General features: G+C 36.6%; 1 protein-coding gene across 1 annotated transcript; it reads left to right on the forward strand.

Moving 5' to 3' along the window:
- The first annotated feature begins 36042 nt into the window (after positions 1–36042).
- On the forward strand, positions 36043–39619 carry LOC127085355 (uncharacterized). Its single transcript, XM_051025871.1, has 2 exons — positions 36043–36780; positions 38632–39619. The coding sequence occupies exons 1-2, from the start codon at positions 36316–36318 to the stop codon at positions 39403–39405; spliced, it is 1239 nt and encodes a 412-aa protein (XP_050881828.1). The 5' UTR covers positions 36043–36315; the 3' UTR covers positions 39406–39619.
- Positions 39620–72089: the final 32470 nt, after the last annotated feature.

The following is a 72089-nucleotide window of genomic DNA, read 5'->3' on the forward strand; positions in this document are numbered from 1 at the left end:
GAGATCACCAAGCATGCCCTTACTGTATATTATTTCCTTTCTTATTTTTTGATTACTAGCCAAAAGCACAAAAATATGTCACTAAACCTTTTTGTTTTGAAGCTCAAGTGATCATGTGCTCCCATGCTCCTAGGAGGCTCCTAAGCTCAATGCAATGACTAGAGGAAGATGAGAAAAAGCATGACAGTGGTCCACAAAGTTCCTAATCATCATATATGTCTCCCATGTATCTCAATTTTCCAATTTGATCAATATAACCCAAAGGGCTTGAGGATTGTTTCCCAAGTAAACCCTAATTCAACTATGCTTTGACTATGCCTTGCTCATGAAGCAACCTCAACCTATGATCAAATTTAATCAAGGGGGGTTATTTAATTCATTATTTTATGCATATATGAGCCTATTTGAGGATCTTCAATCATTCATTCATCAAGATTGGAAGTTTGGCCTTGAAAAGTTGACCATTCAAGTCATCTGACTAAACTGAGGATCACTGAGATACAACTTGTGATGTGTTTGTCAAATGAAGATGACCCCAAGAGAAAACATGTTCTTAAGAACCATATTAACAACTTTCATGTTCATCAAAAATCCATTTGAAACTTGGAAGGTCATCATTCATTTCAAAACATTATAGGTCATTTTGACTGAAACCCTAATTTTAGGTCAACTTCCCAAGGACCTAACTTCCTTAACTTTTATGATTTTGAGGTGAGAACAAATGAATTGGAAAGCTTAAGATGTCTAATTAAAATGTTATGTTGGACAAAATTTCATAATCCTAAAATAAATACATGTGATAATACAAAGCAGTATAGGTCACCTTGGACCTAAGTCATTGAATTTGAAAAAGTTCCTAACTTCAAATGCCCATAACTTTTTCATAAAAAATCCAAATGATGCAAAAGTTAAGTCTAAATTGATCATATTGAAAAGATATACAACTTTGATGCTGGAGGTTTTTCCATTTGAAGCTTTCATCATGGAAACAGAGGGGCTTGAAGAGGTTTGATTTTGGTGAAAATTTTCAAAGGATGACTTAGACATGTTTTGTGCCCAAATTTTTACATCCAGTTTTCACTAATTTCCAAATGCCAAATGAATTTTTGCCCAACATGACTTTTGTTCCTTACTTAAAGGGCTTTCCAACCATTACTCTCATTACTTTTTTGGACTTTCCATGTGTGAGTTTCGAAGAGCTTTCTCTTTATGTTCATTTTTGCATTTCATGTTGAAACTTGATGTGCAAGCTAATTCCACTTCAATTACACGTCCAATTCCATTTCATTTGAGTTCAGCTTGGTGTTGAACCCATCATTGGGCCTCACATGCCCTTGTACAAGCACATGCAAGCAAGGTTCAAATCCCATGTGCACGAGGGAAGCATGATCTCAGCCACATTTCAGCTATAAATAAAGCTTCATTCTCATTCATTTTTGATCCTGGTGGAGACCTGAAGTGCTGCAGAATTGAAATCCCAACCATTACCAAAGGAAGATAAATAAAATCGCATTTAATTTCAGTTAATTCCAGTTATCTTCAAAAATTCATAGAAAATTTATTTGAAGTCACAAAAATATGAGACCAATTCCAAAAATTTTCTTGAAAAATCTAGTTTCATATTTTGATTTTTAATTATTTTTGTGATTTCATTTAATATTTTTTTTGTGAATTATTTGGTTTTTAAGGGTTTTAATTCATTTTAAAATACTTTCTGATATTTGAAAAATCCAAAAATATTTTCCTAACACCTATGGATCATGTTGTGTTATTTTTCATTGTTTTTAATTGTTTTTAAATAGTTTCTGATTTCCAAAATTGTTGAGAAAATTTGTCAAAGTTTGTTTGACCATGTTAGACCTATGAGAATTTAAATGGACTTGTTGAAGTTGATTTGAATTAAATTTGAGGTTTGAACATACTTTGTTTATTTTAGTTTACATTTATTTTTAATTAAAAAAAATACCAACAAATTATGGTTGACTTATTAACTTGTAATCTTCATTTCTTTTCTGTTTGGCATTGATTGATGATGACTTGGTTCACATTTGGTCAATTGAATTTGATACTTGTATTCTCTTTCCCTCCCTTTCATCTTCATCCCATTCTTTTCATCATTTAACCAATGAGTTAATGTCTTATGGTTGGTCTTGACAAATGAGAGGTTTAACCTTCTTTGATCCAAACCAAACTCAACTTGATCCATTATTTAAGTGAGTTGTTTTGTGTCCAAGATAGGTTGCTTCTTGGTCAAGCAAATAACCTAAAGTTCATACAAGGCCCTTCCCCTTTTATTTTGGCATGGCAAGTTTGTGGAGCTTGGCTTACTAGTCATGATCTCTAACTTGTGTTTATTTGCCTATAGTTTTATTGACCAACCTCAGATAGGTGTGACTACTACATTAGTCCACTTAAGATTGCTTAACATAGCACTACATTGTCTTATGACAAGCTAACATAACCTATACTAATTACTAACTTTAATTTGAGCATTTAATTTCTTGCCTTTTACTTTTAATGCAATTTATTTCTTGTTCATTATTCATATTGCTTTTCCCTTTACTCACTTGAGCCCATATTTTATGTTTATGCCATTTTTCTTTTGCTCATTTGAGCCCATTATTGTATATAAATATATTGTTATCTTGTGTTTGCTTTGTCTTTGTTTTGTGTGAACCAAATGCAAAAGGAGAAAGGACTTAGAATTAAGACTTACCTATGCTTAAAGGAGTTCAAGAGCAACTAGGCCTCATGCCTTTAGAATGCTAAAATTGTTGAAGAGCAACTAGGCCTCATGCCTTTAGAATGCTAAAATACAAAGTTGACCTTAAAGGACTTCCCATTTAAACTTATTCTTTGTCCATTCCTCTTATTGTGTTGTGAACTTTTTGATGTTTGCTCTTGTGTGATAGGGATTCCATCTTGATAGTAAAACGGACCATTGTCATGAGTACCCAAGTTAAGAGAGACAAGCCAAATGGAGATCCTAGGAGCTTGAATCCAAAATGTTTGATTGCTTGATTATGTGCTAAGTCCAAAAGAAAGGAGCATCTTGAATCATCTCTATGATCTAAAGAAAAGGAACTCCAAGGGTTTATCTTTTCTCTCTTATCTTTGTATGCTTTAGGACTAGCCCTTCTCTTCTTCTCCCCACTCTAACCAAGCCAAAATCCTTTCTTGCAAACTTTGACTTTGTTTCAAACTAGAAACCTAGGCCTTATGCCTTTGACTTTTCAAAATCTTTTCATAAATACTCATTGTGAATAAATCTTAAATCCTACTTTGACTTCATTTTTGTGAATACATCTAACTTGTAAATATAACTCACTTCAAGTTGTTTTTGTGGTTCCAACGGCCACCTTTGTTAAAACTTTTCAAAAGCATTAGTCATAGGTTTGAGTTATCATAGTGGTTGATGTAAATCTCACCTCATCCTTAGTGATTGGATTATAAGTCTTCCATACTTATTATAGGGTTAACCCCTCACTAGTATGTTGAAGCCTTCTTCACATGGTGGATTGTTGGTTTAGGTTGAGTTTTCTCCCTTTGATAACAAAAGACCTTAAGGCTTTTGATCAAACCAATTCACCAATCTTTGAGATTTTTACCCCGAACTACGAGGTTTTGATCCTCCTTTATGATGGTACGTGTTGGTGTAAGCCCTAGAGGCCAATACTTTTGGTACTTGTATCGAATTATTTATTAATAATAAAAGGCTTTTTCTTTATTATGTTTAATTAATAAAGTCCCTAGAATAGCTAGTCCGTTTAATGTATCAAGTATGACTTAATCATGAGATCACATTAAACATAAGGACACTATTCTTAAAGTATCCGTAGTCGAGCTTTATTGTGAAGTGGGATAACATTAAAGCATTAAGACTATTATGTTTGTAGACTGATGATCACATCTCATGGATCATGGATAAAGAGTTATCAAGTCTTAAACATAGGTATGAATATTAAGAGTAATATTTATACCGGATTGACCCGCTATGAGAATACTATATAGAAAGTTATGCAAAGTGTCATAAGTTATTATCATGGTGATAATGGTGTATACCACTCTTCGACCTGAAACCACTATGGACCCTAGATGTAGAGTCGAGTGCTTTGTTGCTGATCCAACATTGTCCGTAACTGGATAACCATAAAGACAGTTGATGGGTACTCCACAAAGCATGCTGAGGGACATGAGTGACCTAGATGGAATTTGCCCATCCTGCGTAACAAGATAAACGTCTATGGGCCCAATATTGAACTGGACAAGGATGACATGGTCTATACCTTGTGTTCAATATAGACATAAGGGCAAAGGGGTAATTATACACATAATTATTATCACAGGAGGTTTTGTCAGATCACATGACATTTTCATGTCTTGGGTAGCAGTGATGTGTTGCTAGATATCGCTCACTATTTATTATGTTAAATGCGTGATTTAATATAATTGCCAACGTCGCGAAAACCTACAGGGTCACACACAAAGGACGGATTGATGAGAGATAGAGTAACTAAGTGTCATACCCCAAAATTTACCCGTTAATTTTGCAAGACATTTTTCAAGGCACTCCAACTTATTGTTCAAGACATTGACCTTAAAGGAGCAAAGACCCAACTCACAAATGGCCCAATCCAGAAAATGGCCCAAACTGGCATGCTCGCTAGGCGAGCAAATCCTTCGCCTAGCGAACCCTTCGCTACAATACTCGCCCAGCGAGGCTTGCGAATACCAGAAAATTTTGGGCTTCATTCTGAGCCCATTAGGTCACAACAAACCATTATAAATACCAAGGACTTCATTCAGAGGAACGAAAGTGGAGAAAGGAAAACCATAGCAAGCAAACCCTAACGCTCACAGACGGCAAACCCTGGAGGCAAACCCTGAAGGAACTCAGCGGTATCAAGGTTACCTCTGCCCAATTCAATCCGATTTGCCAATCCAAGGTCGCAATTCAATTTGCAAACAGGTTTGCATTGCTATTACCGCCTTATGTTCTTAATTTGCATATGGCATTATGATTAAATTTATGAAAATATCTTAAGCTTGGCATGTGAATTTTTAGTATGTATCTGAATACCTTAAATGATTAACCATGTACATGCTGTAATGAAAGCCATAAGGCATAAAATTGGCTGAAATTGTACTGTTATCAAAACCGGAATCCGCAGCCGCTCGCTAGCACATCGCTAAGCGAGCATGCAGCGAGTATTCGCTAAGCCTTCGCTAGGCGAAGCAGGAGCGAACGTGACAGTAGCTGACTTTTCTGTTCTGATTTCTTTTTGCTCATCTGACATGTTTTATCATAGCCATGCATTGTTTATCTGATCCTGTTACTGTTGTGATTTCCTTTGGGGTGTAATTCTCGATTGCACCCTGATTTGGTATTCTGACATGTTTGCTGAGTTTTGTAAAGGTTCACATATCCCCGGAAAAGATAGCTTGGTAGGTATTCCACTTTAATTGTGGGATACCCTTGTGGAGATTCACCCTAAATCACTTAACTGATTTTAATGTATTAATTTTAATGTGGAAACCCACCCTAAATGACCTAGCTGATTTTAATGTATTGATTTCATTGTGAAGATTCATCCTAATTACCTAATTGATTATAAAATACGGCCTTTGAATATGTGATCTTGGACCTCTCTTTGTTGCCCTACGGTATTACGGTATAACGGTCATGTCCCGCGAATGTGGGGATATACTTAGCAAAGACCCTTCGATTAAATCATCATAAAATAAATCATAGTCCCTCGGATGTTGCCTTCGAATATATGATTTTTGTCCCTCGATGACCCTTCGGTGTAACCTACGGTTAAATGATGAGTGTCCCTTCGGATGCTAAGGTATCCTTACAACTGTTGCCTTCAATGACCAATCGATGACCCTTAAATCCAAAAGGACAAGACTACTTACTTCTCAATAGTAAGGACAGTTTTACCCTCATAAGGATAGGAAATGCCCATAAAGACCCTAGGACGGTATAACTCTTAATTGCTGGCTCACAACCTAAAATATTCTCCATACCTCACACTTTGCAAAATACTAGAAAATCACCACTTGGTATACATTCATGCTAGAATCATTACCAAGTTATATTTTACTAAAACGTTTTCAGAATCAAACGAGATAAATACTTTATATGCATTCATACGAGAATCATTACAAAGTTAAACTCTCTTTTCAAAACATTTTTCAAACCATTCACAAGCATTTTTCAGACAAACCTAAGTGATCCAGCAAATTAAGAGCCCATGGATAACCATGGATACAAAGGGTGCTAACACCTTCCCTTTGTATAATGTACCTCCCGAACCTAAAATCTAATTAAGGTCTTTCCTGTTCTTTTCCACCTTTCCTTATTGGATAAAAGAAAAGTCGGTGGCGACTCTTGCTATCCGCGACATTGCGATTAAAAGCAAAACACCCCAAGTCAGTTCACCGTATGATAGAACTGGCGACTCTGCTGGGGACCCTTAAAAAGAGAGGTTACCTTAAAAAACAAGATCACTTGTTCAAATTGTCTGATTTACTTCTAAGGGATTGCTTGGGTATTTTATGCTTGAGTGAAAGATCCTACACCCGGATCTAGTGTACCTTGGGTAAGTAGCAATAGATCATCGCGACTATCCGGCGTATACTGGAATGGTCAAAATGATGGCTACGGTTAATGTGACACTTTGGATGTCCTGATGTTCCTCATGTTTACTTGAGGAAAAATTTGGCTTCCGCGTGGTGTCATCAAAGCATTAACCAGACCTTTAGAACCCTAATTGACTCATCCTAGCCATTAGAAAGTAGTGAGATAACTGACTTCGGTTCCGACTGAGGTTGGTTGAGACTCGATACTACACTATTTGAGATTGGACTTTAGGGAAGCTTCGGTCAACCACTTGGTGTTGCACTGAGGTGGACTTAGAGGAAGGTCAATGATTGGAGATCCTTCTAGAACCCGGTTACTATTCTAGGACAGGTTGAACCAACCAAACTTCAGTGGGGAGGGTATTTACCTATGGAACTCATGCAAGCCTTAAAACCTAAGGATGATTGTGGTGTGACTTGTTTGTGCTTGTTATTTATTTAACATCATAACATCATAACATCATAACATTGTACTAACCATTTCAAGGACTTAAGGATTTAGCTTTGCTCTGTTAGACAGGTTATGGCTTCCAGGAAGACCATCCGGATCAATTTTGTAGCAATCTTTCCTCAACTAAAGGATTTGGGGTCAGAGCTTCCCGATCATGCTCAGTTCATCAAGAAACATGGTCATCTCCTCAATTTGGTTACCACTGATTTCAAAGAAGATATGATGAGAGTTCTATTCCAATTCTTCGATCCTAAATATCATTGCTTCACCTTCCCAGATTATCAGTTGGTACCCACATTAGAAGAATTCTCCAGGATGCTTGGGATACCTATCCTTGATCAAACACCTTTCAGTGGTTTAGAAAAGATTCCGAAGTCTGAAGAAGTTGCCGCGGCTTTACACATGACAAAGTCCGACATTGAAACTAATTGGGTAACAAGAAGTGGAGTTAAGGGTTTACTTGCCAAGTTTATGATAAATAAGGCCCGAGAATTATTAAAAGTTATGGATGTTCATGCTTTCGAAGATGTCCTAGCATTACTAATCTATGGTTTGGTGTTATTCCCTAATCCAGACCAATTCATAGACATGAATGCTATCAAGATATTTCTCACTCATAACCCTGTGCCTACCTTGCTTGGAGACATCTTGCATTCCCTTCACACTCGTACTATGAAAAGGCAAGGGACTCTCATGTGCTGCATACCTCTATTGTCTAGGTGGTTTATTTCACACCTTCCTCAATCAGTCTTGAAGAAGGAGCAAAATCTGAAATGGTCTCAAAGGATAATGTCGCTTTCCCATTCAGACATCCGTTGGTGTCCTCATCTCAAAGAAAATGTTATTATCATTGACCGTTGTGGAGAATTCTCTAATGTACCACTCCTGGGGATAAGAGGAGGTATTACTTATAACCCAGCTTTAGCCCTACGCCAGTTTGGTTATGCTCGAAGAGACGGTCCACATGAAATAATTATCCAAGGCACGGTGTTTGATTATGACAACGATTCCCAAGGTCTCCGTCAAAGATTTGTACGAGCTTGGGGCATGGTGAAAAGAAGTACTTTAGGACCGAAAAACTCTATTCCTATGGAACCTTATCTCAGATGGGTACGCGCAAGAGCTCGTGAACTTGGCATGCCATATCTTGCAGTCGGACCGCTGACTGTGGAACCAGAAGTTGACGGAGGTACTCCTCAGATCATTCCTTATCCAGATATGCCTACCGAGGTTGAAGAATTAAAGAGATCCTGGATCCAGTTGAGAGAGGAAAGGGATACTTTTGAGACTCTGTTCGTTGCAGAAAGGAAGAAAGTATTAGAGCTCACCAGCCAGCTTAATGAGGAACGAAGACTCAATACATATCTTCGTCCGAAAAGAAGCCGTCCCTGGGAGACTTGAGCTTTTGTTGTATTTTATTATTTATTGTAATGAACATTGATTAAAAATTATTAATAAAAGTTTCCCTCTTTTTGGTGGTTTACGCAAAGCTAAATTCCAGTAGTCCTTGAAAACATTTCATACATTGCATAGCATAACATAACATTGCATAACAGGTATCCCAAAAGATCAATATTCTCACGATCTTCCTTGTAAACAGAAAAATGGCTCTCGAACAAACTGTCAAAGATCTCCAGGCTCAGAATGCTCAATTCCAGGAGATGATGCTGAGCTTATCCAAGGGGCAGGAGGAACTGAAGGCTCTCTTGCTCGAGAAGAAGAAAGACCAGAAACCTGTGAGTTACATTAACCCGGGAAGAAGGCGTAAAGGACAGGCTGCGGGAGTCAAGATTAGACTTCCGAAGGATCAAGAAGAGGAGACAGAAAATGATTCAGGAGAAGAGGATGTTGATCTCTTCAACTCTGAGGACGACGATGAAGATTATGAGAATGAACAGTACTCTCCAAGAGATGGCAAGTACAAGTTGCTGGAAGAACGTATGCTAGCTATGGAGGGTCAGAAGGCGTCCGGTCTGGATTTCGAAAGCTTGGGACTGGTCTCTGATGTAGTCATTCCTCGCAAATTCAAGATCCCCACTTTCACTAAGTACGATGGTGCGTCTTGTCCTCAGATGCATCTGAGAGCTTATGTGAGAAAGATTCAGCCGTATACCACTGATAGGAAGCTATGGATCCATTTCTTCCAAGAGAGTCTATCTGGCACACAGTTGGATGGTATTATCAGCTCGAAAGCTCTAACATCCGCACCTGGACTGATTTAGCGACAGCTTTCTACAAACACTACCAGTATAATTCTGAATTGGCGCCTACTCGGCTACAGTTGCAGAATATGACTATGGGATCTAAAGAAAGCTTCAAAGAGTATGCTCAAAAATGGAGAGATTTGGCTGGCAGAGTCAAACCCCCTATGACTGATCGACAATTAGTGGACATGTTCATGGGCACACTGACTGGTCCATTCTACAGCCATCTACTGGGAAGTTCTTCATCGGGTTTCACTGAGCTTATATTGACAGGTGAACGTGTTGAAAGCGGCATTCGAAGTGGAAAGATACATGCGACTACCTCTGCAAGCACCAAAAGGTCCTACCAGGGGAGGAACGAATCAAATGCTGTGTACGGTCAAAAGGGTCGTAACAAGAAAAATCGTGACCATACCATTGGAGCAGTTACGATTGCAGCACCGCCATCTCAAAACTTCCAGCACAGACAAGACAGGCCAAGGAGGCAGTTTACCAAGATCAATATGACTTTAGCACAGGCACTGCAGGGTATGCTAAAAGCAAATTTGATTACCCTCAGAGATCCTCCTACGAATCCCAACACTACTTCTTCTCGTTATAATCCCAATGCCAGGTGTGCATATCACTCCGATAGCCCCGGGCATGATACAAACGATTGTTGGTCATTGAAGAATAAGATTCAGGATATGATCGACGCTCGTGAAATTGAATTTGATCCTCCAGGGACTCCTAATGTCATCACTGCACCTATGCCTAACCATGACAAGACTGTTAATGCTGTGGATGACAATTCTCACATTTCTAATGTAGCTGATTTAACATCTCCTCTCCAGATCATCAAGAAGAATTTATTGCAAGCTGGTTTATTTCCAGGTTGTACTGAAAGTTGTGACCTTTGTGTACTTCAACCCGATGATTGCCTGAAGTTGAGAGATGGTATTCAACGGCTGATGGACGATCGTACAATTCTCTTCGAAAAGATTCCTAAGGTGAAAAACCCTGTGGAAGAAATATCTGTGATTGCCAGGTCCAAAGGTCCAGTGAAGATTACCGCTACCAGAGCACCTGTGAAGATTACTGTTGAGCCCAAGGTAGCTCCCCTAATCATTACTGCGCCTGGCCCAGTACCATATTCCTCCAGCAAAGCCATTCCGTGGAATTATGGAGGTGATGTTTACATGCATGGTGTGAAGCAAGTTGGTAATTCTGCTAATCCTAATGACATTGTTGGGACTAGTAAAGTTACTCGAAGTGGAAGGATCTTCTCTCCAGAAATCTCACCTCCCACCCCTGAAACCCGAGGAAAGGAACCAGTCAACCCTTCTCAGTCAGAAATGCCCGTCGAAGTTACTACTGAGGATGTTGCCAAGCAGGAAGTGGAGGAAATGCTGAAAATCATCCGTAAGAGTGATTTTGATATGGTAGAACAGCTGGGGCATACTCCGTCTAAGATCTCGATGTTATCCTTGTTATTATCTTCTGAATCTCATGCCAAAGCGTTGATAAAATTCTTGAAGACTGCTCATGTACCTCAGGAGACCTCCGTCGATCAGTTCGAAAACTATGTTGCTAACCTGACTGTTGACAATGGCCTAGGCTTTTCTGATGCTGATCTGACACCAGTAGAAAAGAATCACAATAGAGCTCTGCATATCTCCATTGACTGTGAGGGGATCACCTTATCTCACGTATTGATCGACAACGGCTCTTCTTTGAATGTGCTGCCGACAGATGTGCTCGATAAGCTTGACTATAAAGGCATTGAACTGAAGCCTAGTGACGTTGTGGTGCGTGCTTACGATGGTGCGAAGAGCGTTGTCCATGGTGAAGTGGTTCTCCCTATCAAGATAGGACCTCAAGTTTTCAACACTATCTTTCACGTGATGAACATCCATCCTGCCTATTCATGTTTGCTGGGACGCCCTTGGATTCACGGGGCAAGTGCCGTAGCTTCATCTCTCCATCAAAAGCTGAAGTATCCAATAGAGGGTAAGATTGTCACTGTGTGTGGGGAAGAAGAGTATATTGTCAGTAGTGTGCATACCTTCAGATACGTCGAGATGGATGGTGAATTCTTTGAGACTCCTTCTCAGTCATTTGAAGTGGTTCCTCCGCCCAGTCCTGTCCTTAAGCCAACTCCCCTTGTGCCCAAGGCTATTTGTGCTCCTCCTGCCATGATTTCTCTGAAGGACGCTCAAGCCGTGGTTGAAACTGGTGGTCGTACTGGTTGGGGTCAACTGATCAACGTGCCATACAAGTCTGACAAGTCTGGTCTGGGATTTAACTCTGAAAGGATGGTCAAAGATCAGATTAATGCTGTAGAAGATGCTGATAGCGATTGCGACCTGGATAGCTGGATTTTCCCAACAATTGGTGACAGACTCAATAATTGGAAGGCTGAAGACACTATCCCGATTTCCTTTAGTCAGGAGTAATTGTTATTGTCTATTTTAGTGTTGCAAACTTTTTAGTTTTTACAATTGAACTTTTTAAAGCATTGTGCCTATACCCGGGGCACAACGGCTAATTTGTTAAGGGGTTTTGTCATTTTCATAAGCATATTCACATTCAATAAATCAATGGACTTTTTGCATTCAAATATTGCGCTCTTTATCTTTCCTGTCATCTTCCGAAAAAAGCTATGTTTTCTTACACACACTCACGTAACAAATTGCAGATCCATACCCACTCTGGATCCTGTTGATAATAGTTCTACTACTGTTCATTATGACTTTGAAAATCCGATCTACCAAGCCGAGGATGGAAGTGAGGAAGATTTTGAAGTCCCTGGAGAACTTGTCAGACTGTTACTGCAAAAAGAAAAAACTATACAGTCGCATGAAGAGTCAATCGAAATTGTAAACTTGGGTACTGAAGTGGACAAGAAAGAAGTCAAAATAGGAGCAATCTTGGGAGACAGTGTCAAGAAAAGATTGATTCAGATGTTACATGACTATATGGAGATTTTTGCTTGGTCTTATGAAGACATGCCAGGACTGGATACTGATATAGTAGTGCATCGGTTGCCAATGAAGGAAGATTGTCATCCTGTTAAGCAAAAGGTTCGCCGCATGCGTCCTGAGATGTCCGAGAAAATCAAAGCCGAAGTTATGAAACAGTTCAATGTCGGTTTTCTAGCTGTTACTTCTTATCCCCAATGGGTTGCTAATGTGGTACCAGTGCCGAAGAAGGATGGTAAGGTACGAATGTGCGTCGATTACAGAGATCTGAATAAAGCGAGTCCCAAAGATGACTTTCCACTTCCGCACATTGATGTTCTGGTAGATAACACCGCTCAACACAAGGTATTCTCCTTCATGGATGGATTCTCAGGTTATAACCAGATTAAGATGGCGCCTGAGGACATGGAGAAAACCACGTTTGTGACGCAATGGGGCGCTTTCTGTTACAAAGTAATGCCATTCGGTTTAAAGAACGCTAGGGCAACATACCAGCGTGCTATGGTGGTTTTGTTCCATGACATGATCCATCACGAAATAGAAGTATATGTGGATGACATGATAGCCAGATCTCATACCGAAGAAGAACATCTCGATCATTTATACAAACTGTTTGAGAGGTTGAAGAAATACAAGCTGAGATTGAACCCGAACAAATGCACCTTTGGGGTAAGATCCGGTAAACTCTTGGGATTTATTGTCAGTGGTAAAGGAATTGAAGTTGACCCGGCTAAGGTGAGAGCTATTCAAGAAATGCCAGTGCCCCGTACAGATAAGGAAGTCAGAGGTTTCTTGGGACGTTTGAATTACATCACCCGGTTTATCTCCCATTTAACTGCTACCTGCAAACCCATCTTCAAACTACTGAGGAAGAATCAAGAGATGATATGGAATGACGAATGTCAAGAAGCTTTTGACAAAATCAAGAAGTATCTCCAGGAACCTCCGATCCTGATACCACCAGTTGAAGGAAGACCTCTAATCATGTATTTAACCGTGTTAGAAAATTCAATGGGGTGCGTGCTGGGACAACATGACGAGTCTGGTCGAAAAGAGCATGCCACATACTACCTTAGCAAAAAGTTTACCGACTGTGAAACAAGATACTCACTGCTCGAGAGAACTTGCTGTGCTTTGGCCTGGGCTGCTCGCCGACTAAGACAGTATATGTTGAATCATACCACTTTGTTGATTTCTAAGATGGATCCCATCAAATACATATTGGAGAAACCTGCCCTCTCCGGAAGAATAGCAAGATGGCAGATGATTTTAACAGAGTATGATATCCAGTATACTACCCAGAAAGCAATCAAAGGAAGCGTGCTAGCTGATCATTTGGCTCATCAAGCAGTGGATGATTACCAATCTATGAATTTTGAGTTCCCAGATGAGGATGTCATGCTTGTTACTGATTATGAAGAACCTGGACCGGATGAAGGACCCGAACTGGGATCCCGATGGACTATGGTTTTTGATGGGTCTTCTAATGCATTGGGTAATGGTGTTGGTGTCGTAATCATTTCCCCCAAGGGTGGCCATACTCCTTTCACTGCTAGACTATGTTTTGATTGTACCAATAATATGGCTGAGTATGAAGCGTGTATTTTGAGACTCAGAGCTGCTATAGACCTGCGAATCAAGTTTTTGAGCGTGTACGGAGACTCAGCTTTGGTAATCAGTCAGATCAAAGGAGCATGGGACACTAAACATCTGAATCTCATCCCTTATCGAGAGCGGGTGTTGACATTAATCCCATACTTTGAAGAGATTACATTCGAACATATTCCACGAGAAGAGAATCAGTTGGCAGATGCATTGGCTACCATGTCATCTATGTTCAGAGTCAGATGGGATAATGAAGCTCCCAGGATCACCATTGAACGATTAGATGAACCAACATATTGTTATGAACTTAACGCTACTGAAGTAGAAGAGAAACCTTGGTTCCACGAAGTGAAAAGATATTTAGAAACTCAGGAATACCCTGAAGGGGCATCCGTCAATGATAGAAAATTCCTGAGGAAGTTCTCCGCTAAGTTCTTTTTGAGTAATGGAGTATTATACAAACGTAATCATGATTCGACCTTGCTTCGCTGTGTGGACAAAAAGGAAGCCGAAAAGATTATGGAAGACATGCATGACGGTATGTTTGGGACCCATTCTAGTGGACATACGATGGCCAAGAAGATTCTGAGATCAGGGTATTATTGGTCTACCATGGAAGCCGATTGCCACCATCACTCCAGAACTTGTCACAAGTGCCAGATCTATGCGGACAAAGTACATGTGCCTCCTGCTCCATTAAATGTGTTGACAGCCCCTTGGCCTTTTGCAATGTGGGGCATTGATATGATTGGAGAGATTAAACCTACTGCTTCCAACGGCCATCGTTTCATCCTTGTTGCTATTGATTACTTTACAAGGTGGGTAGAGGCAACCTCATTTGCTTATGTCACCAAGAATGTGGTGGCACGATTCATCAAGAATAATCTCATTTGTCGATACGACATTCCTGAAAGAGTTATCACTGACAATGGCACTAATTTGAACAACAAGATGATTACTGAACTCTGCATGCAGTTCAAAATAAAACACCATAACTCTTCTCCGTACCGGCCAAAGATGAACGGCGCCGTGGAGGCTGCTAATAAAAATATCAAGAAGATCATACAAAAGATGACAGTAACGTACAAAGACTGGCATGAGATGTTACCATTTGCTCTTCATGGTTATCGCACTTCAGTACGCACTTCGACAGGGGCAACTCCTTTCTCTTTAGTCTACGGAATGGAAGCCGTCTTACCGGTGGAAGTTCAGATTCCCTCTCTAAGAATCATGAAAGAGACAGGTTTAGACGAGGATGAATGGATTCAGACTCGACTCGATCAGATAAATTTGATTGATGAAAAGAGAGTTGCGGCTGTTTGTCATGGGCAGATATATCAGAAGCGCATGACCCAGGCATTTAACAAAAAGGTCAAAAGACAGGTGTATCAAGTCGGCGACTTGGTGATCAAGCGTATCATTCTACCACAAGGTGATCCCAGAGGCAAATGGACCCCCACATACGAAGGGCCATTTGTAGTTAAGAAGGTATTCTCTGGTGGAGTCATGATACTTGCTACGATGGACGGCGAAGACTTCCCACATCCCGTGAACGCAGACATAGTCAAAAAATACTACGCATAAAAGAGACCCGCTAGGTCGACGTACCTAGGCAAAAGTAAGGGCATCCCGGCGAACCAAAAGGGTTCGGGCAAAAATTAGGGATAAACATATAAAAATGTACACCCGGCAAGTCAAAAACCTGGAAAGGCGGCTTGGGCAAAAAAAAAAGGGTATCCTGGTGGACTGAAAACCTGAAAAGGCGGCTTGGGCAAAAAAAAAGGGTATCCTGGTGGACTGAAAACCTGAAAAGGCGATCCAGGCAAAAATTAGGGATTAAAAGTGTATGACTATGTCCCGTTCTCAGACAGCTTCATCCAAGTTCAAGGGACTGAACAAGCCAATCACTTCTATCCGACAGCAGGAGATGAGATGCTTGAAGACGTAATGACAGTAGCAGAATTAAAATCGATAGGACTTTTCCTTCATAGCTTTTTCTTTATGTTCTCGACAATTTCCTCTTACTAGGATTTCTGTCTCTTTGTACACAAATTGCCTGTTTATAGGCCCTCTTTCGAACTCAATACAATTTTATTTCCAAAAAGATGCTTTTGTTTTACTTTTTCTGTTTTGTTTGCGTAAACATCCATTGATTTAATTTGAATTAATATGTGCATTTGAATATGATCGATGTTTGTCAAAAATACATGCATAAAACGGAAATAGTGGTTACTACAAGACTTCGGGATCGAGGAGAAGGTCTAACCATGCTCCCAATGAATCCGCTACCAATTCTATTCCCCCGGCAAGCCTGTTATTCCCCAGAAGGAATTGGCATTATTCCCCGGCAAAACCAGCTATTTCCCAGAAGAGGTCAGAATCACCAGACAGGCTGATCATCTCTTCCATCCCCCAGCCAGGCTTCTGTTAAATATTTCTACCATCAGACAGAAACCAAGTACCCCCCAACTGAGAAAAGGTCATTAACACAAATATCTCCGACCAGTATCTCGGGATTTATTTTCCCCAGTGGAGTCGCCAGGAAAAATTTCTCAGATGCATAATTCATTCATTACATCATTTCACAGCATACGCGTGCATACAACATTCGCATTTACTTTCATAAGCATAAAACATCTCATGCATCATGACATGGCATGGAGCTAACTTTATTTTTCAGGTTAATTATCCTCCTGATACAGTCAAAACAAAGGTCCATTCAGACGAACATCTTTATCAATTACAGTCAAGATTCAAATACACCCCAGATATTCATTGCAAATACAACATATACAAATACTATCAGATATAGTCTGGCGTACGGTTCACTCTGATTCAGCTCAACATATGACTCCTTCAACTCAGATACGATCTAACGTACGATCCATTCTGACCTTCAACTACTCCAATACGGTCTAATGTACGACCCAGTTGGACCTTCAAACCCTCAGATGCTACCTAGCGTACGGTACATTCGGAAGTGTAGTCTGACGTACGACTACCCCTTTCATCATCAGATACAGCCTAACGGACGGCTCATTCTGCTACTCAGACACGATCTAGCATATGATCCGGCCTGACCTTTATTTCTCCAGATACAGCCTAACGGACGGCTCATTCTGCTGCTCAGATGCTACCTAGCGTACGGTGCATTCCGAAGTGTAGTCTGGCGTACGACTACCCTTTCCTTCGTCAGATACAGCCTAACGCACGGCTCATTCCGCAACTTAGATACGATCTAGCATACTATCCATTCTGATCTTTCCTCCCCGGCGAAGTCATCCGCCTAATGAACGACTCACTCTGCTATTCAGATACGGTCTAGCGTATGATCCATTCTGATCCCTTATCCCCAACAACGTATAACACACTCCGACTCCCCAGCGAAGTCGACAGCCTAATGGATGACTCACTATACGGTCTAGCGTATGACCCGGTATGACACCCATGTCTTCAGATATCATCTAATGTACGACGCACTCTGAAGCTCTCATCATCAAACTTCCTGGATGGCATCCTTAAGCCCATCTTCATCAAGAGTAACCTTTGATTAACAAGAGCAAATTTTCGGGGCATTCTAGTGTTCAATAATCTTCCACCTCCAGACCACGAATGGCATACACACCATTCTAATTCTCTCGGTTCAAGAAAATTGAACAGGGGCAGCTGTCATACCCCAAAATTTACCCGTTAATTTTGCAAGACATTTTTCAAGGCGCTCCAACTTATTGTTCAAGACATTGACCTTAAAGGAGCAAAGACCCAACTCACAAATGGCCCAATCCAGAAAATGGCCCAAACTGGCATGCTCGCTAGGCGAGCAAATCCTTCGCCTAGCGAACCCTTCGCTACAATACTCGCCTAGCGAGGCTTGCGAATACCAGAAAATTCTGGGCTTCATTCTGAGCCCATTAGGTCACAACAAACCATTATAAATACCAAGGACTTCATTCAGAGGAACGAAAGCGGAGAAAGGAGAACCATAGCAAGCAAACCCTAACGCTCACAGACGGCAAACCCTGGAGGCAAACCCTGAAGGAACTCAGCGGTATCAAGGTTACCTCTGCCCAATTCAATCCGATTTTCCAATCCAAGGTCGCAATTCAATTTGCAAACAGGTTTGCATTGCTATTACCGCCTTATATTCTTAATTTGCATATGGCATTATGATTAAATTTATGAAAATATCTTAAGCTTGGCATGTGAATTTTTAGTATGTATCTGAATACCTTAAATGATTAACCATGTACATGCTGTAATGAAAGCCATAAGGCATAAAATTGGCTGAAATTGTACTGTTATCAAAACCGGAATCCGCAGCCGCTCGCTAGCACATCGCTAAGCGAGCATGCAGCGAGTATTCGCTAAGCCTTCGCTAGGCGAAGCAGGAGCGAACGTGACAGTAGCTGACTTTTCTGTTCTGATTTCTTTTTGCTCATCTGACATGTTTTATCATAGCCATGCATTGTTTATCTGATCCTGTTACTGTTGTGATTTCCTTTGGGGTGTAATTCTCGATTGCACCCTGATTTGGTATTCTGACATGTTTGCTGAGTTTTGTAAAGGTTCACATATCCCCGGAAAAGATAGCTTGGTAGGTATTCCACTTTAATTGTGGGATACCCTTGTGGAGATTCACCCTAAATCACTTAACTGATTTTAATGTATTAATTTTAATGTGGAAACCCACCCTAAATGACCTAGCTGATTTTAATGTATTGATTTCATTGTGGAGATTCATCCTAATTACCTAATTGATTATAAAATACGGCCTTTGAATATGTGATCTTGGACCTCTCTTTGTTGCCCTACGGTATTACGGTATAACGGTCATGTCCCGCGAATGTGGGGATATACTTAGCAAAGACCCTTCGATTAAATCATCATAAAATAAATCATAGTCCCTCGGATGTTGCCTTCGAATATATGATTTTTGTCCCTCGATGACCCTTTGGTGTAGCCTACGGTTAAATGATGAGTGTCCCTTCGGATGCTAAGGTATCCTTACAACTGTTGCCTTCAATGACCAATCGATGACCCTACGATGACCCTTAAATCCAAAAGGACAAGACTACTTACTTCTCAATAGTAAGGACAGTTTTACCCTCATAAGGATAGGAAATGCCCATAAAGACCCTAGGACGGTATAACTCTTAATTGCTGGCTCACAACCTAAAATATTCTCCATACCTCACACTTTGCAAAATACTAGAAAATCACCACTTGGTATACATTCATGCTAGAATCATTACCAAGTTATATTTTACTAAAACGTTTTCAGAATCAAACGAGATAAATACTTTATATGCATTCATACGAGAATCATTACAAAGTTAAACTCTCTTTTCAAAACATTTTTCAAACCATTCACAAGCATTTTTCAGACAAACCTAAGTGATCCAGCAAATTAAGAGCCCATGGATAACCATGGATACAAAGGGTGCTAACACCTTCCCTTTGTATAATGTACCTCCCGAACCTAAAATCTAATTAAGGTCTTTCCTGTTCTTTTCCACCTTTCCTTATTGGATAAAAGAAAAGTCGGTGGCGACTCTTGCTATCCGCGACATTGCGATTAAAAGCAAAACACCCCAAGTCAGTTCACCATATGACACTAAGGAACATCGTAAGGTACGGTGTACTTAAGTAGAATACGAAATATGGTAAGGTACCAAATACTTAAGTGATTTTGACATATTATAAGATATGGGCCAAAATACACTTAAGTGGGCTTTTAGCTTGAAGCCCACACAAGTGGTTCTATAAATAGAACCCTTGGGTAGAAGCATTGTCACTCAGACTAAAACTCAAGTGAAGACTTGGAATTTCGTTTCCCTCTCTCTCTCTCTCTCACTCAAAGCCTTCATTCATTGTAACAGCTAGCACTGAGATTGAAGGAACCCGTTCGTGTGGACTGAGTAGAGACGTTGTCATCGTTCAATGTTCGTGATCGCTCCGTGGATTTGTATCCAAGGTTTTGATCGTTACAAGAGATCTGCACCAAAGGTTTGAATCGCCACAAGAGGTAACGATTCTATCACTGATCATGCCCATTCGTAAGGATCACTAAATGGAGAAATTTTTTAAATTCCGCTGCGCCTTGGATAGCAATTCTCCTTCAGTACGTAGGCAATGGGTCCATCCATTCAAACAACAAATTTGTAAATATAATCTATTTTCTTCTCATCCCCTCAATCTTTTGCACAAATCTTTTCATAAATACCAACCTATAACACATTCTTTGCAAAAAGGATTCCCTTAGAGTACTAAGGATGTTTTGGGTGCGTATAACCTTCCTATTTCATAACCAACCCCCTTACCCAGATCTCTGACATTTTCATTAGTTTTTGATTTGATAAAACTTCTTACCTTGACTTTTGTTCGCTTTTTAGCCTTTCCTTTGGACAAATAAAAGTGCGGTGGCGACTCGAATTGTATGTTTACTTTTGGTTTAGTCAATAAACCTAAAGGTAACGAAAACCCCGCTACAAATTCCCCTAGAGAAAATGGAGAAACTTGTGAGCAAAGATGTCTTGTATAATGATATGATGAAGATGAATCAAAAATTGGTCCATGTGTATGCCACACATTGAGATAATTAACACTCCTGGCTCAAGGACCAAAAGATATGAGAGTGTGATCAACTTCCATTATCTTGGAATTCTCAATCAACTGATGAAGTAATGGACCATTTGAGATGTCTTATGGCATAAAAAACTTCTTGTAATAATTGTCATCTCTCTCTTCTAAAGCTTGAAGAAGGCCAAAAGAAAGATACCTTGATCCCATAACCATAGAATCAATGATATGCATGAATGTATATGACGATAAAATATAAGTCAATTATGGTTGAAAAGAAGAGGATAAATTTTAGGGTATAACAACTCCTAATAGTGTGAAGTTGAGTATGTTGAAGCTGGCTAGTGGAATTCTTAAAGAGATCAGAGAAGGTTAGAAAGTCGACCTGGGATTGAATGACCGATTAGTGTTGATCAATCAAGGTTAAAAGGTGGATTTCAAAATTAATGAGAATGGGGTTATGAGGTTATATGATAGAGTTTGTATGCCAAATATGCCAAAGTTTAAGAGGATTATTCTTGAGGAAGGTCATATGAGTGATTTATGTACTCATCCCGATGCTACTAAGATGTACCAAGATTTGAAGATAATGTTTTGTTGTCTAGGTATGAAGAAGGATGTTGCTGAGTTTGTCTATTCTTGTTTAGTTTGTCAGAAGTCGGAGATTGAGCACCAGAAGCCATCTGGACTGATGCAACCGTTGAGTATTCCTAAATGGAAGTGGGATAGCATTTCTATGGATTTTGTGATGATTTTTCCTAAGACTTCTAAGGGAAGTGATAAAACTTGGGTTGTGGTGGATATGCTGACTAAATCGTCACATTTCATTTTGATAAAGATCAATTATCCGTTGCAGAAGCTTGATGAGGTTTATATTGAGAAGATTGTTTGTTTTCTTGGTATTCCTTCGAGTATTGTTTCTGATAGAGATATTAGGTTCACTGGTTCTAGAAGAGTTTATAGGAAGTCTTGGAAACTAGATTACGGTTGAGTTTTGCTTATCATCCATAGATGAATGGTCAGACAATGAGGAATATCTAGTCTTTAGAGGATTTGTTAAGAGATTGCATGTTGGAGCAAGGAGGTAGTTGGGATACTTACTTGTCGCTGATTAAGTTTACTTACAACAACAGTTTCCACTATAGTATTGGAATGACACTATTTGAGGCTTTGTATGGTAAAAGGTGTAGGATGTAACACCTCAATATTTGAGTTATTATTTTAATTGATTTATTTATGTTTTAATTTAATTATCATGTAGGATAATTGAATTAATTTAGGGATATGTAGCCTTGGGGTGGAGGTGTGGAGAGTAAGTAGTGGTTAGTGGAGTTTATCTAGAAGAATTGAATTTTATTTTAATAATTAAAATAATACTATTTTAGTGGGTTTATTAAAATTAAAAATAAAAATTTAGAGAGTTTGGATTCAATTTGTAAATCAAGAGAAATAAAGGGGAGGAATGAGTAAGAGTAATAGTTAGTAAAGGAGAGAATTATAATTATGACTATATTTCTCTAATTATATAAGGTTAAGAGATAACCTAGGTTTACAAAATTTCTATTAGTACACGAAAAGAGGATTAGAGGCACAATGGAGATAAAAGGTAAGAGCTTTTGAGAGAAGGGAAGAAGAATCAAAGATCAGAACTTTGCTATTGATGCTATGAAAATTAGGGAATGGAGGAAATTGATTCAATAATGGGTATATGCATGATAGGTAGAATTAAGGAGTCCTTAACCTCAATTAGAGAAATTGGTATTTTGATTTAATTCTGAATTGTGATTATGTTCTGATGTTATATGTGTTTTGGATGTGGAAATTCGTGCACGATTATGTGAATAAATTGTGTTTTCATATTGTTGTGATATGTCCACCATTGTTGTTATTTGAAGTTTTTTGGATGAACTTCATAATAGGGGATTAATTGATTAAATGTGTTAAACTACTGATTTTTTGTGTTAAAATGGATTACATGAAATGTTTGGTATATTTTAAGAGATTTAGGGAGGTTTGGAAGTGATTTTGGGAGATTCCATAAGTCTCCACTTTTAAAATCACATTTGTGTTGTTGTTGCAGGTCCCTGACAGGCGTCATGCCCTTTGAAGAGATGACGGGTAGCCCGTCATGGCTCCTAGTCACGTGTGTTAGTGTAGAGCATCATAATGGTGACGAGTTGGCTTTGGATGTGGATGACGGGTGTCATGCCTGTGATGCCCAATGCATCATGAGCCTGAGAGTTACGTAGTTGGGCTGCTTGCTTGTAATGAGTTGTAGAATTCAATTTTTTCGAATTTTTATGAATTGTCCGGTTACTGTTAGCTACTGTGTGACGTTGTTTTATGGTGAATGACTGATCAACATGATTTTAATTGACGTCGTGAATTATTACGATTAATTGGTTGTTGTTGATGAATATGATGTCAAATATGATTATGAATGATTGTTGAGCATATTAATGATGAAACATGTTATGCTGATGTCGTTGTGGGATAATAGTTTGGAAGGGAAATTGTTATCGTTAGGTCAATGCAAGTTTTGTTTTTTGTCGGGAAGGGACTTTAAACATTATATTGTTGTTGCATTGATGTGTTGTAACATGCATTCATTATATCGTTGTTAGTGATGAAAGAGGCAAGTTGAAATCTGAGCAGGATGGATTGATGACTTGTCCTGAATCCGAGCAGGGTGAACCTAGATACTGGGTGAACCAATGATGATGATATGGTACCACATGCATATAAGTCTAGTTGAAGTTGAGAGTCTCATTTCATAATTAAATGATGAACATGTGATTGTTGTGTATGTTGATGGATTGGATGTGAGAGTCATGTTAATTGATTGTTATTGTTTGAGTACATGTTTGAATTCTACCTTGCAGTTTATACCGTTAATTTATTGATGTGAATTCTCACCCCATTAATTTGATGTTGTCCACCATGGACATCTTGTAGATACTGAGGAGTAGAGTTGCTACTGTGAGTGGGTAATAGCTCTTGGAGTTATTTTAATTAGTTATCACTTTTATTATTATTCGTCATGCTCTGATTTTGTAACACCGGGGGGCGAACGATGTTTTCGTTTATTATGTTTGTTATTGATGTGCTTATTTTGTCGAAGTTTAACAATTGTTATGTTGAGATGCTTTTGAAGTTGTTGAGAGTTGGAATATTGAATTTTCTCTTTGAGTTATTTTGTGAAAAATGAGTCTTTACAAGACGAAAATTGAAGTTAAAAGTTTTACTATTGCAATTAATATGATTCCGCTGCAATGATACCCTAAGTGAATGAGAGCATGCGATGACAAGTGTTGTATCTTGTTTATTTTTCCGTTGCATGTTTTATGAATGTTTATATGTTGCTGGAGGATTATCGTTAGTGATACCTTAAGTTATCGAGTAATTCTTTATTTATAAGTTTCGGGGTTTAGGGTGTTACATATGACCCCTTTGTGTTCGTATGATTCTGATGAAAGTGCAGTGCTTGGGCCAGAGATTGTTTAGCAAATGACTAAAAATATAAAGATGATTTAATAAAAGATGAAAGCTTTTCAAAATCGGCAGAAGAGTTATCATGATAAGAGGAGGAAATCACTTGAGTTTCAAGAAGAAGATCATGTGTTCCCAAGAGTCACTCTAGTGACAAGTGTTGGTTGTGCTTTGAAATCTTGAAAGCCCACGCTGCATTTCATTGGTCCTTATCAAATTTTGAAAAGAGTAAGAGAAATGGTCTACAGAGTTGCATTTCCACCATATCTTTCTAATCTTCATAGTGTGTTTCATGTGTCTCAACTTAGGAAGTATGTTCCAGATTCGTCTCATGTAATTCAAATGGATGATATGCAAGTGAGAGATAAATTGACTGTGGAGGCATCAGCATTGTGAATCGATGATCGAGAGGTGAACCACTTGAGGGGTAAATAGATCGTCTTGGTGAAGGTCGCATGAGGAGGACCTGTTGAAGGAAGCATGACGTGGGAGCTGAAGAATCAGATGAGGGAGTCTTATCCGGAGCTTTTTCGTTCAGGTAGTTTTCAAGGGTGGAAATTCTATAAGTGGGAGAGTTGTAATACCCCAAATTCAATTAATTTATTTAATTGAATTTTTGTTGCTTTTATTTAATTATTTATGTGATTTAAAAATGTTTTTAATTATTTATTTCGGTGATAATGTGTGTTATATGGCTATTTGGCAATTGTCGGTGTAGCGGGGTATTCGTTACCATTAGAGATATTGACTAAATCCAAGGTAAATCATACAAGTCGAGTCGCCACCGCACTTCTATTTATCCAAAGGAATGGTTAGAAAGCGAACAAAAACCTAAAAGTTTTATCGAATCAAAAACTAGTAAAAATGTCAGAGATCTGGGTAAGGGGGTTGGTTATGCAATGGGAAGGTGTTAGGCACCCAAAGCATCCTAGGTACTCCTAGGGAGCCCTTTTCACATTTGTTGCAAAGGTTGTTGTTTTTTTTTTGAAAATTTATTTGTGAAAACATGATTGAAGGGATGAGAAAAGCGTGTATGTTTATCTAATGTACTACTTACTAAAAGAAGGGTCAAAAGAAAATGACTCGCACGGATGTCGTATCCACTGCATACGTATCTCATCTGAATCTGAGAATCAGAGTCTTCGTAGCTCAGCTACCTATGGGTTAAAGAGGAGTGTGCTCGCTAAGACATCGCGTCTTATGCCTACGTATCTCATCTGGGATGAAAATCAGAGCAAAACATAGTTCGACCAACTACGGGTTAAGGATTGTGTTTTGGGGTGAACGACGTTACTACGCAATCTACCGGATGCTCGACCTTTGGAAACTTACTCGCCTGTAGTATAAGGAGATAACGTGTTCTTAGGAGAAGAAAAATCAATGAGTTTGGGGTGTTTAGGGATGCTCATGCAAAAAGGCAGTCCTAGATGAAGGAACCGCGATACCTTAAATGACATGCCACGAGAGGCTATACGAAACCTAAGAAATCGGTAACATGCGGGAAAAGTAAAGGGATCGAGAGATCTACCATACCGATAAAGATCCGAAGTAACAACAATTAAAGAGATAAGAAACCCAGAGATCTCTCAAGCTAGCACCATCAAAGAAAGTGAGTCAGTACAGGTAATCGGAATAAACCTCCAGGTGGTATCCCACAAATAAAGTGGAACACCAGGCAAGCCATATCTGACTGGAGAGATCGAATGAAATTGAATTGCCCGGTTGGGTTTGCAAAGCACTCTTAGGGTTTATATGAGAGGGAATTGGTTCTTTGCCGATGAGTTCCCTTCAGTCTCTGGAGGTTGCTCTGAACTCTGTTAGCTCTTCTCTCACTATCTTTTTCCCTGCCAGGGTAATAGGAATAGAATCCCTTTTGTTTCACTGAAACTCTGAATTTATAACCTGATTTTTGTGGACCTGTGGGCTCAAATGAGAGAGGCCCAAGTCCAAAATTTTTCTGTTATATTTTATTTATTTATTTATTAATTATTATTTATTTTTTCGTTTTTCGTTTTTTTTTCGTTTTTTTTTAAACACGTGGGCTTCGCCTAGCGAGCATGACAGTTCAAGAAATTCCTCTGAGCGTAGGTGATTCTGGTGGCTTTTCTTGGGACTCGCTAGGCGACCCATTCTGCTCGCCTAGCGAGCATGACAGCTCATGAACAAACTTTTTCTCCTTCACGATTAACGTTTTGACTGACGAATAGACCCCATTTGAACCTGTTGGAAGTATCTCAAGTCATTCCCTTGTGTTGACTGATCATCTAAATAGAACCCACAAAGTGTCTTGGATGATACTCAAGCTTCAAACAAAAGATGTTAGTGACACATTTTTGTGCTTTTGGTTAGTAAACAAAAGTAAGAGAAACAATGATGTATAATTCAAGCATGCTTGATGATCTCAAACCAATCACAAGGAGTCCCACCCAAAGGCAAAGGGAACCAAGATGCTAAAGATCCTTGAGGCAATGCAAATGCAATGTTATGATGCCATGAGGGATCTTAGGGTCAAAATTGGGGTCTTACAATCGGTATTTTTGAGAGAACTATGGAGAGCGGTAGGAATTTATTATAATTATTAGTTAATTTTAAGTGACTAAAATAATATAATAATTATTAAAATAATAGAAAATAACAATTTGTGAGAGAGTGGGTGGGAATTGGAATTAATATAAAGGTGGGGTAAAGTGATGTTAATTGGAAATGAGTTGGAGCTAAAGTGTAATTACTAAATTCAGAAATTAGGTTAAATGTATAGAAAATGTGAGGGGGGACTTTTTGTCTGATACATAGAAGTTTGGTAATTGAGGAAAATAGGCAAACCTAGAAAGCTCTTGAGTGGGGAAGAGTACCATAGCCAGAGACTTAAATTATTTTGTTGCTGGAAATTCAGGTAAGGGGGGGGGGACTACTCTAATATAGGTGTATTGCATGAAGGGTAGAGAGGTATCATCACCCTCCTCTAGGTTTTTCTCACCATTGTTGTGCTTTATGAGCTTGATGATGATTATGTGAAATCCATGATATTTACCATGTTTAATGTATAAACTTGTGCTCTAAGTATTATTGAATTTTGTGTATGTTGAATGAGTATGAATATGGTTGTTATCCCTACAATGGTTGTGTAATTGGTTTATGAACATATTCTTGAATTCATGACTAGTTGGTGAAATTGGATGTTAATTGATGAGTATGTGGCAATTTGATCTATGTATAATATGTATCAATTAATTTATGTGCAATTGGGGTGTTAGGGGTCGAAATCGGACCTTCGAATGAGCTCCCATGGCTAAAAATGCAAAAACGACTTTCTCCACCAGCATGACGGGTTGCTCGTCATGTTTCTGGGTTAGCTGACGGTCGTCAGCAGGGTGATGGGAGATTGTCATGATCTCTCGTTGGTATTTCTTATGTCGGTCGTCATATAGGTGACATGTTATAAAGGTGGGCGGTGGCGGTTGTCACCTAGGTGACAACTTGGTCGTCGTGACTACCATAAGTCATTTTTTAGCGAACTTTCAATGTTGTTTTCTCGTATATCCAATGTTTAAATTCTGTTTTGGGGTATTTGATGTGATTAATTAGTTACAGTGGACTAAATGGTGGAATATGATTTTGTTTGCAAGCTGCGATGTTATGAATACAATTATGTGATGTGAATGTGATTGTATGTGTATAATAAGGTGTGTAATTCAGAAGTGGGGACTGTGAGTTCTATATTACATGTTTATTTATGGTTAGAAGTGGAACTATAATTGTTGTTATTGCATTACTTGTATGCCATGCATCATATTTTGTCGGTGTGTTGAAAGAGGCTAGTCATGGATTCATAAGTGGGGACCTTTGATCGCCTGGGTTTTAAAAGTTGGGACCTAGGGTTCAGAAGTGGGGACCTGGTTCGAATGAGGAACCATTATTGACTATATGAGATCAGTAACAAACCTCTGATCTCTAAATTAGTACCACATGCATCGAGTTGAGTTGTGATTCACATTGCATACATAAAGACTATGTGAATTTAATTGTTGTGTTGTTGTGTAATCTAATGTGTGTTGTTGATTGTGTAATTAGACTACCATTACATTCTTTTACACCGTTAATATATTTAAGCGTATTCTCACCCATTTCTTGTTTGTTTTGTGTTGCTCTGTACATTGTTGTACATATACTCATAAGGAGTAAATGTTGTGAGTTGGAAGATGGCTTTGGAGACTTTCTTCGTTTATTTTATTGTTTATCACAGTTTGGTTAGTTTAATGCTCTGAACTGTAACATTGGGGAGTGGGAAATTTATTTTTGAGTTAATTATTGGATTATGTTAATTTCATTAAGTATTTCTGTTGATGAGATAAGTGAAGTTTATACTATTTATTTTGAATTCCGTTGCGAGTTTTGAAAGTATATGGAAAGTATGTGTGTTATGTTTGAGCAGCATCCTAAAATATGGACTTTATCCTTTTAATTAGGGTTTTACAATTATCCAAAGTATGCCGCCAAAATTAAAAGACCCTCGAAGTTTTTCCATTCCATGACAATTGGGAATAATGAGTATTGATAAAGCTCTTTGTGATTTGAGGGCTAGTGTCAGTTTAATTCCCCTATCTATATGTAGGAAATTTGGTATAGGAAAAATAAACCAACTAATGTGACTATGCAAATGAAAGATATATCGGTCAAGTTTCTGATTGGGATATTAAAGGATGTTCCTGTCATAGTGGGATATCTCTATATCCCCACTGATTTTATCATCATGGATATTAAGGAGGAATCCCATGTACCTATAATTGTAGGCAGACCATTCTTATGCACTGCTGGAACTATCATTTATGTTAAAAGAGACACGTTAAATATGGAAGTGGGATATGAAAGGATATATTTTATAAAGAGAAATATGATCGATGACCCCTACAAAGAGGTCTCATGTTATTTGATTGAGGTGGGAAAACCTAGTGTTGAGCAAAAATCACCCGGACCAAGAGAAAAGGATAACCCGAGAGAGAAGGATAATAAGGTTGGAAAAGGAAATAGGATTGAAAAGGAGGTAGGGGGTGAAGTGAATAAGAAGGTGACTTAAAAGTACTTACCACCCCACAAAATAAAAGATAAAGGGAGCGTTAAGTACGAAAAGTGGTTAGGAATGCGGGCATGGAGCTCGAAGAAGAAAAATGAGTCACCCTGAGTGTTTAACACTCAGGGACCGTCGAGCTTAAACGATGTTAAACAAAGCGCTTGATGGGATGCACCCAAATTTTATAATTTAGCTTATTCTTTAGGATCAAATAAAGTTTGAGGGAGGAACTCATGAAGAAAATGCCTAAAAAGGAAGAAATTTGCAAGAAAAATCAAAGTGATAACCCAACAAAACAAAATGGGGGGCAAAAAATCAAGAAAAATGGGCATCCATAGGAAAAACCAAGGTCAATACGGACTGACCGTGTCAGCTGACACGGTTCGTGTTGACCCAATATGCCATCCACCCATGACAACACGCCCTATACAAAAAAAGAGAGACCGAAACGGGTTGGCCGTGTCAGTTGACACGAGTCATGTCAGCCTAAGGTTTTTCCCCATGGGCCCCACCACTAAATATTTTAACCAATACCATTCCTCAACACCACCCCACACATTCCATTAATCATAATTTTTGAAAATCCACCACTCACTTACCATAATCATTATCTCTCTTTATCTTCAACCTTTCAACTCTATCACCTAAAATCCCTAAAACGCCATAACCATCAACCATAAAGCTTCAACCTTTACCCCCTTTCGCAACCAAAACTCAAACTAATTTCATAAAAAATTCATCAAATCCTACCCTTAACCACTTACCTAAACCAAAAACCACATCCAAACACTTTGATATTTCTCACAAATTCAGTCATGACACTAAAGAAAGTTGACAAAGGAAAATAGCCAGAGACTATGAGAGTCAAAAGAAGAATAAGAAATATTAATCCTCATGGTTTCATATTCAAAAAAGAGGAACACACTAAAAGGTATGAGTATCTTTCTCATAGGCGAATAAAACTAACCCGGTACGCGGATGACGAGACTCTTGATCCCCTAGGTTTAAGAAGTGATGTGGATACACTAGTGAATAATTTAGGATTACACTATCTTGTACACTATGAATTTATGGTCTATGCCAACCTTACCTTAAAGATTTCATGTACTCTAGAGGTTAAGTTGTTTAAGGTGCAGGACGAGTCCTTAATCGGAGGGACCAAGTTAAAAATAACTGATACCATAAGTTTTCATATGTGCAATTCTGATTTGGTAGAGACCTTGGGGGACATTTTGCACCTACCTAATAATGGGGAAGGTGATATCCCCAAATTAGTTAGACCTCAAGAATTGTAGGGCCGATTTAAAGGTGAAGGCTCATATATTGCAAAGAGTGCCAAGGCTTTTAGAATTCAAAATCTTATTTTTAGGTATATCCATAAAGTAATGGAACACACCATGTTTGCAAGAGGAGGTAACATAAGGTCTGCTACCCTTGGAGAGTTATATCTCCTTCACGCCATGGTAAATGGTTATTATGTTAATGTTGTTGTTGTTCTTGCTAAACAGGTGAGTCGCGTTGCTAATTCTCCCATTGAGGATATAATGATTGGGGGATTGGTTACCCCCATTGTTGAGCATGTTGGTGTCCCTTATTGTGATGACATTGATCTCCCTATTGTCATTTGTTCCCCCTTGTGATATGGAATCCCTCATAAATATGGGGATGATTTATCGTGATGGTGAATCTTACGGCTTAGTAGTACACGAGAAGCCTATGTTTTACCTCCCAACCAAGAACAAAATAAGAGTCAACATGGAGATGAACTGGTTGTATACCAGGGAGACCTCACCAAAGAGGAATCAGACGATGAGGGTTTCCCAAAATTTGAGGCTAATAATGCAGGTGGTGACATGGATGATGACACCGATGCAAAAATCCTCCTACCTACAAGAAACTGGTACATCAACTCAGTATCAGGATCAATGGGGATTAATTCATTCAGAGATATTGTATCTAAAAATGGAGCAACAAAGGCAAGGGGCTGAACAAGCTCGACAACGTGTCATGGTTGAGGATATTCATAGGTCATTATACGACCTTTTGTTGCACTTCCCACCTCCTTATTGAGGTATTTTGAGTTTTTCCTTACCCCTCTTGGTTTAATTGGAACATTGAGGCCAATATCTAGTTTAAGTTTAGGGGGGCGTATTTCCCTTATTTTCGCATTTTAATTTTTATCTATTTATTGTGTTTTTTGTGATGTTAGGATAGTTTTGATTGAATAAATTGTATGTACCATTATCCAATTTTCCCAAAAATTGAGTTGTTAAATTTTTTTTCCCGAAAAAGCTTTTGATTTTTAAAAATATATGAGAAAGTATATAAGATTAAAGTAATGATTAGCTAAGTTTATGGGGCCATGGAAAACTAATAAAATCGGTATTATTCGAACATCCTTAGTTTCCTAAGTAGGCTGCGAGTTTAGCGTGTATTTTGTACCATAGTACTTGGATTATAAGAAGTACCTCCTGGGTAGTTGAAATTGACATTCTGGCATATTTTTAATTAACTTGTCATTGTTGATCGATTGAGAAATAAAAATATATATAAGCATTAAAAGATGAAAAATGGCGGTAAAAGGTGATTGCACCTACTAAGTTGAGTAGTCCTCCCCCGACAATTCAGCCCAACGGTGGTCGGACCCCAACATCGGACCAAAATGGTCAATAAATAAACACACAAAGTGTGTAAATTTCATCTGCAAAAACAAAATTTCTTTTCTCGGTCGATCTTATGCATCTGATGATTATTATTATTTTTAAAATGCCTTAATTTGATTGTCTGACAAAAGCAATGGAAAATCGAAAAAAAATACTTAAGTCGAAAGCATAGCCAGAGAGGTGACCTGAATACATTTTTTTTGTCTATATCCATTGTACGATTTTGTGTTATTTTAATGCTTTTGGTGTTAGTGAGTACAGAGGAACTAAGGTCTTAGTCGGTCGGAACGACAAACCACATATGACTATAAGTGATTTCATCTTTTAAGCTTTTGAGAAACCAAACTGATTGATCCTAATTTTTTATAAGGAAGCTTGTTGCTCGAGGACAAGCAACAATTTAAGTTTGGGGGTATTTGATAAGTGGTAAATGCATCGTATTTGTTGCTTGTTTTCTTTCTATTTTCATGTGTGTTTTCGTCATTCTAGTTCTGTTTTATGTGTTTTTGTCTTATTTATATGATTTCAGGTAATAAAAGGGTAATGGACCGAATCAGAGTAAAAAATGACAAAGATCGCATAAAAGGGAGCTCTTTCCATACAAAAATCCAGTGACCAACACCGCCTGGCTGTGTCACCTGACTCGGGCTGTGTTGGCTCTCAGCACCACTCCCATGCAAAGAAGTCAGGGCTGACACGGGCTGGCCGTATCCCTTGATACGGATCTTGTCAACTTCTCAGGCAATTACTAATTCTTTGATTTTTGGACGTTTGTGTGACTTTTAGGCATCTATAACCTCCATAGGATTTATGTTAGCGAGTAATGATGATTAAGCATGAAACTAATGTTGATTATGAGTGAATTATAGTTATTTTTAGTATAAATAGGACTTGAACATCAAGAAAAATGGGAATCACTTATAACTTATCATCCATTACATTTGCTACTTTTCTCATGTTACTTGCTTCCAACTTTGAAGCTTTAGTGATAGTTTGCTCTTTTAATTGCTCTGCACTTTGGTATATTAATCTTGCCTTTTTCATTTCAAGTTATTATTTAATTTAGTTTTGCTTGTTTTACTTTATTTGTATTTCAATTTACTTGTAATGTCTTGTTATTATTTGATTGTTGTTTGTCTCACCATGTGTGTGTAGTCCTATAAGGAGAAGGGGTTGTGATGGCATATCTCATGACAACCCCCAATTTGTTCATTCATTATGTATTACGAGAAATTTTGAGTCCTTTTTTATTTTAGAATCCAAATTCCAAAAAACATGTATATGTCGGTTGAGAAAACATATGAAACATAGACACAATCATGATCCAAAAATACATGCATCAATGCTTGATCACGGATTGCTAGGTAGTAGAATAACGAGGCGCCCTTCGTGACAAGGCGACTCCCTTTCTACTAAGAAAGTCGTTTAGCCGTACCGAGAATGATGTCTAGATTGGGCGTGCCACGAAAGTGAGTGACACACACTTTTATGTATTTTTCTATAAAAATTCTTAAATATATATCGTAATCCAAACATGGATGATCATTGGGGGTGAGTCTAGATAGTAAACCATAAAGCCCATGTCATATCTTTATCATTTTCTAATCTTAATTTCAATATGCACCAAACAAACACTTTTGTGATCGCTTTAGATAAAATAAGTTAGAATATAAATTTGGTAACCATACATCTATCTGTGGATTTGATCTTTTTGTAATACTTGACACAACCGTGCACTTATGGTTTTCCCATGTCAGTCGTCAGTATTGTGGTCATGACCTTTATGAAAACGGAAGTACTTCGATTAATCAGTCTGAGACATATCTCTGATAGGGTAGGGGTTGGATTCATTGTTTCTGAAAATTTGTGTTGGCAGAGTCTTGGTAGATATTCTCCCGAGAGATATTCAGCATCGTGTACTTCTCGTACCAGCCCTGCATACCTCAGTCAGAGTTATCCTTCCTTCGGTGGGACTCCTTCCCTACCGGGCGACTGGAGTTAGTGTCACTAGAGATAGGTTATCGAAGCACGTGTTCAACTTCTATTCCAAGATTATGTAAGAATGAGTCATGCTTAGCATCTCCTGGGTTGTTCCCGTTGGACATGTTACTTAAAACACAAGAGGGGGTTGAATCGCGTGGTTCAAAAAAATTTGGTTTTGAATTTTTTTTGGAATAAAAATGAGAGTTTGATAACACTTTGAAAAGTGTTTTAAGATTAAGCCGCGGAAAAATAAAATTGTAGAATGTAAGGTACACAAATTAAAAAGTTAAAGGAGAAGAGAAGACAACAATAATTATAGAAGTTTGGTCAAACAAAGAAAAAATACCTACTCCTCTCCCTAAAAACTGATATTGATATTATCCAATTAACTTAAGATCTTTTAGTTGGTTAAACTCTCAAACCCCCTTTTAAAAAAATGAAGTTTATGGCTAACTTCCAACCAAATAGCAAACTATGGAGTAAATTAGAGTCTTCTTTCCAAACGGCAGATCAAAGCGGTTAGTCTCATTTCCACAAGAATCTTGGAGCGGTTAGTCTTCAAGTTTCAAACAAACTTTGAGTTTTTAACATCGGGATGAACTCAATTTTGTATTTATTTATCTTTTTGTAAAAATATATAACAATAAATATTATAGGTAAATTTATCATTTATAATCATTATTATATTGAATTTTAAAAACAAAATTTTTTATAATAAAAAAAATACTTTCTCCATCGTAAAATAAGTATCATATTTGACACTTTCACACCAATTAAAAAAAATAAGATAAGTAAAAGAGAGAGCATAACCATTTTATCAAATTATTCTTCTTTGTTATTGTATATCCTAATTATTATTAATGCAATGTGAGATAAACAATAAATTAGAAGTATTAATTTAAAAAAATAATTGATATTTATTTTAGGATAAATAATTTTGACATTTATTTTGAGATGGAGGAAATAGTAAATAATGGAGGTACTAAACTAATTAAAATTTATATTTAGATAAATACTAATCCACTTTAAAATTAAAGGATATTTTCTTAAACAATTAAAGGATGTCTTATATATTATAAAAAATAGGGTTGGATAATCAATCGGTTGATTTTGGTTGATATCGGGTCTAAAACATAGATCCGACGTAAATGTGGTTTCATTTTAAATGTTCAATTTTGATCGATAAAATTTTGATTTTTAGCAAATTCGGTTAAATTGATTTGTCAGGTAAATCGGATGGATTTAGTCGAAGTAATATATACTGAGTTAAATCCATAAAAATGATCCATGTTTTTTAATTCACAAACATTCTTCTCTTTTTTTTTAATTTAAAAAAAACTATTAAAATTTTAGAATGGTTCGAAAAACTATTTTTTATTATTGAAAACATTTTTTTACATGATAATTTTTAATATCATTTGACATTAACTTGATCATTTTTATTCTTTAAATTGTAAATTAAATAATATTCAAAAAAAATTATTACATATTTTTACTCTTGTGAGTATATAAATCACTCTTAAATTATAAAAATAATAATAATCTGACAATTTATAAATATTTTTTAAAAATAGATCAGTCTTATAATAATAAAAATAAATAAATAAAAATTATTTTGATTTGATCGGGTTTGATTTTCAATGTTCAAGCCCAGTCGAATCAATCTTATACTATTTAAACTAAATGATTGAATCAATTTGACTTAAGTTTTTTTTAAAAAAAATACAATAAATTGGTCGACTCTAAACAAATAATTCAAATTTATCAATCAAAAAGAGATCATGAAAAAAATTCAGTCACCAATGACAATGAACTTGTCATCAATGTATATTGGCTTTTCAAAATTTATCCAGTATTACAAGTTTCGAAAATCTACTTATGTTATTTCTTTTTTTAAAATAATTATTCCCTCCTTATCAATTTATAAAATAAAAAACAAAAAATAACACTTATTTTGCCGATAAAAAAATATTAATTTTATTTCATTTAATAATTTTATTTTAAAAAAATCATTTTTTTCCAAAACAAAATTATATATAAATTGCATTTAATTTAGTTTTCGTAATTTATTCTATAAATATCAACTAATCAAAATTGTTTTTATATATTTCCATAAAATATATTTAAAAAAAGACAAAAAAAAAATAATACAACTTAAAAAGAAATTGTATCCCGAAAAAGGAAATAAATCCACCTTATGCTACTCCATTAATATAAATTTAAATATTCAAAATAATATCAACTTCAAATCTTATCATCCTATTTAATACTATTGCATTTTTTTAATTTTAATTTAATCTTTTGTAAGTATTTTGGTACGAGGTAGTACATCTTAGCTTCTAGATATACAGCCACCTACCCTAGCTATCCAATCTAAAACAACCACAACCACTTTTGTACCATTTCAAAACAGACTACACATTGATTCCAAGGGTATTACTCGTCTAAACCAATTCAGGTTGGCGTAACTAAATTGATCATAAGAAAGAAACTCTTTTTTACTTTTCAATCCTTCTCTTCTAGTCTCTTCTCTTTCCAACCTTCCTCATCACGCTATATATCCACGATAATACCCACTCCCATCAACCATTCTTTTCACACTGCATTTTATTTTCTGTTAGTTTCATTACACGTATCACGTGATTACAAAAAACTCGGTTGAGTTGAGATGGTTAAAACTCCTAGAAAATTTATGAATCCTTTTAGTAAATCCATTTCCGATACTAATCGGCGTTTCATTGTGTTAATGATTCCTCTTCTTGCTTTTATTATATTATTCTCCTTTCTTTTCGACCTTCCTTTTCAGAAAGTTAAGAATGGCTTTTTCAGCAGCGATTCTTCATCATCACCTTCGAAAGATGAACTGTTACGATCGAAAATTGCAGTGTGTTTGGTAGGTGGTGCTAGAAGGTTCGAATTAACTGGACCTTCGATAATGGATATGATACTGAAAGAATACCCTAATTCTGATCTTTTTTTGCATAGTCCGTTAGACTCCGATGCATTCAAATTCTCATTGTTGAAATCTGCTCCGAGAATCGCCGCCGTTAATATATTTCAACCTCAACCGTTGCCGGAGAATGAAACTTTTGTTCGAGTTCTATCAGCTCAGAACTCGCCTAACGGAATCCAGGTTTCGTAACTATTTTCCACTTTTTTATTTATTTTTTCATTATTATTTTCCTAATTTCTGAAAATATTGCTTCAAGTTGTTTTTTGTTATACCTGTTGGATAATTTGTTATACTGTTTTGAGTAACGGAATTGAACCACTTTTTTTTGGTGGACAAAATCGAACCACTTTTTATTTTTTGAATTGATTCGAACCACTTTGCTTTGTGATCTATTATTTCAAAAGCATGTTTATGATTGTAACGTAAGAGGGAAAAAACAAATTCCATTATATTTCTTGAAGTACGTTTTAGCTTCCAAATCCATTCAAAAGTTTGGTAGGAAAATTGTTGTAAGGTGATTAGTCATGAAAGAGTGCGACATAAATTTTATCATAACGTAACATTAGATAGGAAGTTCTTATCCTAAAGTTTACCTTTATTCCTGCAACAGTATAAAAAGTTTTTTTTCTCTTAAATATGTTAATTGTATCAATAAAAGTTAAAGATTTTTCTGTTTGTCTTCTTTTTAAAATAATTTTCAAATGTCACTTTAGAGATGAATATCAAAAATAATAATTAATCTTTTAGAAATGAAAATAAAAAAAATTCCATAACTTAGAGATAATGGATATATTTAAACATTTTTTAATATTTTAAGCAAATGTTATTGGTTTATTCAAGCTGGTGAGAGGTAATTTTATTTTATGGTGTCTTGTTACTATGGTGTTTAATTTTAACTCAAATGAGAGTTTATAAAATTATTTTATTGAATCTATTTGAATTTTTTTTATCAATGTATCTGTTTAATTTTTTTTCAACAACACTTTTGATGAGATAAAACTTAAAAACTAAGATTTCGCTGTTTTCAATCGCTATCTATAGACATCATTACTCTTTGATTAGCTTCATTGTAGCCCACATCTATCTTAAACCACATCTATATTCTTTTATGTAATAAAGTGAATTTATTGGTTCAGAAGAGTTCAGAAGAGAATTTCACTTTTCATAAAAGTACACCACTTTCAATAATTTAAAACCGTACTAGTATAATGATCTTATAATAAATATTTTAGTTTTATTTTTTAATTTATAATATCAATTTTGAATTTTTACTCTCTGATATATTCTAAATCTATGAAAGTGTGATATGGTGATAATAGAGAAATTCGGTCTGTATAACCACATATTACTACACATATAATCATAAAGTCGAGAAAATATAAAAAAGAATTTTTTGTAATTTTTTAATTTTTTTTTCAGGAGTTCTTTTAAATATAAATACTTATGTGCCCTAGGAACAAAATTAATAATTAAATAAAATAATAATGTGTTGAAAATTATACATTGATTTTAATAATAATTTAAAATTAATTTTTTAATTGTTTTTTCCAATACAAAATTTTTATAAATAAATTTCTTATCCAGTTATCATTATCTATTTTAAATTTTCAATATAACTTTTTTTTTTGGTTTCATTCTCATTTTTATTTTGGCTAGATATACAAATACACATCAATTAAGATAATATATTTTTCATCATAAAATTATAAAATATTTTCTTTTATATAAATTTTTTAATTAAATAATAAGTAAGATAAGTTTTTTTAAATTTTTTTATTAAAAATAATTGTGTAACTTCTCTTATAAAATCTTTTTTAAGGTAGAAAATCATTTACAAAAGTTTTTGGCTTCTAGATTAAAATCAAACTTTTGCTTATTTTTTCTTATGTAAGAGTTCAATTGAAACTTTGGTAGGAAAAAAAGAGTTCAATAACTCAAGACAAGCCATTTGAAAAGTTGAGACAATGTTTTTGGTTTTTAAAAGTCAGAGAATAACTACGAGATTGTATTAAATTTACATTCATTTTGCAGGGGCTTATTCAATATTTTGACCTAGTGGAAGGCTGCGTAACAATGATAAAATCACACCAAATAAAAAACAACATCAAGTACGATTGGATAATCAGAACACGTGTTGACGGGTACTGGAACGGCCCACTCGGTCCAGAAAATTTCGTTCCGGGTCAATACCTGGTCCCATCCGGTTCATCCTACGGCGGACTCAATGACCGGTTCGGTATAGGTGACCTAACAACTTCAACAATAGCATTATCTCGTCTCTCTCTCATCCCCAAACTAGATTCTGCTGGATTCTCAAATCTCAATTCAGAATCAGCCTTCAAAGCGCAACTCACAACTCAGAAAGTAAGCTACCAAACAAAACGACTCCCATTTTGCATAATTTCGGACCGGAAGTACGACTTTCCACCGACCCGGTTCGGTGTACCGGTTGCAGCATTGTCGAGCCGCGGTCCGTTGAGTGGAACTAAGTGTAGACCGTGTAAACCGGTTTGTGTAGGTGTGTGCGTGGAGTATGTGATGATGTGGGTTGAGAAGGGATGGAGTTGGACCGATTGGGCCGATGGGTCACTCGAGCTGTGTAATGCTGAGGAAAGTTGGGAAGATGGTTGGGAAAAGGTTTTTGATAAAGTTGCTGGAAAGAAGTTTGGTGATGCTAGGAAGAAAATTCACTCTATGAATTTTGATGATTGTATTCATGATTTCATTCAGTTGAAAAATCTCACTGCTCAATGGAATGCTCCTCCCATTGAAGAGATTTGTGCTTTGGGGTTAACACATTCTTGAACAAAATTGATTTTCCTTTTTTTTAGTATTCCACGTGTAGTTTAGCGTCTCCGGAAATCAAAATTGGCCGAACATAGAAAACATAGAAAACAAAGAATGAAAGATACACAGTATATTGTTTTGGTTTTTTAGGTTAAAATTTTGATATACTGGTGGGTGGTGGCATCATATAGAGATATGAAATGATGTTGATATTAAATTAGTTTTTATTTTATTTTAATGGTGTTATTCATGTTTTTGACTCCAAGTAAAATGTTTGTTAATTATATTATTAATTTTTGACGATGAATGTAAGTGAATCTTAATGGTTTGTTGTTTGGATGAAGAAAGAAAATAAGTAAACTGATTGTAAGAGGAAAGAATCTTAAAAGAAGGTAACTAAAAAAAAAAGTATGTATATTATTTTTGTCTTTAAGTATAAAATTCTTGTAGAATAAATCACATTTTTTTTTAAAAATTATTAATGTGTTAGACTATTTTGTATAATTTTACACATATTATAAGAAGAAAGTTGTTTAATGTTTATGTAAAAAAAGATTAAAGATATATAAATAAAGAAATAAGTAATCCTGTTTTGCATTAAAATCAAAATTGATTGATGAACGATTGATTGATATGGATCATAAGGATGAACTCAAATTTTCGGTACAGTGGAGAAGAGGTTGACTTATAACATTAACATTCCATTGTCTATGTCATTATGAAAGTGAGATGAGACAAATGAGAATTGAATTTGAATTACCTGAGAAATGACGCATTCTCCCTTTAATATCGACGTGAGATGCAGAGATCCGTACAATTGGTCTTGGGTTCAAATTACATGCTTCCTGGTCTAGGATAGTGCGCCTGTAACACCCTGATCCTTGATCCCTGACTCAATATTTAAACAAAATAGTTTGAATAAAATCAACTACTAAAGTGTGTCCAAAAACCAAATAGTCATGCAAATACACAGCGGGAATTAAACAAAGTTCAACATAAAGTCTCAATAACAACTCCAACAAAACAAAACAAAACTTCACACAATGAAGGAAGACATCATATTATCGCATCTCGAAAAATACGATTCCTCGCGATGGTCGCGGAAAATACTTATGTTCGAACAGAGTCGCCACCGAACTTTATTTATCCCAATGAAGGGATAGGAAAATATCGATAAAACCTTTAGAAATGGAATAATGGTCGTCGCAACCATATTCGGGTTCGGGAGTGGATTACGTAAGGGGAAGGTATTAGCACCCCTTACGTCAGTTGTACTCAACGGGAACCTTTTAATTCTAATTTGCGTTTCGAGTGTTAATTTATGTTTGTTTGTTATCTTTGGGTTATAAAATATTAAAAAATAGAAATGGATGAGAACCTCAGAAAAGAGAAAGGGGAGGTTTTTTATTAGTGTGTTCGCGAAGATACAACAATCTCCTGCCTACGTATCCTTATGGTTTAATAAGGAAGTCAGAACATTCGTAGTTCAGGGAACTACGATTGGTTGGTGTTTTTTTAATGAACAACTGTTTAGATCTCGTTCTAAAGGCTAAACGTTGGCTTGTCTACTCTCGGCGGAGGCTTAAGCATTGGTTTGTTATGCGCATTAGAAATGATTAAATGGTGTTCTCTTGAAAAGAGTTTTGGGTCACACAGGGGTGGCAAGTTGGATTAATATGTTGGATCTTTTGATTGGTTGAGATGTTTTTGGTTAGATGACGATCACTCGGATAATCGAGTAAGACAACTCGTATCCTACCAGTCGGGAAAGGGAGTAAAAGACTCTTGGATTAATATGTTGGATGTTTTGATTGGTTGAGATGTTTTTGGTTAGATGACGATCACTCGGATAGTCGAGTAAGACAACTCGTATCCTAATAATCGAGAAAGGGAATAGAAGACTCTAGACCGCTTTCTGTTTCATCTGAATATTTATGAAGATAAAGTTGTGTAAGGTTGACGTATTTTAGCATGAACGACAAATACTCGAATGACTGAGTAAGACAACTCATATCCAAGCATTTGAGAAGAGGAGTTGAAAGCTCAAAACCATCTCCTTTTTCGTATAGTTTGTTAAGAAAATGATTTGATTAAGTTGTATGTTTTGTGGAAAAATGACAATTGTTCGACTGGCCGAGTAAGAGAACTCGTATTCGTCCAATTGAGGAATGAAATTGAAAACTCAAAGTCAACTCCTTTTTCATTTAACTTATTGTGAAAATATTTTGATTTAATCGGGGCTTGGAGATTTGTGGAGGAACGACAATTATTTGACTAAACAAGTAAGAGAACTTGTACTCAAATAGTCGAGGAGAAAAAATTGAAGACTCAAAGAATTTGATTTGTTTGTGCTTAGGTGGATTAGAAATGACGGTTGTTCGATTAATCGAGTACAAGAGTTCGTGTTCAAATAATCGAGGAGAGGAGTTGAAAACTCAAAGCCATTACCTCTTTTATTCTTAAGTGAAATAGTATTTGATTGTGATTAGGTGTTTTTAATTTTTAATAAAAAATACTCGATGTTGGATCGAGGTTTTAAATTTGTATTTTGTGAATGGATTAAATTTATTTAGTGAATAGTTCATCTAATCGATTAATTAAAACCGGATAGGTCTCATTGTAAGAAGGCCCAAGAGTAAGCCATGTGAGGTTGATGGCGATACTTTTACAAGTAATCGACTTACAAAGGTGTTTTGAATTGATTTGGAAAAGGCGCACTCGATATTGACCGAGGTTTGTATTTACATGTGCATATGAATTGAATTATGAAAATGGTCTCGAAATGAGATTGCTTATGAATTTTAGCTTATGCAACGTGAATGCAAAGTAACCAACAAGAAATTAAAGAGTCTCATTGTAAGGTAGCCCAAGAGAAAGCCTTTTGTGTGCTAAAGTGACCTAAGCTAAACAAAGGATAATGGTCTTACAAACATGCCCCCCTAAGGTGGTGCCATGATGCCATTCTTACAACATGCATGTAAGCTACGGGTGAAAATCCAAGTGTTTACAAAGTATCACAAAGAGTAAAGGAAGGTTTCCAAGCAAAGGTCCTAAGATGAAATCATCTAAGTCCAAGTTGCTTAAGAGTGGAGTGAATATTTTTGGTCTTACCATTTTATCATGTTTTTGTTACTTTTAATGTATGATGACAATAAAATAAATAACAAGTAAATAAACATGCATGATGAGTTTGTACAATGATGATGATAATGAGTACTTGAATGTAAATTACAAGGTAATGACATAAAAGTAAATCGCAAGATAAAGAATGACAATATTGCAATAAAAATGGTTAGTGAATGTAAATGACATTTTAATAAATAACAAGTTAGTAGTACCAAAATCACAATAACAAAGGTTAATGATAAACAAAGTTAGTGAAATATAATTAGTGGTTAGTAATACGTACAAAGTGAACATCTTGAGGACTATTTTTCATAGGTCAAAAAGACTCAAAACATGACACATTAAGGGATAACTTATCATTGATGCAAAGTAGTGAAGATGATTTGAAAAATCAACTAACAATAGATTTGTAACAAAAAAAGTTATGCAACCCTAAGTCCATCTATCAATATTTTAAAAGATTATAATTTGTTCTCTTTATTTTTGTTTTTACTCCTCTTTTATTTAGCAAGATAGTAAAAGAGTAAATAGATTAGCATGATGTAAATGATATGGTTAGATAACAATAAACATAAACATAAATTACTTGAAATAAAGTGAACAATAAAATAAGTTCCAAGGAAGTAAAGTGTAATAATATAAATGTTAGGAGTTAGTAGTTAGTGGTTAGTAGAATAATAATAAGCAAATAGAATAACAAGTTAATGTAAAGAAAATGGTTTCATCTATGTATCAAATGACCCAAACATGGTTGAAATAGAGGCAACATATCAATGCCTCAAAGTATCATGAAGGATCTATTGATCAATCATTAATAGGTTTGAAACATTGAAGGTTTTATCCACTCTAAACAACCATAGCCATGATCTAATAGATCCCTTCAACCAAATAAATGTGAAAACAAGTCAACAATAAATAGCAAATGAAACGAAATACTAAGTTTGATTAAAGATGGTGGATAAGAGTAGCAAGAGTAAGAAATCCCAAAAAAAAGGTGTAAGCCAAAGTTAATCATTTTTACAAGCTTGAGTCTAAAACCTCTCAAAAGATCAACCAAGAATAAGCAAACATTTCCAACACAAAAACAGAACCAAAAAGTTAACAAAGTTTAAGCTAAAGTCATTACCCAAAAAATGTTGGAAAAGGGTAAGTTGAAATGATGTTGAGCTTGGATATGAAGCAAAGGGTTTGGAATGAAAGTGTTTATGGTGGAAATCTAGTGAAGGAGCTGAGTTATGAGTGTTAGAGAGTGAGAAATATGAAAGAGGATAAAAAGTTGGTGGGGTGACTTTTTAAGTGAGAAAGATTTTTTTGTTTTGACCTAGGTTTGGGGAGGAGAGTGAATGGTACTTGGACAGAACTTTTGGGGGCTAAGAAGCATGAAAAATGAGGGGAAATAACACCTCTATTTATAGGGAAAGTAGGTGGAAAAGGGGGTGACCCAAAAGGTACTCTATGTAAAAAACAGAGCTACTACTACTGCCTGCGCAGGTGTAATCGATTACCATGATTGGGGTAATCATTTACACCATCCAAAATGGCCTGGAACTCAATTTTGGGTCTGTGTAATCGATTACCATGATTAGGGTAATCGATTACACAGTCCAAAATGGCCTAGAAATCAATTTTTCTCCGTGTAATCGATTATCATGATTAGGGTAATCGATTACACAGTCCAAAATGGCCTGGAAATCAAATTTTGGTTTGTGTAATCGATTACCATGATTAGGGTAATCGATTACACAATCCAAAATGGCCTGGAAATCAATTTTTGTCTGTGTAACCGATTACCATGATTAGGGTAATCGATTACACTGTACAAAAATTGCCTGGAAATCAATTTCTTGTCTGTGTAACCGATTACCATGATTAGGGTAATCGATTACACAGTACAAAAATTGATTTTTTCCCTTATTTCTTTTCTTGATCTTTAACCGGATAACCCCAGTTTTTTCGGGGTGTAAACACCATGCCTTGGGTCCATGTAATACGTATTTGGTTATGACAGTTCAACGAAAATATGATGATGAATTTATGAAAGCATGCATGAATAATAACAAGACAAGATAGTAATCACGAATATAACATTATTCTCAATCACACTCAAAACACAACCAAACATATCATGATGTAGGTGCAATGTAATGCCACAATCTCTATCTCAAATGCATGTGATACCAAAATCACTGGGATCAGATGTATGTTACTGATATTCCCATATCTTTGGTTCCTTTTTGAATCGTGTCCCTCTCTAGACGTGAGACTGTCATAGTCCATCTCTGAATCATACCATCACTGGACCAAAGTCTTACCTATCTCCGAAATACATGAATGCGTGATCACAAACAACACAACATGGAACATAAATATCATCTCAAAATCATAACAAACACAAGTCACAATCATTCACAAAAGGTTTCACTCTCGAAGCTAAAGATGGTGGATAAGAGTAGCAAGAGTAAGAAATCCCAAAAAAAAAGGTGTAAACCAAATTTAATCATTTTTACAAGACTCTCCGAGGATATTAGAGCAGTATCTCTAAAAGAATCCGAAATGAGACTCTTCATATTGATGAAGCAGCATCTCAAACAGTAAAAATGAGATTCTCTGTATCGAGTCGAAGCAGTATCTTATATGATAGAATTAAGATATTCCAGCAACGGAAAAATACCTTAACCGAATCTAAGACTCTCCGAGGATATTAGAGTAGTATCTTTAAAAGAATCTTAAATGAGACTCTTCATATTGATGAAGCAGCATCTCAAACAGTAAAAATGAGATTCTCTATATCGAGTCGAAGTAGCATCTTATATGATAGAATTAAGATATTCCAGCAAGGGAAAAATACCTTAACCGAATCTAAGACTCTCTTAGGATATTAGAGCAGTATCTCTAAACAGATAAATGAGATTCTTCAGCTAAACGAAGCAGTATCCCAAACAGATAAATGAGATTCTTCAGATGAATGAAGCAGTATCTCAAACAGATAAATGAGATTCTTCAGATAAATGAAGCAGTATCTCGAATATTCGTCTGTTGGGGGAATTTTTGAAAAGAAAAGACTCCTTTGAGGGAGATTTACTAGAAATGCTCTGTATGGGGAAAAGATCATAAAGGACTTTTTAGGGTAACCTTTGCTTGGAAGCAATGATTGCAAAGAAAAATGTTGGGAATATCATTATTAATCGTAAATTCGAAAAAATGATTTACTGAGATATAATCCCACGAGCATATGCAGGGTAATAACTTCATTTGAAATGAGGAATGTCCATGAATGACCTTGGATCCTGACATTTTATATTTGATTTTTGTATGATGTCCCACTTTAGGTGGGAATTCCATGCATGGAATGGTATATGAGATGCATGCAAGTATGCAATTTGCTGGGGATATTTGGCTGTGCATGAAGGAGTGTGAATGATTTTTATTTTTTTGTTGAACTTCCCATTTTATAAGTATGCTGATGATTGATATGACCGTGTTTTTTTTTAATTTTTCTGTTCGGTAGGAAAACCATTTACGAATGATTTATATGATGCATGTTAGGATGACAATGGGTAATGGGACATGCCCCAGTTAAGACGTTTTTTGCTTAGGGGTATGATGCCAAAAGTGTGGACTTTTGTTATTGGGGTGTGATGCCAATAGTGTGGACTTTTGTTATTGGGGTGTGATGCCAATAGTGTGGACTTTTGTTATTGGGGTGATCCAGGTTACTGAAAGGTTCAGACCTCTCAACACGCGATACTCCATCCATGATTTACCAATGTTTCTGTTGGAAATGTATGGAGCCTTGCCCCGGTCTGGCTATACCATAAGTACATTTATGAGAGGTATGAATTAGTAGTTGAAAGGAGCATAACTATCTGCAATCAGTCCTACACCTTTATGAAAAACAAGAATGAATCTTGGAGACTAAAGGATTTGCCCGCTTACTGTTTCAAAAGCAATTTTACCACTTTGTTTGAACATGTGTTTTATTTTCTCCAATAATTTTTAAAAGTGATGTTTATCAAAAATAAAAAGATGCTTTGCAAACAAAACAGATAAAATATAAAAATGATTTGGGCATAACTTTGTTGAGAAGATTTTCTCCTTTATTGATTTGCCCCTTAAATGGGTGATTGTACATAAAGATGCAATTCCTTAATGAGGTAATTGCTGTGCATAGAAACAAAATGGCAATGAAAATTGAGTTCTTATTGAGTTTCCACACTGCTATGATCTTTATGTCTTTGGTAGTCCAAGCACTTTGCTTTCGAAAAGTGAGGTAAGTTGATTCTTTGTCCTCGAGGATACGTCAGATGTCTGTAAGTACAGCCTTTTGCCTTGGAATTAATCCCTAACTTTTGCCTGGACCGCCCTTTCGGGTTTTCGATCCACCGGGATACCCATTTTTGCCTGAGTCGCCCTTTCGGGTTTTCAACTCAGCGGGTCAAATTCTTTTATTTTCATCCCTAATTTTTGCCTGGATCGCCTTTTCGGGTTTTCAATCCACCGGGATAGCCATTTTTGCCTAAATCGCCCTTTCAGGTTTTCGATTTAGCAGCTTTTATTATTCCACTTTTTTAGGCGAAGTACTTTTTAACAGCATCAGTGTTGGTGGGAAGCGGCAACTCATCACCGTCCATAGTTGCTAGAATTAGAGCGCCTCCGGAAAAGGCTCTAACCACCACAAACAGACCTTCATAATTTGGTGTCCATTTCCCTCTAGAGTCTTTGTGAATAGGCAAGATTTTCTTCAGCACTAAATCCCCCTCCTGAAACACCCTGGGATGAACTTTCTTGTCGAATGCCTTCTTAAGACGCCTATGATAGAGCTGACCGTGACCTAACGCTTTCAAGCGTTTCTCCTCAATAAGGTTGAGCTCGTCATACCTTGATTCAACCCATTCTGCCTCATCTTGCTTAGCCTCCATCAAGACTCTCATCGAGGGGATCTCTACTTCTATAGGGAGAACTGCTTCCATACCGTATACCAAGGAATAAGGGGTTACCCCTGTTGAAGTTCGTACCGACGTGCGATAGCCATGTAACGCAAAAGGTAACATCTCGTGCCAATCCTTGTACGTGACAACCATCTTCTGGATGATTTTCTTGATATTTTTATTTGCAGCTTCAACAGCCCCATTCATCTTAGGTCGATAGGGTGATGAGTTATGATGCTCAATTTTGAATGTTGCACATAAATCATCCATGGTCTTGTTGTTGAGATTGGACTCATTATCAGTGATGATCTTGTTGGGAATCCCATATCGACATATGATGTTATTTTTTAAGAAACGGGCGACTACGTGCTTTGTGACATTCGCATAAGACGCGACTTCCACCCATTTGATAAAGTAATCTATGGCCACCAAGATAAATTTGTGTCCATTTGATGCTTTGGGCTCTATCATTCCAATCATGTCGATGCCCCACATAGAGAAAGGCCAAGGCGATGCTATGACATTCAGCGGGGTAGGCGGTACATGTATTTTGTCAGCATAGATTTGGCATTTGTGGCATGCTCTGGTGTAATGATAACAGTCGGCTTCCATCGTCAACCAGTAGTAACCTGCCCTTAGGATTTTCTTTGCCATGACATGCCCATTGGCGTGCGTACCGAAAGACCATTCGTGTATGTCCCTCATAAGATGATCTGCTTCATTTTTGTCCACACACCTCAACAAAACCATGTCATAGTTTTGCTTGTACAATACCTCTCCATTCAAGAGGAATTTTGATGCCAACCTCCGGAGGGTCCTTTTGTCAAGGCTGGAAGCCTCTGCCGGATATTCCCGCTTCTCCAGATACTGTTTGATATCAAAGAACCAGGGTTTACCATCTGGCTCTTCCGCTGTCGTTAGGCAATGAGCAGGTTCATCAAAACGCCTAATTTCAATATGAGGCTGATGGTTGGGCCATATCAATTTGTACATGGAAGTCAGAGTTGCTAAGGCATCTGCCATCTGATTCTCTTCTCGAGGAATATGAGAGAAAGTGATTTCGTCGAACTTTGGGAGTAGCTTCAGCACGTAATCCCGACATGGAATTAGGTTAGCATGTATTGTTTCCCAATCGCCTCTGATTTGATGTATGACTAGAGCGGAGTCCCCGAATACTTCTAGTATCTTGATCTTCAACTCAATAGCTTCTTCCAACCCTAGTATGCAAGCTTCATACTCGGCCATGTTATTTGTGCAGGTAAAACAAAGCTTTGCGGTGAATGGTAGATGGAAATTCTTGGGAGACATCAACACTGCCCCAATTCCATGGCCTATTGCATTTGAGGCACCATCAAACATGAGTGTCCAGCCTACTCTTGGCTCAAGCCTTTCTTCTGGTTCGGAGTCTTCAACATCCTTAACAACCATGATGTTCTCATCTGGGAAGTCAAATTTCAAAGATTGGTAATCCTCCAGTGGTTGGTGAGCAAGATGGTCTGCTAATATGCTTCCTTTGATCGCTTTTTGCGCAACATATTGGATATCATATTCTGACAACAACATCTGCCATCGGGCAATCCTACCAGTGAGAGCTGGTTTCTCGAATATGTACTTGATGGGATCCATTTTAGATACCAGCCAAGTCGTGTGAGTTAGCATGTATTGCCTGAGACGCTTAGCGGCCCATGCGAGTGCACAACAAGTCTTCTCGAGTAATGAATATCTGGTCTCACAATCATTAAATTTCTTGCTCAGATAATAGATGGCATACTCTTTTCTACCAGTTTCATCTTGTTGTCCCAATACACAACCCATTGACTCGTCGAGCACGGTTAGATACATGATGAGAGGTCTCCCTTCTGCAGGGGGCATCAGAATTGGTGGCTCTTACAAGTATTCTTTGATTTTATCGAAGGCTATTTGGCAGTCATCGTTCCACTCCATGCCTTGATTCTTCCTCAGGAGCTTGAATATTGGTTTACATGTTGTAGTAAGGTGAGAGATAAACCTGGCGATGTAATTTAGTCTCCCCAAGAAACCACGAACCTCCTTTTCAGTCCTCGGTGCAGGCATGTTTTGAATGGCTCGAACCTTGTCAGGATCTACTTCAATTCCTTTTTGGCTTACAATAAAGCCTAAAAGCTTCCCAGATCGAACCCCAAATATGCATTTGTTAGGATTAAGTCTCAACCTAAACTTCCTCAAACGAGCAAATAGTTTCCCCAGGTTGGTGATATGTTCTTCTTCTGTCTGGGATTTGGCAATCATGTCATCGACATACACCTCAATCTCTTCATGAATCATCTCGTGAAAGAGAGTCACCATGGCACGTTGATATGTTGCCCCAGCGTTCTTTAATCCAAACGGCATTACTTTGTAACAAAAGGAGCCCCAAGGGGTAATGAATGTGGTCTTCTCCATGTCCTCAGGATCCATTTTAATTTGGTTGTATCCAGAGAAACCATCCATAAAGGAAAACACGGAGAACTGAGCTGTGTTATCCACCAATACATCAATGTGAGGTAATGGGAAATCGTCTTTGGGACTGGCTCTGTTTAAGTCTCGGTAGTCTACGCACATGCGAACTTTTCCATCTTTCTTTGGTACTGGTATGATGTTGGCAACCCATTGTGGGTACTTAGCAACTTCTAGGAAACCAACGTCAAACTGTTTTCTCACCTCTTCTCTAATCTTGAGAGCCATATCTGGTCGAGTCCTTCTTAGCTTTTGTTTGACCGCAGGGCATTCTTCTTTAAGGGGAAGCTTGTGGGTCACGATATTAGTGTCTAATCCGGGCATGTCTTGGTATGACCAGGCAAACACGTCGTCATATTTGTGGAGGAGTTCTCTCAATCTTGTCTTCACTGTATCTTGAAGTGCGGCGCCTACCCTCACCTCTCTCTTATCTTCTTCTGTTCCCAGATTGATAACTTCAACGTCTTCTTGGTGTGGTTGAATGACCTTCTCTTCTTGTCTGAGTAATCTGGCCAACTCTTCAGGGAGTTCGCAATCTTCCCCCAATTCGTCTTCAGCTTGGTAGATTGGACAATCAAAATTATATTGGACCTTAGTAGTGTCGTTATCAATGGTCTCGGTGGTGTTTCTGCATGTTATGATTTATGCAGTTTATTTAGAAAGTGCGTGCATAAAAATTGATTTCCATTTTTGTAAATAGATAAAAACGAAAGGAAAGGAACAAAAATTTGGATGCAAATTGTCATTTCATATATGATAAAAACTCTTGAAAAAGATAAAGGAGGCCCTACAACATGCCACTCTGCCTTGGGCAGAGCACAAGGTTTTGTCTAAAAGGATAAAATTACTTTTGAAATATTTGGGGAACTTTCACAACCTTCCAGTTTGTTAGTTCTTCATTAGGTGCGGCTTGACGCATCCAGCTAGACACCCCCTTTTCGCGATCTTTTTCACTGATCATTACCACCTGCTTGCCAAAGATGTGGCCAGCGCTGGTGAACGTTTTCTCTACAGAAGGAATCTTCTCTTTGTCAGGTTGGTTACCGGCTTTGTGTGATGACGGGTCATACCCCAAGCCAAACTTGTCTCGTTTCTCTTTCACTTCCACTACTTTGCCTCAGTGTTGTGCATCTTCACTTTCCATAATAACTTTAGCTCCTTGCCACGAGGCCATGGATGGTCCTGATTTCGGGACCTCCAAGGTCTGTTGGACGGCCATCATGTTTACCACTTCCAAGGATTGGAATGGTGTTTCACTGATTTCACCATCTACCTCGATATATCGAAAAGATGTCAAGTGACTAACCAAGATGTCTTCCTCTCCTCCAATCACAATCATCTTGTCATTTATAATGAATTTCAGCTTTTGATGCAGAGTAGAGGTGACATCACCTGCGGAGTGAATCCAGGGTCTCCCATAGGCAACTGTAACCAGGATGTATGTCCATGATCTGGAATGTGATATTGAAAATTGTTGGACCTATCTTGGTTGGTAAGTCAACTTCTCCTATCACTGCTCGCCTTGAGCCATCAAATGCTTTTACGATTAGGGTACTAGGTTTCATACTTATCCCTTCTATTGGCAGCTTTATCAAAGTTGTCTTCGGCATGACATTCAGTGAGGAACCTGTGTCTACTAACACTCTTGACAATATAATATCTATGCATTTCAAGGAGATATGGAGGGCCTTGTTATGGTTCTTTCCCTCGATTGGTAGTTCATCATCATTAAAACCCAAGAAATTCCCAGTGGTCACACAAGCTATCACATCATCAAACTGTTCTATTGTTATATCCTTCGTGATATGAGCGGCGCTCAATACCTTCAACAGCGAATTCTTGTGTGCTTCTGAGTTGAGCAGTAGAGATAACATGGAAATTTTGGAAGGTGTTTGGTTTAGCTGGTCCACCACCTTATAATCGCTCTTCTTGATTATTCTCAAAAACTCCTCAGCCTCCTCACGAGTGACAGCAGCTTTAGGAGACATGTGCATGTCTTGCATTCCTTGATTAGGGATGGGGATCTGGACAGCAACCTCCTTCCCTTTAGCTCTTTCAGAAGTATCAGCAGCTCTTGGTGCGAACACTCGGCCACTACGCGTCATTCCTGCTGGCCCCACAATTGAAGTGACATTTGGTTCGTTGATTATCAAAGGTTGATCTTCCTGCCCCTGCTTAAAAGCTCTGGGCTGATATGTCCATGGGACTTCCTTCTCATCTTTATATTCGTATGGTGTTGGGAACTCCATCACCAACGGGCTTATGGGTATTTCTATTCTAACCTCATCATAGGGGATGTCCACCACGGCTATCTCTTCCTGACGCTTGTCTTGACACGGTAATTTATCTGTAACTCGCCTCGATCTAGCATTTGTTGTATAAAACTCCTCAACTCTTCATTGTTCTTTTCCTCAACCAGCTCTTCTAGGATCACACCACTCTTCAGCAATTGTGCTCCTATCATGGTGATAGGGATTTGAATCTCTTCAACCTTACGGATCAATTTGCCTTGACCACTCTCCTCAATGGCACTGACGGAAGCATCCTTATGCGTCAGCATAGGGTTGGAATTCACGTTCGGGCATCTCGGAGTGAATGAGACGGTTTTTGCTTCGATCAAGTCTTGTACCCGATTCTGAAATGCAAAGCAATTTTCCAAGGTATGACCAGGTGCTCCCATGTGAAACTCACAATGGGCGTTAGCGTCGTATCCGGGTGGATATGGAAAAACAACTGGTTTTAACTCCCTCAATGTTAGAAGGCCCTCCTTTTGCAGATATGGAAATATCTAACTATAAGGTACTAGTAGGGGATCAAGTTGCCTTCTTGGAGGTCTTGGCTTGAATTGTCTTGGTGGTGCTGTATTTTGCTGATGATGATGTGGTTGATACATTTGTTGTTGCTGCATTGGCTGTTGATAGGGTATAGGCACCACGGCGGCGACTTGACCATATGAAGCTTGTTGCTTCCCTTTATAATTTCTGGATATGGCATTTGTTTCACCTTCTCTTTTCTTCGGGAAGCCTCCAGAATACTTCTTCAGTGCGCTAGGTGCTTTCACCGCTCCTGGAATCTTTCCATCCCTCAACCCCTTCTCTATGCGGTCTCCAATTGTGACTAGATGTGCGAAGTCAGATGCTGCACTGCTCACTAATTGATCAAAGAATGGGTCCTTCAAGGTGTCCACAAATATCCCGGTCATTTCCTTTTCAGACAATGGTGGTTCTACCTGAGCAACCAACTCTCTCCACCGCTGGGCGTATTCTTTAAATGACTCACTCTCCTTCATAGTTATCCCTTGCAACTGCATTCGGTCAGGTTCCATATCTAAGTTATATTTGTACTGACGGAGAAATGTGTCAGCCAAATCCTCCCAGCTTTGAATCCGCCCTTGCTCTAAGCTCATGTACCATCTCAGAGATGCCCCACTCAGACTGTCTTGGAAACAGTGCACAAGTAGTTTGTCATTTTTGGTATGAGCAGCCATTTTTCTGAAGTACATTACCAGGTGACTTCTTGGACAAGTCTGTCCTTTATATTTCTCGAAATCAGGAGTTTTAAATTTAGTCGGGATGACTAAATTCGATACCAAACGCATGTTCATGGCAGAAGCACCGAAGATATTGTTTCCTTCTATGGCTTTGATCTTCTTTTCTATGACACGAAGCCTATCTGCAGCAGGATCTGGAAGTATCTTAGGTTTTGGTTGATCAGGCATATAGAATGCATCATACTGGTCATCTCCAATTTCGGATCCATGATGAGTAGACGTATCAGAAGGTTCTGCACGGTCTCCATCTCCTTTGCCTCCTACCGGTATCTGAACCAATCTCTTCTTGGTGGGGACATAACCCTCGTCTTGGGGGTTCAGACCTGGCGTGCTATCATTTCTTTTTGCCCTAGCTTCTTCCTCCTCGATCCTCTCTCTCTGAGCGACCGCGAGCATTGTCTCCAACAGCTGATCCATCTTCTCCTGGATCGTATTGATGCATGTCCTCATGGTAACCTGATTGGCCTCAACTTGCTCTAATGTCATCTTGTATTTGCTCCGCGTCTCGTATCGGTGTTGATTAGTCAGTGTGGCTGGATAAAGGGTAAAAAGGTTGGGTAAGTTTTTTGAATTTTTATGAAGCGTGATGCATAATGAAGATGCGAATGTTATGCATATTTTACTTTCAGGGAATCATTCGAGTTTCATTAGTTGTTAGTAATTCGAAGAAACAAGAAATACTTGGAATAACAATAATGGAGTAATTTTTAAACGTCATTCATTCAAGTACATAACATAGGGGCCCAAAGAAGGTCATAGTTCAAAAGTACATTTGTTAACAGAAAAAAATACAAGACATAAGCAAATTAAACAATTGGCTTTCTGGCCTGAAGCTCTTCTAGTTCCTCATTGAATCTCTTCAGCAACCCTTTACAGAGCAGAATAAAACTGATTATGGCTGGAGGAGTGCTATCTTCCTTCAATTCTTCGACTGCGTCTCTCAACTTCCATGGTAATTCTTTAGCTGCCCAATTACAGAACCCTACTAGCCCATCGAGTTTTGCACGAAACTTATCCCTAGCTCCTTGTAAGAAGTCTATGGTTTTCTTAAAGGATTCATAATCCTCAATCACATAGTCTCGCTCTTTCAACCATATGGAACTGTCTTGGCGTAATGACTCTAGTTGGTTCTTCCAATAGCTGACAGACTCCCTTGCATCTCTTACTTCTCGACACTTCTCCTCCCATATCATGGGTGACACCCTAGAAGCTTCAGTGGCTATTTTCTTGAGTCGTTGCTCCTGATCTACTTCAGCCTTTGCATGACGAACAAAATTGGGGAGCTCTTTTATCTGAGCCCCAAGTGTGTCCCTTATCGTCTTGTTTTCCTTCGTGGCTAGATGCCACCAACGCTCATTGTCTTGACATTCTTTCTGAGCTTGTCGTAGTTGACCCTTAAGAGTATCCAAACAATGATCAGCTTGTTCTAATCCCACCTTGATCTTTTTCCTCTTATGCTCCTCCTTGTTGAACTTTTCCACATGGGCTTGAAGTTGTGCCTCTTTTCTCTCAAGCTCCCATTTCATATTGTTTTTCTCATTGATGGTTTGTTGGAGTTTTATCTGCAGCTCTTCATTCTCTTTTTCTAGTTTTTCCATGGTGGTCTTGAGTTCCTCCATTTCTTCAATAGGGACATGGGTGAGCTTAGGTTCAGGAAGAGGTATAGGTGTCAGAATGACAAATGACATTTTAATAATCTGCACCCTTTCCTTTACCCACTGAAAATATGGTTCTTTTGTAATCCCATTTGCTCTCCCTAAATCAGCTTTCCGTTTTCGATTGACATTCTTCCAAGCTTCTTTGATTCGCTGGAATAAGCTAGGATTCTCAACCCCAAAGTTAAGTAACAAGAAAGCTTCCAAAGAATTTGCCTCTGGAGGGCCTTCCATTGGGCAGCCAAGTTGTCTGAGTGATAGGACTGGATTAGCATTCACACATCCTTGAGTTCTAATAAGCGGTAGATTTAGGAAATCTCCACAACTGAATATGATATCCATGTTGATGTATTCTTTGGAGTACCAAGAGAGATTTTTAGATCGGAGTGATCCTAATCTCTGAGGCCAACTAACATCTGTCTGCTCAACCCAAGCACCTGTCTTCGAAAGATGTTCTAGAAACCATTGATACAATAAAGGAGCACAACAAGCAATAAATCACTTCTTCTTAGTATACCTATGAATTATGTAATAGTAGACATCGGCTAACCAGCCATGTCTACGAAACCATCCATATTTGGGAACAGGACGACGCCATAGATGGCCAACGCAATAGCAGAGTAACAAGCATCCCAACTTTATGCTTTCAATAGGGTATGAGCTCTTTTCAAGAGAAAATTTAGTGGAAATCCTTTGGTATTCCCTTTGGTCTCTAGGTTAGCTTCTGCTTCCTTTTCACCCATGTGAAGCACACTAGCAATGACCTCAAAGGGCAAAGATTCATCTATCCCTTCAAATAGTGGCTTGTTCTTCATAGGAATCCTAACAAGACGCTCGAATTCTTCCAACGTTGGTGCTAGCTGGAAGTCTTGGAATGTGAAGCATCTTAAAGGTAGGTCATAGAATTGGGCCAAAGTGATTAAAGCGGTATGGTCCACTTGTTGATTGAGAATGCTGAGCAGATTGCCATAATTCTTTCCAAAGTTGATTCTGTACATCGGGTGCATCTGAGAGACCAAGTCACGTAAGCTCTTTAGATCGGGATCCTTGAACTTGAAAGAGTAAATGTTTCTTTTGCTTGATTCCATGTTTCTTGGATTCTTGCAACTCATGATACTCAGATTCCTTGGAAATAAAATAATATGAATGCTATGCTATGAATGATATTATGCGTGCCACATGTAGGTTAATATACAGGTCGTGAGAGTGGGTATTCTTGGTTACTAAACAAAACCCTTTTGGGAGGATGCTAAAGTTAAAAGGTTCCCAAAGTCATCAATCAATATTCAGGAAAGTTATTGTCATGATGAAAACTCATCTGCAAATAACATCCCCAAACCAAGTCTCGTTTGGGTGAGGCCTTCGTATGGTCCCAAAGAGGAAGACTCCTAGTGGGTCCATACTACACAACTCTCGAGTCTAAGGTTCTAATAAGGTTCTCAGGGTCATAGATCGAGGTTGGGAATACCACTGTAAGGTAGTAATACGCCCAAGGGATCTCATCTGATTGGGGCTTTCGTATTAACCCAATAAGTCTGGGACTTTTCAGGTAGATACTACATAACCACTGGATGTAATGGGTTAAAAGGTCCCTAGAGTCATTGATCCAACTTGAGAATACTATCATTGTGACGAAGACTCGTCGGGCAATAATATCTCAAGAGAATCTCCTCTAGGCGGGGTTTTCGTTTCTTCCCAACAAGGAAGACTCCTTGTGGGCGTCCACTACGCAACCACCAACTTAATCTTATGGTTTTCCTCAGACTCGGGTGGAGAGCCTATCTCACAAAGTATCACCAACCAGAGAACCCCAAATAAGGCATAGTCAATAAATCATAATATAATAATTATGACAGAATAATAATAGCAGAATAAAAAATAACAGATACACAAACAAGATTAACACATAATATAGAAACTGAACTAAATTAGGCTTCACTCTCTTTTGCTTGGAGCTAGTCCCCAGCAGAGTCGCCATCTGCCGCATCTCGAAAAATACGATTCCTCGCGATGGTCGCGGAAAATATTTATGTTCGAACAGAGTCTCCACCGAACTTTATTTATCCCAATGAAGGGATAGGAAAATATCGATAGATTCTTTAGAAATGGAATAATGGTCGTCGCAACCATATTCGGGTTCGGGAGTGGATTACGTAAGGGGAAGGTATTAGCACCCCTTACGTCCGTTGTATTCAACGGGAACCTTTTAATTCTAATTTGCATTTCAAGTGTTAATTTATGTTTGTTTGTTATCTTTGGGTTATAAAATATTAAAAAATAGAAATGGATGAGAACCTCAAAAAGGAGAAAGGGGAGGTTTTTTATTAGTGTGCTCGCGAAGATACAACAATCTCCTGCCTACGTATCCTTATGGTGTAATAAGGAAGTCAGAGCATTCGTAGTTCAGGGAACTACGGTTGGTTGGTGTTTTTTAATGAACAACTGTTTAGATCTCGTTCTAAAGGCTAAACATTGGCTTGTCTACTCTCGGCGGAGGCTTAAGCATTGGTTTGTTATGCGCATTAGAAAGGATTAAATGGTGTTCTCTTGAAAAGAGTTTTGGGTCACACAGGGGTGGCAAGTTGGATTAATATGTTGGATGTTTTTTTGGTTAGATGGCGATCACTCGGATAGTCGAGTAAGACAACTCGTATCCTAATAATCGAGAAAGGGAATAGAAGACTCTAGACCGCTTTCTGTTTCATCTGAATATTTATGAAGTTAAAGTTGTGTAAGGTTGACGTATTTTAGCATGAACGACAAATACTCGAATGACTGAGTAAGATAACTCATATCCAAGCATTTAAGAAGAGGAGTTGAAAGCTCAAAACCATCTCCTTTTTCGTATAGTTTGTTAAGAAAATGATTTGATTAAGTTGTATGTTTTGCGGAAAAATGACAATTATTCGACTGACCGAGTAAGAGAACTCGTTTTCGTCCAATTGAGGAGTGAAATTGAAAACTCAAAGTCAACTCCTTTTTCATTCAAGTTATTGTGAAAATATTTTGATTTAATCGAGGCTTGGATATTTGTGGAGGAACGACAATTATTTGACTAAACAAGTAAGAGAACTTGTACTCAAATAGTCGAGGAGAAAAAATTGAAGACTCAAAGTTATCTCCCTTTTTGTTTCTTATTGTAAAAGAATTTTATTTGTTTGTGCTTAGGTGGATTAGAAATGACGGTTGTTCGATTAACCGAGTACAAGAGTTCGTGTTTAAATAATCGAGGAGAGGAGTTGAAAACTCAAAGCCATTGCCTCTTTTATTCTTAAGTGAAATAGTATTTGATTGTGATTAGGTGTTTTTAATTTTTAATAAAAAATACTCGATGTTGGATCGAGGTTTTAAATTTGTATTTTGTGAATGGATTGAATTTATTTAGTGAATAGTTCATCTAATCGATTAATTAAAACCGGATAGGTCTCATTGTAAGAAGGCCCAAGAGTAAGCCATGTGAGGTTGATGGAGATACTTTTACAAGTAATCGACTTACAAAGGTGTTTTGAATTGAATTGGAAAAGGCGCACTCAATATTGACCGAGGTTTGTATTTACATGTGCATATGAATTGAATTATGAAAATGGTCTCGAAATGAGATTGCTTATGAATTTTAGCTTATGCAACGTGAATGCAAAGTAACCAACAAGAAATTAAAGAGTCTCATTGTAAGGTAGCCCAAGAGAAAGCCTTTTGTGTGCTAAAGTGACCTAAGCTAAACAAAGGATAATGGTCTTACAAACATGCATGTAAGCTACGGTGAAAATCCAAGTGTTTACAAAGTATCACAAAGAGTAAAGGAAGGTTTACAAGCAAAGGTCCTAAGATGAAATCCTCTAAGTCCAAGTTGCTTAAGAGTGGAGTGAATATTTTTGGTCTTACCATTTTATCATGTTTTTGTTATTTTTAATGTATGATGACAATAAAATAAATAACAAGTAAATAAACATGTATGATGAGTTTGTACAATGATGATGATAATGAGTACTTGAATGTAAATTACAAGGTAATGACATAAAAGTAAATCGCAAGATAAAGAATGACAATATCACAATAAAAATGGTTAGTGAATGTAAATGACATTTGAATAAATAACAAGTTAGTAGTACCAAAATCACAATAACAAAGGTTAATGATAAACAAAGCTAGTGAAGTATAATTAGTGGTTAGTAATATGTACAAAGTGAACATCTTGAGGACTATTTTTCATAGGTCAAAAAGACTCAAAATATGACACATTAAGGGATAGCTTATCATTGATGCAAAGTAGTGAAGATGATTTGAAAAATCAACTAACAATAGATTTGTAACAAAGAAAGTTATGCAACCCTAAGTCCATCTATCAATATTTTAAAAGATTATAATTTGTTCTCTTTATTTTTGTTTTTACTCCTCTTTTATTTAGCAAGATAGTAAGAGAGTAAATAGATTAGCATAATGTAAATGATATGGTTAAATAACAATAAACATAAACATAAACATAAACATAAAGTACTTGAAATAAAGTGAACAATAAAATAAATTGCAAGGAAGTAAAGTGCAATAATATAAGTGTTAGGAGTTAGTAGTTAGTGGTTAGTAGAATAATAATAAGCAAATAGAATAACAAGTTAATGTAAAGAAAATGGTTTCATCTATGTATCAAATGACCCAAACATGGTTGAAATAGAGGCAACCTATCAATGCCTCAAAGGATCATGAAGGATCTATTGATCAATCATTAATAGGTTTGAAACATTGAAGGTTTTATCCACTCTAAACAACCATAGCCATGATCTAATAGATCTCATAAACCAAATAAATGTGAAAACAAGTCAATAATAAATAGCAAATGAAACGAAATACTAAGTTTGATTAAAGATGGTGGATAAGAGTAGCAAGAGTAAGAAATCCCAAAAAAAAGGTGTAAGCCAAAGTTAATCATTTTTACAAGCTTGAGTCTAAAACCTCTCAAAAGATCAACCAAGAATAAGCAAACATTTTCAACCCAAAAACAGAACCAAAAAGTTAACAAAGTTTAAGCTAAAGTCATTATCCAAAAAATGTTGGAAAAGGGTAAGTTGAAATGATGTTGAGCTTGGATATGAAGCAAAGGGTTTGGAATGAAAGTGTTTATGGTGGAAATCTATTGAAGGAGCTGAGTTATGAGTGTTAGAGAGTGAGAAATATGAAAGAGGACAAAAAGTTGGTGGGGTAACTTTTTAAGTGAGAAAGATTTTTTTGTTTTGACCTAGGTTTGGGGAGGAGAGTGAATGGTACTTGGACAGAACTTTTGGGGGATAAGAAGCATGAAAAATGAGGGGAAATAACACCTCTATTTATAGGGAAAGTAGGTGGAAAAGGGGGTGACCCAAAAGGTACTCTGTGTAAAAAACAGAGCTACTACTGCTGCCTGCGCAGGTGTAATCGATTACCATGATTGGGGTAATCGTTTACACCATCCAAAATGGCCTGGAACTCAATTTTTGGTCTGTGTAATCGATTACCATGATTAGGGTAATCGATTACACAGTCCAAAATGGCCTGGAAATCAATTTTTGTCCGTGTAATCGATTATCATGATTAGGGTAATCGATTACACAGTCCAAAATGGCCTGGAAATCAAATTTTGGTTTGTGTAATCGATTACCATGATTAGGGTAATCGATTACACAGTCCAAAATGGCCTGGAAATCAATTTTTGTCTGTGTAACCGATTACCATGACTAGGGTAATCGATTACACAATACAAAAATTGTCTGGAAATCAATTTCTTATCTGTGTAACCGATTACCATGATTAGGGTAATCGATTACACAGTACAAAAATTGATTTTTCCCTTATTTCTTTTCTTGATCTTTAACCGGATAACCCCAGTTTTTTCGGGGTGTAAACACCATGCCTTGGGTCCATGTAATACGTATTTGTTTATGACAATTCAACGAAAATATGATGATGAATTTATGAAAGCATGCATGAATAACAACAAGACAAGATAGTAATCACGAATATAACATTATTCTCAATCACACTCAAAACACAACCAAACATATCATGATGTAGGTGCAATGTAATGCCACAATCTCTATCTCAAATGCATGTGATACCAAAATCACTGGGATCAGATGTATGTTACTGATATTCCCATATCTTTGGTTCCTTTTTGAATCGTGTCCCTCTCTAGACGTGATACTGTCATAGTCCATCTCTGAATCATACCATCACTGGACCAAAGTCTTACCTATCTCCGAAATACATGAATGCGTGATCACAAACAACACAACATGGAACATAAATATCATTTCAAAATCATAACAAACACAAGTCACAATCATTCACAAAAGGTTTCACTCTCGAAGCTATGATTCACCATACTCAGTCATCACTGTAATCCCTCTTTGGATTACTAACTCAAAACATCATTCAAGGTTATCACTTTAATCCTTCTCTGGATGACTAACTCAAAATGCATTCAAGGTCATCATTGTAATCCATCTCTTGATTACTAACTAAAAACGCCTTTCAAGGTCATTACTATAATCCCTCTCTAGATATTCTTTCAAAAATAAATTAATTATTTATCTCACAAGGTAAAGTTATGTTATTACCAAATATTCTCAACTCGTCAAATTACTCAAAACAACTCAAAAAGTTTCAGAGACTCATAGTTTCTTAAAAACATATTATTTTCTCAAATACTCATAGTTTCTCAAAATTCTCAAAAACTCATAATTTCTCAAAATTCTAAAAAACTCATAATTTCTCAAAATTATCAAAAATTCATAATTTCTCAAAATTATCAAAAACTCGTGATTTTTTTTCAAAATATCTCAAAAAGGTTTTAAAAACCCACAATTGATAACTCTATTAGGATAATGACATACAATTTTCTCAATTTACTCAAAAGTGACTCTAAGGTCAACAAAAGGACTCTAACGTCAAAAGATACAAAATAATACCACCAAAATTCTCCTGAACCCAAAGACTCCAAAAAATGTCTGAAATTCGAAAAAGGCCATAAATGTCCAAAACATCAAAAAAGTCGCAAAATGTCTGGGAATTTCCGCCTGAAAATGTCTAAAAAACTCATCAATAGAGTAACTCATTGTTATTACTTGGGTCAGACCATCAACAGTGTAATAACCCTTAACACCGAAGCATACCAACACAACTCTAAGACATATCAGAGTTACTTAAATAACAACTCTAACTCTAACAACTCTAAGGTGACGAATCTCTCTCTCAAACTTATCAACGTAACTCTAAAACTTATCAGAGTTGCTCGAAGGCAACTCTAAAACATATCAAACTACCAATCACACTCTCACAACTCTAAACAACTCAAGACTACTAAATAACAATTCTAAATTCATCAAATAGCCCCAAAGCCGTGTTCCTACAAGTCACATATCATATTCGAAGAACTATTTAAAATATCAAACAGAGTCGGAATAATAAAAATAAATATGCTTTGACAATTTTAGAGAGTGTATTTTAAAAATATGATTTTTATTTCAAGACTTAATACACCAATCGATTCAGTTTAATTAATTAACATGAACAGGTTCTCGCCTCGGGCAGAATGTTTTGCCTGACTTCAAAATAGCGCCAAAGCTTGTATACTTATGAAAATATTATGAAAATTTTCAGTTGAAAATACCATTCAACCCTCTTTCTAACGTAACTGACGGCATCCCAAAAAGAATCACAAAATTCAAGTTATGCGTGAAACATGATGACCAATGCATGACTGAAATTGACGACGCCTCCGGTATAAAAGCCAACAAACTGTTACTGTTGTAGCATCCCTAGACCCGATTTCTCTACTTCTAAAGAAAGATTATCGCGTTAGCTTTCTAAGCAACCGACGACATCTCAAACCGACTTACAAAACTCAAGTTATGCTTGAAATAAGGTGGTCAACCCTCTTTTTTGGCTACTTGTAATTTTCTGTGTTTTTCTCCCTATTGAACATATTTTTGATTTTTCCAAAAGTCTGATTTTCAATTTTTTTTACAGTTTGAGGTTTTCACCAAAAAGTGATTTTCTTCGTAAAACAACTTAAAAATATAAGTTCTCTAATTTTGGAGAAATTTCAGAAAAAATGGTTCACTCAGAAAAAGACAATTGGGAACACACCAAATAATCATGTAATCATATCATATCATAAGGTTATTACCTCCAATAATGAGGTATAAAACCCTTAAGAGGTTTATCCCAAATCCCCTAATTGAGTATATGATCAATCACAGAACAACAACAATCCAACATAACATAATCCAAATGCAAGAAAACATTGTAGCTCATAAGTTGTAGAAAGGAAAATTAGGGAAACCTATAACAATCCCTAAGGGCGTTTATAGGAGGGTAATGGGCCCTCACTATCCTGCAAGCCTGAAATCACCCAAGTGTAGACAATCTCCTTCTTACCTCAAATTTTTCGTAAAGCTGAACTCCCTGAAAATCTCTTTGATTCCTTGCCCCCAAATCCTTCGCAATCCCAGAAACCTTATGCCTCTTTCACGGTCTGACAAAATTGGACTATAACCTAATTTTGTCATAACTTATAGTATTTATATAGGCTCATTTTTCAAAATTATATTTTTTCCCAAATAAATCCAATTCTCTCTCCTTCTACCTTCTACTTTCCATTAATCACAAAATTTACCCCTCTTTTATTAATCTTTTAAATAATTATTTAAATCAAATAAATATTTAAATTAAATAAATATTTAATTAAATAATTATTTAATCATAATTCTTCACTTCCTATTATTTTATTTTATTACTCAAAACTTAAGTAATAAATAAAATAATACTTATTTATCTGCTCTCACAGTTCTTAACCCAAACAGTTAGTAATTTACCAAATTATCCCCATACTCCAAAAATACCATAATTCTTATATAACCACTAAATCACGCAAATAATTAAATAAATTGCTTAAATAATAGGTTGGGGCGTTACAACTCTCCTCAACTTAAAAGAATTTTCGTCCGCAAAAATTACCTGTTGAAAACAAATCCGGATAAGGCTTTCTCATCCAACTCTCAATACTTGACTTCAAACAAGTCAAACACAAATATACCAACTGTGCAACATCCCTTTTTATTCCTGGCCACCAAAACATTCTCTTGAGGTCTTGGTACATTTTGGAAGCCCCAGGATGAATACTCAATCGCTTCGGTGACTCTCCTCCAAAATAGTCCTCTTAAGTTTCGACGCGTCATCTACATAATTATATCCCGAAACTTACGGGTCCCGTTCTCATCAACTCTAAAATCCTCGTCTTCATTGGATGATGACAGACGATCAACCAAGACACATCTAACTTCTAACTCTCTCTAATCTCATCAAGAAAACCACTAGCCAGCTTCAACATACCCAACTTCATACTATCCGCAGTCACCTCGTACACCAAACTCAAGTCCCTAAATTACTCAATCAAGCCCAATTCTCTAACCATCAATGTCATCATGTGCAAGGACTTTCGACTCAAAGCATCTGCCACAATGTTGACTTTACCAGGATGGTAGTTAAAACCAAAGTCACAATTCTTCAAAAATTCTAACCATCTTCTCTGCCTCATACTCAACTCATTCTAAACAAATAAATACTTCAAACTCTTATGGTCACTGAATACCTCGAATCTAGAACCATACAAGTAATGTCTCCATCATTTTAGCACAAAACTACAACTTCCAACTCTAAATCATGCGTAGGGTAGCTCTTCTCATGAACCTTCAGTTGTCGTGAATATGCTTAAGATGCATTAGCATTTATTAAGAAAATATTTTGAAAATCACTTGACAAAATTTAAGGTTTATTGAGAAAGTGGTTCAAGTTTGAAAATAAGAAGGTTTTTTGAAAGAAAAAAAGAGAGGAGATTTTGAAAAATAAAAAAGGGGGGCATATGAAGAGACTATCCTAGAACATAAAGTAAAAGCTAGAGAGGAAATATCTAACCAAGAGATAGCAAGCTTTATGACATGAGTCAAGCAATAATTTCCTCCTTTGGGTTAAGCCTCAAGCAAGCCAAATAAGCAAAGAATAATTCATGTGTCAGATGAAACCAAAGTAACCAGGCCAAGTATTCAAAAGAAGCCCAAAGCCAAAGGTACGAGATGAATCCTAAGGTCTCAAATCACAAACTCCCAAATAAAGGGTCAAGATCCTAGTTCTAAGTCCAAAACTCCACAACAATGCCAATAATAGTAACCTCAAATCCATGAATTAAGAGAACCAATTTTTTAGGGGTTTTTTCCTTTATTAATGTCTTTGAAAGAAACAAAAATCCCAAAGTACAAAGGAAAAAAGAGCATAAACATAAACAAAGGTCCAAGTGGACAAAGATAAAATAGCATAAACACAAACAATATGAGATGAGATGCTAAAATAAAATCATAAAATGAATAACAAGAAATAAATGACAAAGAATAAAGAGTATAAGATAAATGACATTAAAGTATATTTTAATACAATAATATGTTAGTAAGTTGTTTTAGTAATTAAAAATAGAAAGACAATTTCTCATTTTTGGGAGAACACTCAACTATTCACCCACAAGTATGAAAATATGGACCTCTACATCACCATGAGAAGGACTCCAACTTGGATAAAATCAAAAAATATGTCACTATCTCTCTTAGGTGAAAAGGAAACAATATTTCTCACACAATACCATGGGGAGTAGGAGACTTACAATTTCACTTATGAAAATGACTTACTTTCCGATTCAGGACAAATTTAGCGCTATGTTAAGAAATCGTAATTAGACTTATGTAGAAGTCACAATTGAGGTCGGTCAATAATAATATTTGTGTTAATACATGCTAGAGAAATGATATGTAAATAATTCTCCTAAAGCTATGACAAAAAAAATCAAAGAGGATGGATCAAACACAAATGCTAGGAGAGTGGTCCATTACATCAATTAATACTTCATGATACTTAAGATAAACTTATGCATCAATCCAAAGTACCTTAAATGATCTATGATCAATTAGAAGGTAGACTTGAAATGATGAAAGTTCATCAAGTACCAATCCACACATCATGAACAAGATGAACATAAACCATCCAATTGATCAAGAGGAAAAAAAGGAAGAGAAAGAGATGGAGAAGAAGAAGACAAGAGAAACCAAACCCAAATTGGATCAAAGGATTGATCAAGTCATCATCAAAATCAATCATTCATCTTGGTGGATTAGGGTTTTCACCCCGTCAACATCCAAGATCCATTGAGTTTGATGAGACTTATGATCAAAATAGCCAAGATCCAAGGCCAACAGAAGTCAACAAAGGTCAAACAAACATAAAATGCAAGAAAATAAAATAAAATGCATCAAAAATGTTTTTAAAATGACTTTTAAAAGGGAAATAAAACAAAAACTTCATAAAGCCCTTCAAAACACCAAATAAATGGCCAAGAAAATTATGGAATGTTGGAGATGAAATAAGAAACATAAAATAAATTGTTCAAAATTTTTAAATGGAAACAAGTATTTTTAAACCAATTAAAACAAATGAAAAAAGAGGAAATCCAAGAAAAATAGAAAATCAAGAAAATAAAATATGGAAAAATAAAAATCAGATGAAGAAAAATAAAAGAAAATTTTAGAAATTATTTTGGGATTTTTTGAATTAAAAATGATTTTTCTATGAATTTTTGAAGAAAATGAAATTTAAAATAAAAATAAAAATAAATAAAAAAATAGGAAAAAATAGAGGCGTTGGATCTGACCTCATTAATTGACGTGACAAATCCAACAGCCATCAAGCTAGGGCGTCTGGTGGAAACTAGCCAGAATAAAACATGAAATGACATTCAAAATGGACCAATCAAAACATTTTAAAATGCCGACGCAGATAGCCTGAAACAAATTTTGTCATCTTCTTCGGTGATCTCTCATCGGAGCTTCATCGTTTGGAAAAGTAAGAACACGAGACTACCACTAATGTGATTGTCTTCTCATCACGAATTCAACTTCATGCTCAAAATTCAATTATCTAAACTGAGCATGGAGAATTTCAAAGAAGTTTCAGAAATAAGCAATTTACAAAAAGTAAAATTAAATAATGAACACTATCAATAAACACTAGATAAGTTAGACTAAAGCATCAGAGGGAGAAGGACTACATTATGGTAACTTGTTTGAGTTCAAATGATGCTTAGAACTATCTTGTCCAAATGATGATCAGAGGTTGAAGAAGCTCGATCTGGTCAAGGCACTTCATAAGGTCTTAGAGCTTGGAAATTGTTGCAAAAGCCTCAGAGGAGACTGAAGGTGCTAGTAGAATCAAGAAATTGAATTGAAACAAGCTAGAAATCAAAATACGATAGCTCAATTTATCTGGAAACGTTTTAAAGTGGAGCAGAGGTTCTTTGACTCTCCAAATCTTGGGGATGAAGCAAATATGTTTATCTATTTATAGGGAAGTGATTGGTGATCTCATACGTGCCAAATGATGCTCAATTCGTGCAAAACAAATTTGCTCATGATGTGAGAAAAATGTGACTTGCAAAACCATCAAAACTCATCCAAATCATGCATTTTATGAGTCATTTAACTTCTGAAGACTTGATTAATCATGTTTAGGTCCAAAACGTGTGGTAAATTGGCTTGTAATTAAGGATTAGTGAAGTTCAAAATTCTGATCATGATGATTTCTTCAATTCCAAGTCACCATGTTTAACTTAATGGGGCATCTTGCTCTGGAGACTTTTTGATCCCATTTTTCTTGAAATTTGTTGACATCATATCAAAGATCACAATGTGACAAGAAAGGTTGCATTTGGATGCTTGAGCACAAAGTTATGGCATGTTGAAGTTGGCACAAAAAACTGGTAATGCAACTTGGAAAATTCAGTCCCAAATGGGTGAAAATGACCTATAATATCTCAGAGAATTCCATGGCCTTCCAAGCATAATTTTATTTTTATTCTTGAATAAAACTTGCAGAGCACATCACAAATGATATTGTGCAAAAATAATCATCCTCAAATATTGAAAATTGAAGAAGTTATGAACCTTGAAAGTTGAGAAAAAGTCACTTGAAAATAGGTCAAATTTCACTAAGTCCACAAATGACCTATAATATCTTCAAAGTTTTGATGATCCTTCAAGCATAATTGGCTCTTGTCATATTTAGATAAGTTGTAGAGGATATTGAGAAGAGTCATATGAAAAAAGAAGCATTAAAAAGTGTTAAGGATTGAAGGAGTTGTGATCCTTTGAACTTTGACTTCAAATGTTGACTTTTTGGTCAAACCTCTTGAAATAAACTTGTGTACTTGGACTTTTCTTGCATTTCAAGGTACATGGATGATCATATGAACTCAAAATAAGGTGTCATTGAATTTCTTTTGATTAAATTGCTCAAAGTTTGAGGTAACTTGTTGAAGAAGGCATGGAAATAAACACATGAACCTTTGACTTTTCTTGAGAAATAAACAATAAAACTTTGAGATACTCTTGATCAAAATGAGATTGAAAGATGCTTGAGAACCTTAGAGATCATGTTTTGAGAGGTAATCCCCCTGAGAATCAATGGTTGAACACACTTTGTTTTGAGGAATAAAAAAAACCTAGCTGAGGAACCATGCTTGATGCTCTTGATGAAAAGCCCTACCTTGCATAATAAACTAAAAGAAAATAAGACATATTTTTGCTATTTTGATTAGTGGTTAGATAAGCAATGAACATATAAACACAAAGGTAAACCACTAACAAAAAGGTGCTTGATGATCCCTGCAAAAGGCAAACCCAAAGATGAGAGGGAGAGGACAAAGATGTGACCTTGTTTGTATGCAAGGATGCAAATGATATGTGGGCTCTTAGGGTTAAAAATTAGGGTATGACAATAACATATCACATTATCACACCTAAATCATCATCAACATCATACACAACAACATCTCAATTATCACCAACATCATACGCAACAACATCTTAATTATCATCAACATCATACACAACAACATTTCAATCATCATCAACATCATACGCAACAACATCTCAATTATCATCAACATCATACACAATAACATCTCAATCATTATCAACATCATACGTAACATCTCAATTATCATCAACATCATATGCAACAACATCTCAATTATCATCACACATAGTCATATTCCACACATACATTTCTTTCATGCTATGCGACTCATGACACGATAACGACTCACATGCATATGGTACCAATCATGAACACTCAAGTTCATCTCACTCCCGACTTCCACCATAGAACCAGAGCACACCAAATCGTTACCACCACCATATGTAACGCTTCATTGATTCCCACTTAAAACTGGCTACTCGCTTTTGATCCACAACACCGGACCAGAGCACACAAAAACTCGTTACCATCACCATGGGTATCGCTTCACTAATTCTTCATTAGAATTAGCTACTCGTTCCTGATCCCCACCATAGGACCAGAGCACACCAAAATTGGACCGAAGTCCGTACACCATGATGCATGACTCTCAACAACATGCATTATCACAATAAGGTTCACCAAAAGGATCCCCATACACATATCACCATTTATGCATCACATCATTCATCATGCAACAATCAATTCCTGTTACAACGTCACTAACATCAACAGACAACAGCAACTCATCAATACCTTCACACCATTATCATAACATCATTGACGTAACAACATCATTATCACACAATGATATTACAATAATGCAATGATTAATCAACCAAACATATAAACCAACACACTTATCAATACAATAGGTATATGAATAATATTCAAATATTTCACCAATCACTACCATGTTATAGATCTGAACGTTAGCTTTTTAACGCTTCAAACATCATGTCATTCAGACATAAATATCAAAAGTTATGACGAAAATCGTCGGACACTGCAAAACAAACATTCTGGAAGTTATGTGTCGACACATGACTCATACAAGTCGACTTATGACCTATATAAGTCGACACATAACATGTACAAGTATGCTCATGAACTATACAGATCGACACATAACATGTGCATGTCGGCTAATGTACTTCATTTTTAAAGTCTGTTAGATGTGTTAGCTGCATGTGTCGACTCATGACCTATACAGGTCGGCACATGCATCGAACAGGTCGACATATACTGCTATTTTTTGTAAAAAAAATCAATTTTTAATCATCCAAGCACTATCTCATGTGCCAAAACTTATGTTACGAAAATCCATAAAATAAAATCCAATTTCTTATTATTATAGCTTCATAACTCATCATTTACTCCATAGGTTTATGAATCAACATCATATTATAACAATCTCGTCATGCTCGTCATCTGTAAATGACCATTAACACAATTAAGGTCAAAACCTCCAAACATAAATCAATGTCATAATATCATCAACAACATCAAAACAAAACATATGCATACATAAGGTACACGAATTACACACAAATTCCATCATACAACAACAATATAACACAATATTATCATCATCAATCAAAAGAATAATCAAACCTTATGGAAGATTATGAATCCCTCCACTCTACTATTGAACAATTTATCATTCTTACTTCAATCCTTAGCAGAAAATTCTGATTTTAATGTGTTCTTCCTTCCTAAAGCTTCAAGTCCATTGCTCTCCTCTTTGCCTCTTTTCTTCAATTTTACGTACTAACAAATTCTCCTATCACAACTCTCTTTTTCTAATCCAAAAATATAATTCCCTCATTAGGCTATCTTCATCTTAACCTTAATATTTTTGTTGCATAACGCCTACCGTGTCCTCACTTACTCAACATAAGTCCAACATTGCCCTTCCTCTATTTATTTTTTATTTTAATTTTATTTTAGTTATTCTAATTTTATTACTTTCTCTCTATTAATAAAAAAAATCACTAAAAACTATTCTATCCATATTTTATTCAATTAATAATTAAAACTCTAACATTTTAATTATTCTACCATTTCTACAATATCCTTCTCAACCATCCCTCTACTCCACACACTTAAAACATATAATTCATCACAAAAATACATAATTAAATAAAAATGAATTACATACAATAAATTACTAAAATTGAAGTATTACATTCGATACATATCAATTCTGATTTCACAATGTCAATTGGCCAATAAAATCTTAGGGATAAAAAACAGTCTTAGTGGGCAACATGAATTCAAACCCGGCATCAATTTTTTTAAGGGCTAAGACACAAACACAATGTTGAACTAGACACGCACCTGCGTAATTCATACATATTAAACTTTCATTATCAATGTTTAGTTAATGCACATTTGAAATTTTCTTGTTAGGTTTTGTACTCTTGTCTTTTACCAAACATTCTTCTAAGTAATTATAGCACATTTGAACTTGTAAATCTACCTATGTATCATCTTTCCCCGTTGCTTGATTTTTGTTATCTATCTAATTGAATAAATATCTTTAACCTAATAACATAATGACAAGTCTCTAAAAGAGGAGATATGTGGATTTAGGTTGAGAGACCCAGGAAAAATATAAAAAAATCCAAGCATTTACACCTAAACCGCACTAAGTTCCAAGAATCTAAAGAGACCTCAAAACTTTAAAAAAAACTTACAATTAAAAATTAGAGAGACTCTTCGAAAGTTGTACTCACAACTACTTATTTGTGTATAAGTTAATTATCTAGCAACATAATCAATCGTTTTAACAATTTTAAAATAATCTTAAACTCAATAAAAATTAATCAAATAAAAGTTGAGATAATAATTTCGAATACGGTGTGTTGAAATATCTCTAATTCAGATTTTACTAGTATGGTTTAATTGCCTTATCCTCTCCTACTAATAAAACAAAATCTTAATAAAGAAACTCTATTTAAAAGAAAACAGGCTTTTAATATGCGCTCAATCCAACGACAGTGTTGATAATTCATTAATTCTATTATCTCTCAATTTAATTTATTTTATAAATAAAAAAAAACAGTAGAAGAATGGATATGGATCGGTCAAAGTGAACATGGG

Source organism: Lathyrus oleraceus, chromosome 5 (assembly GCF_024323335.1).
Source record: "Lathyrus oleraceus cultivar Zhongwan6 chromosome 5, CAAS_Psat_ZW6_1.0, whole genome shotgun sequence".
NCBI classification, from domain to species: domain Eukaryota; kingdom Viridiplantae; phylum Streptophyta; class Magnoliopsida; order Fabales; family Fabaceae; genus Lathyrus; species Lathyrus oleraceus.

Coding starts and splice junctions, on each gene's coding strand:
- LOC127085355 (XM_051025871.1), top strand. CDS start 36,316: ATGGTTAAAACTCCTAGAAAATTTATGAATCCTTTTAGTAAATCCATT. Junction 36,781..38,631: donor ACTCGCCTAACGGAATCCAG/GTTTCGTAACTA, acceptor TTCATTTTGCAG/GGGCTTATTCAATATTTTGA.